Source organism: Oncorhynchus tshawytscha, linkage group LG14 (genome assembly GCF_018296145.1).
Source record: "Oncorhynchus tshawytscha isolate Ot180627B linkage group LG14, Otsh_v2.0, whole genome shotgun sequence".
NCBI lineage: Eukaryota > Metazoa > Chordata > Actinopteri > Salmoniformes > Salmonidae > Oncorhynchus > Oncorhynchus tshawytscha.
The window spans coordinates 251,750-323,838 of record NC_056442.1 but is presented as its reverse complement, the minus strand read 5'-3'; the positions used below and the strand labels follow the sequence as shown (position 1 = coordinate 323,838).

Sequence of the window (72,089 nt, the reverse complement as noted above, 5' to 3'; positions counted from 1 at the left end):
GTCTGACAAGTATAACACAACTCATATGACTTTAGGCAAAAACCTGAGGAAAAGCCCAACCAGAAAGTGGGAAATCTGAGGTTGGTCATCTTTCAACTCATTCCCTATTGAAGATACAGTAGGATATTGGTCATGTTGCACTTCCTAAGGCTTCCACTAGATGTCAACAGTCTTTAGAACCTTGTTTGATGCTTCTACCTTAAATGGGGGCTTACTGAATGAGAGGGGAATGAGTCAGAGGTCTGCCAGAATTGCTTGAGCTCGTGACGCTCATTCACGTGAGCGATCTCTGTTCCATCGCAATTCTACAGACAAAGGAATTCTCCAGTTGGAACATTATTGAAGATTTATGTTAAAAACAACCTAAAGATTGATTCTATATATCGTTGACATGTTTCTACGCCCTGTAATGGAACGTTTTGACATTTCGTCTGCTCAAGCCCGTCAAAGTTTAGATTACTGGGCTGACTTACAAGCGCTTAACAACAAGGAGAATTTGGACGTAAATGATGGACATTATCAAAAACAAACATTTATTGTGGAACTGGGATTCCTGGGAGTGCATTCTGATGAAGATCAAAGGTAAGTGAATATTTATAATGTTATTTCTGACTTCTGTTGACTGCACATATGGCAGATATCTTTTTGGCTTGTTTGGTCTCTGACCACCATAATCGTTTGTGGTGCTTTTGACCATAAAGCCAATTTGAAATCGGACACTGTGGTGAGATTAACAAGAAGTGTATCTTTAAAAGGTTGAAATACTTGTATGTCTGAGGAATTTTAATTATGAGATTTCTGTTGTTTAGAATTTTACCCTGAAACTTTCACTGGCTGTTGTCAACAGTATCCCTTAGCAGGATCTCAGCCTTACAAGTTTTAACCAACAGTGCAGTTCAAGAAGAAGAAAATATTTACAGGGATAGACTAAAATAAAAAGTAATAATAAAAAGTAACACAATAAGAATAACAATAACGAGGCTATATACAGGTGGCACTGGTACCAAGTCAGTGTGCAGGGGTACAGGCTAGTTAAGGTAATCTGCACATGTAGGTGGGGGCGAAGTGACTATGCATAGGTAACAAATAAACAGCGAGTAGAAGCATTGTACAAAAGGGGGGGAGGGGGGTTAATGTAAATAGTCCGGTAGCGATTTTATGAATTGTTCAGCAGTCTAATGGCTTGGGGGTAGAAGCTGTTGAGGAGCCTTTTGGTCCTAGACTTGGCGCTCTGGTACAGCTTGCCGTGCAGTAGCAGAGAAAACAGTCTATAACTTGGGTGATTGGAGTCTCTGACAATTTCATGGGCTTTCCTCTGACACCACCTATTATATAGGTCCTGGATGGCAGGAAGCTTGGCCCCAGTGATGTACTGGGCCGTTCGTACTACCCTCTGTAGCACCTTGCGGTCAGATGCCGAGCAGTTGCCATACCAGGCGGTGATGCAACCGGTCAGGATGCTCTTGATGGTGCAGCTGTAGAACCCCATGAGGAAGTGTAAAACAAAGAAACAACCATATTTGTGTGGTGGGTGAATTAACTGTTTACATGGATACTTGTGTCCAGTTCTCTTCTCTCTTAACCCCAAAGAGTAATCTTGTGTCCAGTTCTCTTCTCTCTTAACCCCAAAGAGTAATCTTGAATTCATTTCTCTTCTCTCTTAACCCCAAAGAGTAATCTTGAGTTCATTTCTCTTCTCTCTTAACCCCAAAGAGTAATCTTGTGTCCATTTCTCTTCTCTCTTAACCCCAAAGAGTAATCTTGAATTCATTTCTCTTCTCTCTTAACCCCAAAGAGTAATCTTGAATTCATTTCTCTTCTCCGCTTAACCCCAAAGAGTAATCTTGAATTCATTTCTCTTCTCCGCTTAACCCCAAAGAGTAATCTTGAATTCATTTCTCTTCTCCGCTTAACCCCAATGAGTAATCTTGAATTGTTTGGAATATAATTGGAGGGGGGAAAGGATGTTTTGCTTGTCATGTTTCTGCTTTCGAAGATCATATTTCTAGTGGCGCCTTTGATTCTAACTGTCATTAATTAACGTATTTCCCCCGGCAACATGACATAACCTCTGCTTACCTCAAGACTCTTGTCATGTTATTGCTGACTCCCTTTAATTTAACAAGAAGGATGTTTTCAGTCTCTGGCTTTATAGCTGCAAATCCATAAGGTTTTATTAAAGAGACCCTAGACTTACAAGTACTGCAATGTGTTTTCCTGTGTTTATAGAGGACCAGATGACCACTTCACCCCTTGTGGAGACATACAGATGAAGAATGATTCTAGCTACAGGGGGAGAATGTGGAAGACATTATTATGTTACATAATACCAATAAATGTATACTAAAGCTTGTGGAAAGGCTTACTAAATGCAGGTTGACGTGTATTGTCATCCATCCTTCCCTGGAGGCAGAACTGAGAGATTTCCGCCACACCCTTAGAAAAAAGGGTTCCCCAAACTGATTATTTGGTTGTCCCCATAGGAGATCCCTTTTTGGTTCTATGTAGCTCTTTTGGGTTCCATGTAGAACCCTCTGTGGAAATGGTTCTACATGGAACTCCGAAAGGTTCTACCTGGAACCAAAAGGGTTCTACATAGAACAAAAAAAATGGCTCTCCTATGGTGACAGTCGAAGAACCCTTTTGGGTTCTAGATAGCACCTTTTTTTCCCTAAGAGTGCAGCTGCAAAGTCATAATTTGGCTATATTGTAAAAATTAATGGGGGGAAATGTGATTATTTTTAGGGGCCTTAATTTAAGGTTAGGGTTAGGCGTAAGGGTACCGTACTAAACCACAAATGACCTCTAAGTCCCGCAGCATAATCTCAAAACTTTTACTTGAGCAACCACTGTAGCAGTGTGGTTAAGGTTAGGGTTCATGTTCATGTTAGGGTAAGGTTTCAAATCAGATTTTATGACTTTGTGAGTATGCCAGCTACACTCTTAGCACCTTTTTTCTATCTAGAACCTTTAAGGGTTCTTCGGCTGTATCCACAGGAGAACCCTTTGAATAACCATTTTTGCTTCCAGGTAGGACCCTTTTGGGTTCTATGTAGAACCCTTTCTATGGAGGGTTCTACATACCCAAAAGGGATATATCTGGAACCAAAAAGGGTTCTCCTTTTTTCTAAGAGTGTGAGTGTAGTGACCACACTTCAGAGCTGCCTCCATTACATGAGTCATGCCAATAAATGCCTTCCTGCATAAAAAATAGCCCCCTCATGCTGGATAGCTTGTTAGCTATGTTGTGTTCTGTTGTCAATGAAGTTATCCTGCTCTTGACTAATGTTTCAAGTTTTACGTTTTTAATGTCACATGCACAAGAACAGTGAAATGCCTTGCTTGCAAACAAAAATGCAATAATCAATAACAATGTAATACTAGAAAAAGCACACAATAAATATGAAGAACACAATAAGTAAGTAAGCATACTTATATACAGGGTCAGTTCCAGTACCGTACTGTATTTACAATGTGCAGGGATACTGGTGTGATGGAGCTAGATATGTACAGGGGTATGGTGAGTAAGCATTAGGATATATAATAAACAGAGTAGCAACAGCTTGTGTGTGTGTAATCAGTATAAATGCATGTGCATATTATGCGTGAGTGAACAGATTATGGAGTGAATAGGTGTGTGAGTATGCATAGAGATAAAAGGTCACTAGTCCTTGTAGCTATTTGGTTAGCTATTTATCTGTCTTATTGCTTGGGGATAGAAGCTGTTCAAGATCCTGTTGGTGTCAGACTTAATACACCGGTACCGCTTGCCGTGCAGAAGCAGAGAGGATGGTCTATGTCTTGGGAGGTTGGAGTCTATAATGATTTTCCGGGCCTACCTTTCACACCGCCTGATATAGATGTCCTGTATGGCAGAGAGCTTGGTCCCAGTGAGGTACTGGGCTGCCCGCACCACCTTCTGTAGCGCTATGCGATCGAGGGCAGTGCTACTGCCATACCAGGCAGTGATGCAGCCAGTCAAGGTGCTCTCAATGGTACAGATGTAGAACCTTTTGAGGATTTGAGTGCCCATGCCAAACTTTTTTAACCTCCTGAGGGGGAAAAGGTGCTGCAAACTTGATGATGGTTTTGTGTGTGGCCACGCAGTCGTGGATGAACAGGGAGTAAAGGAGGGGACTAAGCACACACCCATGTGGGGCCCTCGTGTTAGGGGTCAGCAGGACGGAGGTGATGTTGCCTACCCTCACCACCTGAGGTCAGCCCGTCAGGAAGTCCAGCATCCAGTTGCAGAGGGAGAAGTTCAGACCCAGAGTCCTAAGCTTGGTGACGAGCTTAGAGGGGACAATGGTGTTGAACACTGAGCTGTAGTCAATGAACAGCATTCACACACAGGTATTCCTCTTGTCTAGGTGGGTGTGGGCAGTGTGGAGAGCAATTGAGATTGCGTCATCTATGGATCTGTTGGGGTGGTAGGCAAATTGGAGTATGTCTAGGGTGTCTAGGATGGTGGAGTTAATGTGTGTCATAACCAGCCTCTCAAAGCACTTCAAGATTACAGAAGGGAGTTCTACAGGGCGGTAGTCATTGTGGCATGAAGCCTTAGAGCTCTTGAGAACAGGAATGCAACATCGAGAGCATCCTGACCGGTTGCATCACTGCCTGGTACGGGAATTGCTTGGCCTCCGACCGCAAGGCACTTCAGACGGTAGTGTGTACGGCCCAGTACATCACTGGGGCAAAGCTGCCTGCCATCCAGGACCTCTACACCAGTCGGTGTCAGAGGAAGTCCCTAAGAATTGTCAAAGACCCCAGCCATCCCAGTCATAGACTGTTCTCTCTACTACCGCATGGCAAGCGGTACCGGAGTGCCAAGTCTAGGACAAAAAGGCTTCTCAACAGTTTTTACACCCAAGCCATAAGACTCCTGAACAGGTAACCAAATGGTTACCCGGACTATTTGCATTGTGTGCCACCCCCAACCCCTCTTTATGCTGCTGCTACTCTCTGTTCATCATATATGCACAGTCACTTTAACCATACCCACATGTACATACTACCTCAATAATCTTATATGCATAGTCACTTTAACTATACATTCATGTACATACTACCTAAATTGGCCCGACCAACCAGTGCTCCCGCACATGTCTAACCGGGCTATCTGCATTGTGTCCCACCACCCACCAACCCCTCTTTTATGCTACTGCTACTCTCTGTTCATCATATATGCACATTCACTTTAACCATACCCACATGTACATACTACCTCAATAAGCCTGACTAACAGGTGTCTGTATATAGCCTTGCTACTCTTTTTTTCAAATGTCTTTTTACTATTGTTTTTTTCCTTTACTTACCTACACACACACACACACACACATACCTTTTTTTCTCGCACCATTGGTTAGAGCCTGTAAGTAAGCATTTCACACCTGTTGTATTCTGCACGTGACAAATGAACTTGTGGGGATTACAGACTGGGACAAGGAGAGGTTGAAAATCACAGTGAATATGCCAGTGAGCTGTTCTGCGCATGCTCTGAGAACGCGCCCTGGAATACTGTCGGGCCCCGCGGCCTTTCGGGTATCGATCTGATTAAAGACCTTTCTTACATCGGCCTCAGAGAGCGAGATCACCCAATCCTCTGAGACGGTGATGGCCCTCACGCCCGGCACGATGTTGTTGTTGTCAAAGTGTGCATGAAATGCATTGAGTTGGTATGATAGAGAGGCATCGTTGATATTAAGAATTCCCAGTAACAAAGTTGTATAGAAAAAAAATAGATTTTTAAGCATTAGCAACAAGCATGTTTGATTTGGCTGTGAATCTTCAGGAGACAGATTGTGTGCGATCATCAGTGTCCGTCTTCAGTCTCTTAAGCCATCTTTGGGTTGTTTGTTCTACAGATTGGCATTGGCATCCTGTTGCCTTCTCAAATGGTGGGAAAGCATGGAAGTTTGACACTTAAGACATGTGTAATCATGCATGGTGGTTTCTTGGCAGGGATGTGGTGTTCCATAGTTGAAGGCATTCCATCTGCAGCTGATTGACCCAAGAGCAGAACTCGGTGTGAGGCTGATCACAAGTGAAAACAGTTGGTTTGGTTACATGACCCTTAAAGTGAATAACAGCCAGCCTTCAGGGTATTGCGCTGAGGGAAAAAGCTAGCTAGCATCTAATCCTTTGGCAGACTTTGAGATATGTTAGTCAGAAACAACTTCTCTTCCAGCAATATCCCAAATCGTTGTGTTTGTTTGTTTTGTATATTGAATAAGGAACTAACAGACTTCACTCAAACCAAACCTTGAAACACTTACAGTACATTCTGTTGTGGAACATGGTCCTTTCATTTCTCCCAAATTGAACATACCTGTACCTTCTTAATTAAAATGACACATCTGTAACAAAAGTCCCCTAAATCTCCAGACACTACTTTTCTAAATCGACTCTCCAGGAGCATTTTACCTCATGGCTATATGGAACATAAACCGTCCCTCATAGGACGTTCATATAGCATATATTGTCCAGTCACATTTAGATGGACTTGATCTCAACGCTCTCCCACCCCATCATGCCACAGTAGTGGGGCACAACAGCCCCCCCCCCCATCCTCACCAAAGAGATGGTAGTTAAACAGCGTGAAGGTAGGGTATATTTGCACAGAGCACTATAGCACAACTGATGAGTGGCTTGGTGTGAGACTGAGTCGTCACTCTTTCATCTCCTCTAATGAAGTTTGACCATGCGTGAAGAGCTGGGGGCACAACCACGTCTCCAGCTGCCTGCACAACCACAGCTTCAACATACTCCGAGCTCAGATACTCAGGTACACACGTTACCCGTTTACAATGTAACCCCCACCACCCCCGCATGTACTCCGGAATATACACGTAACACCTCAACAATGTGCAGAAAGGAGACACCGCCGCAGGGAAAGCAAAGTGGACACTTGAATCTTCTACAACATGTATTGTTTAACAAGAAGCTTCTCTGCCTGACATTGTGGAGTGTGCAGAGGGGATATGTTGGCCCAATCCCAAACCCAAACCTAACCAAACCCCTCCCAGCTGTGTTAGAGTATCATTGATAGACACCGCAATCACAAGGCTACATCCTCTGGGAAGTCCACTGGACAGCAGCAAAATGATCATTAGGATAAGATTTCTAGTCAACAAACAGAGTGGCGCTCACACAGATTCACTTTTTTTAATCATGGGAACCTGTCCAAGAAACACCCCAAAACAACCAACAGGCAGAGATATATACACACACACAGACACACACACACACACACAAACACACACACACACACACACACAGAGCGATGTCCTACTATACTTGTGAGGACTTTTTTGGCATCAACAATTCATTCCCATTAAAATTCCTATTTTACCTAACCCTAAACCAAACCATTACTCTAACCTTAAACCCTAAACCTAACCCTAATTCTAACCATAAAACTAACCCCTAAGCCTAAAATAGCCTTTTTACAAGTGAGAACAGGCTAAATGTCCTCACTTCTATGAATTTCTGTTGTTTTACTATTCACATACACACTGCCGCTAAAAAATATGTTTGATATTGGCGAGTGTTTGCATGTGAGCTAATACAGTGTATCGATCATCCATTGTTTTTAGCCTGACATTTCCCTTTTCATTTCTAGGAGAGTAAATTCATCATATTGCATAACTACTGTATGTTTAATGGGACAATCAGTACGCTGCTGAACGTCCTGTAGCTCAAACAGTTCATCATCATCTGAACATGATCTCTAACAAAAGGCAATCCAAGCTTCAATCAGACATTACAATTCTACAGTGAGACCAAAAAGCATCAGAACAAAACTCAAGGAAACATAATCTACGTACCGGTAACAACCAAACTTCTGCTTTTCATTCTGTTTTTGTGTCAAACTAATTCTTATCTTGCACAGTCACAGCTTCAGGTTGCAAGACAGATATACAATGGCTTTGCACCTGAATCTAAATGCATTGCATTTATGGTCAGTAAATGGCTTGGATGAAAGCGTCTGCCATTCACACTGTGGTTTCGCTGCAGTCAAGTCAGCACAACTCTACACATTATGCAATGTCCTAAACATTTTGGTCAATACTTTTGCGATAATTTCATGGGACTTTACCAACTGGACCATGAAACCTCTACTCATGTACACATTGCAATTTGGTTTTGGCAAGCTATTTCTTTCTATACAACGTGAATGGCATTAGGAGAACACATGCAAAGTCAGCAAAACATTGCATTGTGCACAATGATAAGCATCAACAACACCAAAACACTTTCCATCACACATGCATTGGCAAAAACATAATATGCATGCTCAAAACTATACATAAAACATGTAACACAAAACCATACTATCCAGAAACACAAAACACCTGACTTTACAGAACGGCCAATCTGTGCACTTGCCTCTAATCCTTTGTGCAGGGATGCAGTTGAGGAGAATGGATCCGGAGAGGAGCAGGAGAGAGACTTTGAGGAGCATGGTGCCTGCTATAGAGCTCTCTGGTCAGGGATGCTGGACAACTTCACTAAGGTAGCAGCTCAATTTAGGAGTTGTGCAGCGCTCCGTGGAAACACTGTGGAGTGGAGAGGACCACCGGACCACGAAGCATCTATACTAGCAGCATAGGAGAGGGGTGGGGGTGGGAGGGGACTGGTGATGTCACAACCCAACCCCACACACACTATTCCTAGGTGGGTGGCTAAATGTGTGGAATCTCGCTGAAATGTTTCCCTCTATTTTCTTCCCTCCCTCTGTTTTTGTATCACCCACCCGGTTTTCCCCTCCCCTTCCTCCTCCTCCAGCCCTCCTCGTCTTATGTGTTATTTTTGTATTTATATTTATTGTTTATTTATTTATTTATCCTTTGTTCAACTCAAGTGCTATTGCAATGTAGATTCCAGGAGGCGCCAATGTGGTGGGCAAAACAGGGTGGTGGCACAGGAGGAGCACAGGAGTGGCACCCTCGCTCCATCCTAACCTATGGCCTTGGGGGTAAAGTTAAACTCATGCAGTGTAGTTTGTATGGAACACTCCCATCCCCACCTCTACCCAACATGTGCACACTGTGCAGACTATCCAGTACCATGTTTTTAAGCCCTTTGCTTTTGGAACACACTACACAACATCACAGTACATTCTCTCTGAGCACAAATGACACGGGTGGAGCAGCGCCAAAGGGTATCCAAATCCAACCTCCACTGGAGCTCTTTGGGAGGCAGTGACCATGCTCTCCCGCCAAGAAGTCCAGCCCCTGACATAGAGGAGGTATGAGGGGCGGTAGTACAGAGGAGAGAAGGAGTCCAGCCCCTGACATAGAGGTGGTATGAGGGGCGGTGGTACAGAGGAGAGAAGGAGGAGGGGATGGAGGGAATAAGAGGGGTATCCACACACTTCCTTCAAGCTGATTATGTTAGGAGCCCCATCCAACCAACACGTGCCATCACATGCGACAGGATACCGACTGGTGGAGACAGTTGTTCCAGACAGAGCGCCTGCCTCTGCTCCATCCCACAGGAACTGAATAGAGGCGTATTCATGATTCATGCTGCCGTCCACTAAATCACCAAATCCAGATTTTACACAATGGACAAATTAACTGGTGACTGACTGACCGCCAGAAGTATAAATAACAGAAACCAAAGCACACATATTCTGACTTTAAAATAAAGAAAGGTTGTTAAGGGAAAAATGTAATGTTGAAACTTGGGAAAGACGTTAACCCCTCGTACTCATTGGACCATTTCTGCCAGAGGCACAGTGACCAACAAGCATTGACACGCAGGTAACCAAAGTCAACACCCAAGCTGAGGGGCAGACAGGGACCTAAAAGCAGCCCTGGCATTTCTAATACACCGGCTCACTTTCTTCCTTGTGGCCCCCACACCAGACCATTTCTTCCTTGAGGCCACCATTATTAGCCAGATAGTGATCATTTTGTGTAAAAAAGGTTTGGCAGGCCCACTAGGCTAAATGGACAGGCCCATCTGCCATTTGGCCGAGATGCCAGATGTCCAGTCCGTCGCTGCCCAAGTCCTGTACAGTTGTGAAACTTCAGGCTCCTTTTTCTCCTCTTGACTGCGAACAATAATGTTGTTATTGCCTGACCGGAGTTTGTCCCCAATAAAAAGTTTTACCTCAGAGCACGTCTCTCACATTGTTCTGCCAATTTGGATAATGTCTCAGTTGTTGAGTGACTCATTAATGTTTAACTCTGACAGTAAGGTACAGATCGTTCTTGGGTTTGTGCACTTCCTATAGGGGTAGATCACAGTCTCTATGAACATTTCACTGCTAACGATGGTCATTAATTGATGTGACTTATTGTTTTGTACATTGAGTTCTGAATATCAAGCATCACTTGAAATTTGTGAGAAAAACAGGTGTTTATTGGCTTCAGATAATAAACAACTGATTGTTTTGTTGTTGTTGTTTTGCTTAATTGATCTCATTTAGACTATTGAACAAAGTGTTTAAGCCCACAGCTTGATTCTTTGTAAATCATCATTAAAACAGCATGTCTGTGTACGTACAGTGGGGAGAACAAGTATTTGATACACTGCTGATTTAGCTGGTTTTCCTACTTACAAAGCATGTAGAGGTCTGTAATTTTTATCATAGGTACACTTCAACTGTGCGAGACAGAATCTAAAACAAAAATCCAGAAAATCACATTGTATGATTTTTAAGTAATTATTTTGCATTTTATTGCATGACAAGTATTTGATACATCAGAAAAGCAGAACTTAATATTTGGTACAGAAACCTTTGTTTGCAATTACAGAGATCATACGTTTCCTGTAGTTCTTGACCAGGTTTGCACACACTGCAGCAGAGATTTTGGCCCACTCCTCCATACAGACCTTCTCCAGATCCTTCAGATTTCGGGGCTGTCGCTGGGCAATACAGACTTTCAGCTCCCTCCAAAGATTTTCTATTGGGTTCAGGACTGGAGACTGGCTAGGCCACTCCAGGACCTTGAGATGCTTCTTACGGAGCCACTCCTTAGTTGGCCTGGCTGTGTGTTTTGGGTCGTTGTCATGCTGGAAGACCCAGCCACGAGCCATCTTCAATGCTCTTACTGAGGGAAGGAGGTTGTTGGCCAAGATCTCGCGATACATGGCCCCATCCATCCTCCCCTCAATACAGTGCAGTCGTCCTGTCCCCTTTGCAGAAAAGAATCCCCAAAGACTGATGTTTCCACCTCCATGCTTCACGGTTAGGATGGTGTTCTTGGGGTTGTACTCATCCTTCTTCTTCCTCCAAACACGGCGAGTGGAGTTTAGACCAAAAAGCTATATTTTGTCTCATCAGACCACATGACCTTCTCCCATTCCTCCTCTGGATCATCCAGATGGTTGTTGGCAAACTTCAGACGGGCCTGAACACGCCCTGGCTTGAGCAGGGGGATCTTGCGTGCACTGCAGGATTTTAGTCCATGACGGCGTAGTGTGTTACTAATGGTTTTCTTTGAGACTGTGGTCCCAGCTCTCTTCAGGTCATTGATCAGGTCCTGCCGTGTAGTTCTGGGCTGATCCCTCACCTTCCTCATGATCATTGATGCCCCACGAGGTGAGATCTTGCATGGAGCCCCAGGCCGAGGGTGATTGACCGTCATCTTGAACTTCTTCCATTTTCTAATAATTGTGCCAACAGTTGTTGCCTTCTCACCAAGCTGCTTGCCTATTGTCCCTTAGCCCATCCCAGCCTTGTGCAGGTCTACAATTTTAACCCTGATGTCCTTACACAGCTCTCTGGTCTTGGCCATTGTGGAGAGGTTGGAGTCTGTTTGATTGAGTGTAATGAGGTAATGAGTTCAAAGAGGTGCAGTTAATACAGGTAATGAGTGGAGAACAGGAGGGCTTCTTAAAGAAAAACTAACAGGTCTGTGAGAGCCGGAATTCTTACTGGTTGGTAGGTGATCAAATACTTATGTCATGCAATAAAATGCAAATTAATTACTTAAAAATTATACAATGTGATTTTCTGGATTTTTGTTTTAGATTCTGTCTCACACAGTTGAAGTGTACCTATGATAAAGACCTCTACATGCTTTGTAAGTAGGAAAACCTGCAAAATCGGCAGTGTATCAAATACTTGTTCTCCCCACTGTACATGCCCATACAGCATCAAACTGAATTCGACCACAGAAAAAAACAAAAAAACATTATCCTTCTTTGAATCTGAGGACAAGTTCCCACAGGCTCAAATTGATAGGGGCCGTTGTTGTTGTGAATGGGAGTCTCTTAAACCAATTGAAGCGTTTCTTCAGCCAAAGCATCCCAGTGTTTAGTGGTACAGAGTGGGAGCAGCACCTGCACCACAACACCATGATGACGAAACCACTGGAGAGACTGGATTGCTCTCCAATCCACTGACAAGGTTGCTCAACTTAAAAAATAAACCTCTGTTCTATTCTCTACTCTATTTACAAGGAAAACCATCTCTTCTCAATGGCCCCTTTGTTTCCCTCTCCTATGTCTGGGAAGAGTAGGTGACAGACAGACAGACAGACAGACCGACCACTGGATTACCTCACATTGCCTTTCCAACACAACTCACATTGCCCAAATCTATGGGTCTCAGGTGAGTGACCACCAATGGGGTGGTTATGGGATGAATTGGCTGGTATTCTTTTCCATATGCCCTGAATGGGTTCCCAGGTACACGTGTAGTCAGGCTGTACAACTCTGCAGGCTAAGCATGTACATTCTCGTATCTTTGTCACTGGATGAAAGTTAGGGAAGACAGAAATAAAGAATACAATGAGTTCTGTTACTCCTGTCTGTATTCAAGAGGAAGAATTACTTTAGAGAAAAATGTACAGTTTTCACAATTATAAACAATACTAATGGACACAGAAGGAGATAAACCTAAAAAATTCAAAATCTTTTCAGATTTGCTCAGTTGACTTTCACAACCCCCATGAGGAAAGTACTTTGTTGCTCATGATGGCTTCCTGCTGTTTTCAAAGTTTGTCACTGGCGCTGTTGATGTTTTCTTGCTGTGCTTCCTTCCCTGTTCCTTTCCCATCTCAATCCTCTGCAACGAAATGAATGGCCACCTGGGCTTCGTCAAGCCACGACCCCCAGTTAAAACACTCCGGTGTTGAATGCACCCCACTAAAAATCCCTCAGCACCACACGCCAGCCTGTGGAGTGTAGAGTGTATGAATCTGCTACTGGTGATTAACCTCCATTCAAGGTTCAATTCATCATCATTACACCTATCTGTACTTTGGCCTGAGAAGTTCCATCATCCACGATTTGTGGTTTTGACTAGATGGGATACATTTTATGTCAAAATTGACCAGAATTAACTTTGTGTAGCAGGTCAGGAGAATTTATGCAGCAGGTTAGGATAATTAACGTAGCAGATTAGGAGAATTCCGTTAAGGTTAGAAAAAGGGTTAGGGGCCTCTCGAGTGGCGCAGTGGTATAAGGCACTGCATTGCAGTGCCTGAGGTGTCGCCACGGACCGGGTTCAACTCTGCAGTTTTATTGCACTCTAAATGCAATCTTTTCTCTGCAGCCAAATCAGTTTGGAAGAGTTTGTGCAGATATTATGACAACATGTTGTGACATTTTTGTTTGTTTTGGAATTCGGCTGTTCGGGCACACGATTTCTGTCCTAGATACGCCCCTTCGACAGTGATTGGTCAAATGTAGGGATTCTTCAATAAAGTCTTTGTTGTCATTCAATGAGGGACGACTCCTTTCTATGCACATTTTTTATTGAGAAATACTGCACCAAACATCTTAGATGTAAAATTGCGCGACTAAAATCTCCCTGGCAAAAAAACGTAAAAATATTTATGACAGATTTCTTGAGTTATCTTATTTTTGAGGAAGTGTAACTGCCTGTCTACAGAGTCTCAAAATGAACAAACAGTACTAATAGGCTACCCTGAGTTATCTTAGATTAATTTTTTTCTTGTTTTGACGTCTCAAAAGGGAATGTATTTTAAGGGAGTCTGAGAGCTTTCAGCCTAACTGAAGCCTTTAGCCTAATGTATGTGTCCTGTCCATAGCTCGGGGAAACGTGGACTCTACCGGTGGAAACAACGAAGGTCAGCTAGGTCTGGGAGACTGTGAGGAGAGGACAGCCTTCCAATTGGTGGACTTCTTAATTTCACATGGACAAATCAAAAAGGCTTATTCTGCTCTGCTGCCCTCACAGGTAAGACTAGCTCACCGCAAGCCAAACTGAAGCATGCTGATGCCTTTAGGGTTAGCTAAAATACTAAACATTGACATAAACTGTATCCCATCTAGCCATGACCATGCTCTGTGTTGAATTAGTCATTTCTGGAGTTCACTCACTGTTTCTGTATACTGAAACTGGGCCTCCAATTCACAGCTGTTTAGTGTTTACCCATGGCCTCAATAACTTCCAAAACACTACAGGAGAGGTTCTATATCTCAACTTGATGAATATGGGGAGTAAATGGATTGCCATGCGTTGGCTGCTCTCTCCATGCCTCTGCTCTGTGTCTTCCATCTCTAGTCTCTTGTTAAACCCACAGTGGTTAATGGGCCACAGGGAAATTGACTACAACCAGATCCTGCAGGACCTGTAGATCAGCCCGCCTTCATCCATCAGCATGGGATGGTGAGCCTCTGTTTCTACTACTCTTGTGGGGAAAGTAGAGCATTGGGTTATATGGGTCAGAAGTGGGTCAGAAGTTCTTCCTTGTTCTGCTTCAGTAATCAAGAAAAGTTTTTCCTCTTCCAATGTGTTATCACATCTTAATGCCCTGGACATCCAACTCAGCAATGAAAGTCATATGGCCAAGTACAAGGCCCATTTGTTCCATGTCCTCCGCATCCTCCGTATTATCTTCCAAGAGAATTCTCTTCAATTAGAGTCCACAGCTGTGTATATCCCCCCAAGCAGATACCTCATCGACTCTGAAAGAACTTCACTGGACTCTTTGTAAACTGGAAACCATACATCCTGAGGCTGCATTTATTGTATCTGGGGATTTTAACAAAGTTAACCTTAGAACAATACTCCCTAAATTCTATCTGCATATCGAATGCGCGACAAGAGCTGGCAGAATTCTGGATCATTGCTACTCGAACTTCCGAGATGCATGCAAAGCTCTCCCGTGCCCTGCCTTCAACAAATCTGACCGTGGATCCATTTTGTTGCTCCCAGCCTAAAACAGGAAACACCCGTGCTCAGGTCAATACAATGCTGGTCTGACCAATTGGACTCCACGCTTCAAGATTTCTTTGATCACGTGGACTGGGAAATATTCCGAATAGCCTCAGACAACAACATTGATGTATACGTTGACTCTGTGAGCGAATTTATTAGCAAGTGCATCGGAGATATCATATCCACTGTGAATATTAAAACCTTCCTTAACCAGAAACAGTGGATTAATGGCAGCATTCGCGCAAAACTGAAAGCGTGAACCACCGCTTTTAATCATGGCAAGGCGACCGGAAACATGACCGAATCAAACAGTGCAGCTATTCCCTATGCAAGGCAATCAAACAAGCAAAGCGTCAGTATAGAGACAAAGTAGAGTCACAATGCAACAGCTCAAACACGAGACGTATGTGACAGGGTCTACAGTCAATCACGGATTACAGAAAGAAAACCAGCCCCATCGCGGACATCGACGTCTTGCTCCCAGACAAATTAAACAACTCCTTTGCTTGCTTTGAGGACAATATTGTGCCACTGACACGGCCCACTACCAAAGCCTGTGGGCTCTCCTTCTCCGTGGCCAACGTGAGTAAAACATTTAAACGTGTTATCCCTCGCAAGGCTGCCGGCCCAGACAGCACCCCTAGCATCCTCAGACCAGCTGGCTGGTGTGTTTACGGACATATTCAACCAATCGATATCCTAGTCTGTAGTCCCCACATGCTTCAAGATGGGCACCATTGTTCCTGTTCCCAAGAAAGCTAAGGTAGCTGAACTAAATGACTATTGTCCCATTGCACTCACTTCTGTCATCATGAAGTGCTTTGAGAGACTAGTCAAGGATCATATCACCTCCACCCTACCTGATATCCTAGAACCACTCCAATTTGCTTACCGCCCCAATAGGTCCACTGACGATGCAATCACCATCACTCTGCACGGTGCCCTATCCCATCTGGACAAGAGGCCTACCTATTTAAGAATGCTGTTCATTGACTACAGCTCAGCATTTAACACCATAGTACCCTCCAAACTCATCATTGAGCTCGAGACCCTGGGTCTCGACCTAACCCTGTGCAACTGAGGCCAGGACTTTCTGACAGGCCTCCCCTAGGTGGTGAAGGTAGGAAACAACATCTCCACCCAGCTGATCCTCAACACTGGGGCCCCACAAGGGTGCGTTCTCAGCCCTCTCCTGTACTCCCTGTTCACCCATGACTGCGTGGCCATCCACGCTTCCAACTCCATCATCAAGTTTGCAGACAATACTACAGTGGTAGGCCTTATTACCAACAACGACTAGACGGCCTCCAGGGAGGAGGTGAGGGCTCTCGGAGTGTGGTGTCAGGAAAATAACCTCACACTCAATGTCAACAAAACAAAAGAGATGATCGTGGACTACAGGAAACGTATCACAGCGTATCACTGGGGCAAACTACCTTCCCTCCAGGACACCTACAGCAGCACCCGATGTCACAGGAAGGCCAAAAAGATCATCAAGGACAACAACCACCCGAACCACTGCCTGTTCATCCCGCTATCATCTAGAAGGCGAGGTCAGTACAGGTGAATCAAAGCTGGGACAGAGAGACTGAAAAACACCTATCTCAAGGCCATCAAACTGTTAAACAGCCATCACTAACATAGAGAGGCTGCTGCCAACATACAGACTCAAATCTCTGGCCACTTAAATAAATTGACTTAATAAAGGTATCACTAGTCACTTTAAATAATGCCACTTTAATAATGTTTACATATCCTACATTACTCATCTCATATGTATATACTGTATTCTATACCGTCTACTGCATCTTGCCTATGCCGCACGCCATATTCTATTCATCCCTTTTCATTTCTGTGTATTTGTGTGTATAAGGTAGTTGTTGTGAATTTGTTAGATTACTTGTTAGATATTACTGCATAGTCAGAACTAGAAGCACAAGCATTTCGCTACACTCGCATTAACATCTGCTACCCATGTGTATGTGACCAATAACATTTGATTTGATTTTTTCTGGGGAGCTGAAGAGAAAACCATTGAGGAGTTGTATATCCTGTAAAGCCCCTAAAGGTTTAGCCTGTCCTCCTTTCACCAGGGTTAATGGAGAAGCTCCCCTGCTCCACACTATCGCACCACACCTCAGCATATCTAACACCATCACTTCCCAATGGAAGCAGATGTGCACTGCACTCGTCTTCCGTCAGCATCCCACTTTCTCTGGCCATATGGAGGTCTGGGTTCTACCTTGGCCTCCTGCCCCTGACATTGGCAGAGCAAGGTGACAGTCATCAACACAGAGATTTACGAACTTTTACATAGTGATTCTCAAGATGGATTACCTTGATTCCGATGGAAATATGGCTCCTGAACCAGCAAAATGGACCTAAAAAATATAACATTTGAAAGTTTTAGCCTTTTTTTTCGGTCAGCAGGTTTAGTGATTTGGAAACTGGTTGCAGATGTGGCCCACATGGGCCAGCCCTTATAACGGCACACCATGTCAATTCCCCCAGTTGGATCGTCTCATGATTGGCGAGTTGGAGAAGAAAAACATTTGATATTTTCCATCCCTCAGTACAATCGTCTCAGTTCATTCGTGGACGCCTGCAGGAGGACTAAGGGCTGGGTTCAATCCGTATCACGGAAGATTTGCGTTCTAATGTAAAGGTCATTTCCCATTGAGAGGACATGTGCCGCGTTTACCATTAATGCAGTCTCCACAAACGCTGGAACATTGCCTTTAGAGTTTAATCGAGCTATAACGCAGATCTTACGCAATACTTCGGCGACACGGATTGAATCCAACCCTGAGTTATTGTGTTATCACAATAGTTTATGGCAAGAAAAGCATCACTCTAGTCAACACTCAGAGAATCAAATGTAGTTGTTTTTCAACAGGTTGCAGAGATTCAGTCATTGAAGTATTCACCCATGAACTTTGGCCTCACTGGCAACATTATTAGACAACACATGAAGGAAGTATCAGAGCAGCTGTCCATTCTGCGTATGGTACTGGACACCGTCACATCGTAAACTTGTAAACCTTGTCATCCTTTCATCACTCATCTAACAAGCTGTTTCCTGTGGATGAGGCAGGAATCCAGACCTCTTTTTATTTTATTGACTCGTGTTGGCAGTGAGTTTTAAAACAAACAGCACAAGAAAGCCACATTAGGAGGTAGCTTCATTACAGCGCCACTGAGACAGTGATGCATGGAATGTTGCCTGAGATATTGACACTCCTCCCCTCAGTACAGTCAGTAAAGAGGAAGCCCCATGCAGGATGGAGTGTTGCACCGTTAAGAGACGCAGAGGCAGAGCGGCCTCACCTGTGATCTGTAGCCAACAGAAGGCGAGGCTACTCTCAGAGCAGCACGTCTTACCCATAAATCCACCTTGACTCAACCTACCAGTAAACAAAGACTCCTAGCCTCCCCGACCTCAGCGGAGGATATGTCCTCCAGTTCATGTCATGATAGTGACGTTTATTAGAAACGTGAGAGAGTTTCATGTTTCACTCCTGTTAAGGTTTTAAACCTCCACGCTTATCCATCGCCATGCACGGTCGGCTGAGGATAAGACAGCTGGCCTGCCTACCATTGTGTGGGATGGGGAATCGAGAGATGATGGGGGTTGTAATTGGAATGTTTTCTCATATGTCTAAGAACACAGTAGGACAGTTACTGAGAACATCATAGCCTAAAGTTGTAAAACAGACACTGGGCAGCCGTTCATTGTGCTGAACCGTTTAACAAGTTTCTGACAAACAATGTCCCACTTTCTGACGTCCGTTGTTACATAATCTCTTGGATGAATGGTTATGAAAACTCCAAAGTTACCAGTAACCCAAAATGATGAATGCTGATAAAAAGCTAAATGAGGCGAACCAATAGGGTTGTAGGGTTGTGCCAGTAAGGTCTTGTGTTAATTCACAACGGTTACATTGAACGGTATAACAGCAGTGTGTAACAAAGACTCTGTTTGAACAATTGTGCTGAGTTGTGTATTTAGACAGAGCATGCGGCTCAAGTCTGTTTATGACGTGAGGATTTGTCAAAGTCAGACTTTCCTGTAAATCATTCCAAACCTACATGACAGGTTTTATGTAATGATTTTATTCATACTCAAGATTTCTTTCTAAGAACTGATTTTCCAACATTTGAATAATAATGCATTCTGAGAATCTCCGGCTCAGCAAAATCTAAAAGACATGGACAGTAAATGCTAGATTAACTGGAAGATATTTGTACTTTAGTGACCACTCCTGTCTAATACTGTTAAGTATTAAGTCACAGTTCATCAAATACAAACTCAATGCGTCACTCTGCTTCAAACATGTAGGCATCAGACAAAAAGTTATTATTTTATACTTTTGGCACAAAATAAAAGTCTGTTGAGCTGTGTGCAAATTAATTAAGATAAGCCACATAACAAAGACCCTGTCGCAAATGTTCCCATGTGTAACGTTTCGGAATACTTCGGATGATTAACAGGCTATGGTCCCGTGTAGCTCAGTTGTGGGTTTGATTCCCATGGGGGACCAGTACAAACAAAAAATGAAAATGTTTAAACTCACTACTGTATGTCGCTCTGGTTGTGTCTGCTAAATGAATAAAATGTACATATCAGGATTGGTTCTTGGATGGTAAACCATCAATGGAACACAGCATTGCAGTTGGCTGTGGTAATACGTCTGTGTGTTGTTTGTTTCAATAGGAACAATGGATTATTGGCTGTCGAATCTTGTCAGTACATAAAATTCCTGCCGATTATACGTGTCATGTAGGCATGCCAGTGATACCAGAGAGAGAGACACATTTGTCAAAAGCATACCTAATTTAGACAAATAGGTGCCATGTTTCCAGAGCTAGGACAAAGACTGCTAGTGGGCATAACTCAGTGAGGTAAGCCACAACCTGGTCTAACGTGATGGGTTTTTCAGTATTAAATAAACATGGAAACACGCAATTGAAAATAAATGAGCTTTTGAAAGTCTGGTTTATCCCTGATGTTCCTGGCGTAATGGGTGGACACAGCTGTTGAAACTGGCATGGACCTCCTTGTTATCCAGATAGATACTCTTACCAGACGCATTCTGATGACACGAAGAACGATATCAGAAGAGCCCAATAAGGAAATCAACAACAAAAATATACGTTAAGATATTGTGAAAAAAATATGCCGGTAAGAATAATCCGGACAACTGATATGAAATGACTTCTACATCTGTGAGGCTCAATGTACAACCTCAGCTGAGACACACAAAAAAAAGCAACTACAAGACAGATCTCCAAGTGGTTTCTGGAGGACTTCCAGATTGACCCGTTTGTTTTCCCAGAAGTCTGATTTATCTGAGGTTGTTCTCTGGTGTTAGGAGCGTCCTCCGGGCTTCAGTCGTAGGTGATTTAACAACGCTCTGAGCTGCGGAGGGCAGAGCAGGGGGCAATGGGCCAATCAGAACTATCAAAGCTCACGGCAAATAAATCAATCAGGAGAATTATAGCATTTATGTGAAACGAGGGAAAGAAAATATGATTACCAATAACATGTTTGTTTTAAACCAAAGAACATGTAGTCCGTCACAAACCAAGCCTTCATCTGTATGTAAAGACGTCGGTTTACACTTCATAATTAACGTTTGTTAAAGTCAGTACCTGGGTGTATATATAATGCATGGCTTACAGTGAAGGATTACAGTGGCAAACCACGTGGACTTGGGACAAAATGCCAAGTATCCATACTACAACTCAGTAATATTGTTGCGAATGTGCATATTTCGCATTCAGAATGCATTACCCGTCACCGTGGAGACACCAAAGATCACAACAGATATTTGCCTGTCAGTCATCAATGATTGTTTCCAGTAGGTAATCAGTATCATCAGACAAAGAGAACTGGAAATAATTATGGGAGATTAGCAACCAAGTTTGTGTTGTTTCACAAGTCCTTCTGTGCATTTTTGTGTAATCCAAATGGGAGCTTGACATGTTAGCTCATTTCCCAGAAGGCTTTGCACTAAAGAATGCCATATTTCACATGTGCTCTTCCTGGAGCAGTTTTGAATTAATTGGATCTGACAGTAAGATTACCCTTTATATTACAACTTATAAAATCCATTTTTAACAATCTGAAAGTATGAATATGGGAAATAAGCGCGCTATATGTACAGCATAATATGCTCTCTTCTGTTATTAAGTTTCCGCCTGTTGAAAGTATACCTTTTTAAAACACTATTTTGAAGTAGGCCCATTTGCTTTCTATGCAGACTATATTCTCAACATCTCCATAATTACTGATACATCAAAGTAATACCTTTTTATAGATGGAGTCAGGACATTGTGTAGCCTAGTGCAGGAATGATTCCTTGGGTCTTTCATTTCCACCTGCGAGCCAGGACTGAGAGGATATGGTTATGCAACCAAAGCCATGGCTCTCTTAACCACTGTTGACAGGATCCTGACAAAGTACGGTCGTTTAATTGGGGCTGGAGGAGGGGAGCAACGATCTAAGGGGCACTTGTTCTTACTTAGGACGGCTGTGTTCCACATTAAATGATTTTTGCCAAGTCAAGATATTTTCCAGTCACTGTAAGAGGACTTTCAGGGTAACACGTCACACCTGTTTCGGTAAAAGAGATTTCTGATTTCTCACACAAGCTCAGTAGAGGTATTTGTTTGCCCTGTGTGTGGAGAGTGGCCATTGTACCAAGTCCTATTAAGCATCCAGGCCTAATCACACAGGCAAACTAAATCAGAAATGGAGCTTTCTTGGACCTTTGATTGGGGTTTAAGGTTCATCTGTGTCAACTCACACAGAAACATGTTGTTGGACATAGACTAGCATTTAATTGTCAACATCAATAATTTGTTCCTTTCCTCAAAGTGTCTTTGTTGGGCTGAGGGATTGTTATCCATGTGTTGTAAGTGCCATGGCTGGATGTGTGAAATACAGGAGCAACTCATACCAGATTCATGATGACATCATGCATCTCATCAAATCCCCAAAATTGGTTTACACATGCACATATCCTTGTGACACAGGATTGGCTATTGCTACTATCCTAACCAAAGGAGGCTGCTGAGGGGAGGACGGCTCATAATAATGGCCAGAAAGGAACACATGGAAACTGTGTTTGATGAATTTGATACCATTCCACTAATTCCGCTCCAGTCATTACCACGAGCTCGTCCTCCCCAGTTAAGGTGCCACCAACCTGCTGTGATTCTAACCAACCAATGTCCTACTAAAACCTTCAGATTAACATCTGGAACATCAACATAAAGTAGGTCTTCTACTGTATGTCTAACTTTGTTTATTCCGGAACTAATTCACAAACTGGGAGAAGTACATTTATGGCCGGTATCCCAGCCCAGATTAAACTTTGTCCAGAACTAAAAAACTTTTCCAATGGAGATTCTCCATTCAAATCATTCTTAGTCCAGGACTAAGCTTATTCTGTGTCTGGGAAACCGGCCCTCAGAATTCAAATGGAGGTTATCTCCTTCTCATCATTTAATGTGTCATATAATACTTACCTGAGCATGCAAACCACCTGTAAAACATCTCACTAACCTCCTATGAGGACATTGAAACACTCTCCACCTCATCATAAGGGCTCACAGTACTATGCGCAGCATAACCTTATAGTCTCAAACTCTTGGACAAAACGTATGAAGTGAAAGAACTCCAAGACGCAGTTTGATGATAGCACAGTCCCACACTCTATATTCCAACATAAACTAATTGGGAGTTGCTTAGGCAAATATGAAGTGCTTTACTTTACTGAAGTAGTATTGAATGAGTGACAAGGAATAGTGGTGGTTGAGGTAGAAGAAACATGCCACCAGCAGCCAGATAGAACAGTAGGTGCTGGTGTCTCAGAGGGAGATTTACTCACACACATTTCATTCTGACTGACCTTCAGCTGGAATGAATAGACAGCTAAAAGTCCCACAAAAAGGTTCTCTACCAAACCATCATGAAAAAGAATACAAGCTGTTTCGGAGCCTTACACAAGCCGTCTATGAGAATCGCTGAATTGCTATGATGGTGCAAATTCTCTCAAGTTCTGAGAATGAGTCTCTACAGAAAATGAAGAATCCCTTGCTTCCATGACCAGTGACACCTCTTTGATTATGGAACATAGTCAGTCAATCTGCTTTCCTGCCCATCGGATTGGTTGATTTTCCATTTAGACATGTCACCAATGAATGACTGAATGCGCTAACAATACATGTAGATGTCTGGAACCATTCAAGGGCCTTTCAAGGGCCTATGATGTAGACATCCAGCACTACCTCATAGAAAGTCCACAGAGGCCTCTGATACCACTGTTTCATATTGAGTGACTTTTAAAGTAAACTGGGAAAGCATTACTATTCCCCTCAATAATACAGTTAGCCACAGAAGACTATATTACTGGAACAAAGGCCAACGAAAACAGGTCGCAATAAAAAGCTAACCAGGGAGTGATGTTGAACAGAAAAGTGGCATTTCACAGAGTTAGATTTCATAGACCCTTCCTCTCTTCTCATAAGTCATATTTCAACCGCTGCTGAATCCACTGTTGTCATATACTTTTGGTTTTCCTGTGGTATTACCCACTGTTGACTTTACATTTTATTTCATTTTCTCTCGTTGGATAGTTAGTGTTCATAACGGTCTGGTTATGAGGCGAATGAGTGCTACTCTGAAGAGGTGCATCGGGTGGAAACCAAATGGCTGCAGGTGGTCATTTATAGCTTATCAAGTGCACAACTGTGTTCTGAACACAACTTCAGTGTATTCCCCCATATTCTCGCCAGTGGCTTCATCCATATGCTGCTGGGTTTCGTCACGGTTCATCAACGAGGACCCATGTTCAGACAAACCGTATTCAGAGAACTCATGTGGTTGTACAGACAACATTTGCTCGTCTCATGTTTGTAAGAGATCTGAGAACTCTGGCCCGGGCTGAATGTCTCAGGAGGGTGTTCAGTCAAACTCACAAACAGGCATGTGTTTGATACTCACACACAAACAGATGGCTGCCATTGATGTACTGAGCAGAACTAGTGCCTCCTATCCTCCACAGCATCCTCATTCATTTGCCTTTTTCTTCCTCACTTTCTTTCCTCTTCTTCGTTTCCTGACAGGGCCGATGTGCCGCCAGCTCAGGCAAGTTTTATGGCCGTCAGAAACTCCAGGGGCCAGGCCGCTCCTCCTTCCAGTGGAGAGTGAGTCAGGCCTGTAGGAGCCATTACAGTCAGCAGTTCTGCCTTGGCTTCCCCGGGCCCAGCGCCAGAACTCTGGGGTTCAAAGGCTGTTATGCAATGGTGTACCTCAATCCTCAACCCAGTACCTCACAAAATACAGGGGGTTTTATGAGGTGAAGTAAATTTGTATAAAATATTTTGGAGCTGATCTGTCCTCAGATCAGTGCCATGGGGCTTTGAGAGGCACTGAGGTGCTCGGGTTGGGCTCTTTAAAGAGCCCTAGATGGGAAAGCTGCCTGGGGCAGATCTGGGATCAGATTGTGTAGGGTTCTGTATGCAGTGTGCACACTTTCTAGTTCTAGTTCATGAAACCTTGATTCTAGAATATATATCTCAAATACATGATTGTTCTTGTGATTCAATAATGTATGTTTGCTTTTATGTATCTATGCTTGACAAAACAACGTTCCATTCTGTGCATGAAGAACCATATTTTACGAGTTACCCTGCAAAGACAGAAACTCCCCAGTCTTATTTGATTGAATATGGCCCATAGTGTGGTGGAGTCAGATGAAAAGCATGTGGGCCCACCACTGTTAACATTAACCATCCAGAGAGATTAGGTTGCACACCAATTCACCTCTTCCTTTCCAAGGGAGGATTGTGTGGAGCCCAAGCAGCAAGAATGTCAGTTGGGCACAGAGAGAAAGTCCTGGAAAAGTACTGATTCTATAGCATCCCATACGGTTTATACTGAATTAAAGTCTTGTCGTAATCCAACATTATATAACCAACAGTTTCTCTTCATAGGGCTGTGGATAACGTGTCCTTCGTTTCCATGGTGAAGCTTCCCAAAATAAGAGCTGAGCATTCCGAGTTATGGAAACCAAGGAAACACCTGACAATCTTGTCTCTGATCATGTAGCATAAAAATGATGAAGACGAAGTTTTCATTCTGCGGTTCCAAAAACAAAGTCTTGGAGAACATTAAGATGAAATATCATCGGCACAATTATTTTGGGTTACATAATCAAGAGACTAGATAATGATATTTGTGGCAGACTACGCACCGCGCTGGCAGGTGAGATGAAACCGCATGTATCAGGTTTGTCATTTGTGTTATTGTTAGTATTTATCAAACGGTGATAAGCGGGAGGCTGTAGAAAATTACAATACTTGATGATGGATTGGAGTCGTGAAGTTGGACTACCAAATCCTGAAGTTGAGGACGTGTCTTATCCAATAACGTGTTTCCCAAATGCTTCTCTCTCTCTCTCTCTCAGAAAATATGTTTCAGGTCCACAAATGAATTCCATAAACTATGTCGGCACAGGAAACAGTTCATTTATGAAATGTTAGCTGCTAGAGTTTCTAGAGTTGTCATACTGTATCTCAAGGTCACCAAAGTTGCAGAAAACACCACGACCACATTTGACAAAGTCAAAGTAGTTCTTAGAACAATGCCATCAATAACTGATGACATTAGTCAAAAACTGGTACCCAAAGCCCGCCTAAGTGAAAGCTTCTCTGTAAGAAGTCATAGAAACAGGTGCATAGAAATCCCACAGGTCAGGTTCAATATCAATCAATTCTAATAGCCATCCATAAAGAGAGGAACGAAGCAAGGGGCTCTCTCTCTCTCTCTCTCTCTCTCTCTCTCTCTCTCTCTCTCTTCTCTCTCTCTCTCTCTCTCTCTCTCTCTCTCTCTCTCTCTCTCTCTCTCTCTCTCTCTCTCTCTCTCTCTTCTCTCTCTCTCTCTCTCTCTCTCTCTCTCTCTCTCTCTCTCTCTCTGTGTCCTGTCATCCTGCGTAGCCAAGTCACAGTGGAGTGTTACTCTTCTTCCTGAGCTGTTTGTTCTGCAGCAGCTGCCCGCAACCCTATCCCAGGGTGTTTCTGTTTTCCATGGAGCATTGTGAGGAGCACTCCGGGGGCTATGGCTGTCACAACAGGCCATAAACCATCCATTCTGTCCTCACGTGGAGAGCAATGGGACAACTCACCATCAAGGACAGACAGACAGACAGACAGACAGACAGACAGACAGACAGACAGACAGACAGACAGACAGACAGACAGACAGACAGACAGACAGACAGACAGACAGACAGACAGACAGACAGACAGACAGACAGACAGGCCCAGGGTTGAGTTCACTAAGGGAAAAGAAAAAGAGGCTTTGGACCAGTAAAAGAGGCAACGGACTCATCAGAGAGGGTTGACACCTGAGAGACACAAGGACCAACACAACAACATAACAAAAACAGAGTACGAGAAGCAGTCTCTCTGAGAACACACAACATAATGACATCGTTGCTGAAAACCGTAGCCCCATAGACTTACAGTAATCTACACCAAGCAGAAAGTATAGGCTTTCTGCCCCAGTAAATATATAAGTCACAGTTGGCAACAACAACAAAACAGTTCTACATAAGACATTTCCCTCCATGATTTTGGTCTTTAAGCTGAAGATCCTTAAAGCTCTGTGGTTAAGACATGTGAGTGGATGGTGTAGATTTCCTTCTGCCTAAACAATCCATTGAATGAATGACCCTAAAGCTGATATTATAAGCATTTAGCAGACATTTTCCAAGCCTGGACATGAAATTAAACTCTTCCAGGTCTCCAAGGTCATATATCAGAGGAGGATTATGTCATACTAATAGGTCATAATAAAGTAGTTAATGGTGCATGAAATAACCTAAAGGCTAAATGTTGAATTGCATAACGTGGCCTATCCATTCTCTTCTAGACCTCCCCAAAGACAGGATGAACATCATCAGGGATTCAAGAGAATACAGGTTCCACAGTTTCTGTTACCATAGAGATACAGTAGGTGTTTTTTTAAATTCTGTGCATATTACAACGTAGGAGTCACAACGGCATGTGTAATGTTGACACTAGCATAATGATGAGATCTTTGAGCTTTTGTCTTTTCTCAAGGGAATCCTCAGTGGCTAAAACCATTTGGAAATGTATTAGGGGACACATTCATACAGGCCCAATGCATTATGGTCCACCAGCGTTGCTGGTAAGAAACCTACCTTTCTAATGTTTTTGTGAGAATGTGTGTCACCAACTTCAAACTTGGCCAGACAAAATGTCTTTGTATACACCAATTCATTGTATTTTTAGTTCAGCTGCAGTCCGTTTGTTTAATCAGGCGCTGAACAATATTCCTGCAGGCGCATCATTACACTTCCAAGTGCTTTAGAGAATTCATTCATATTCATTGACCTTAGACGAGTGCAAAAATGTACAGAAAGGCTGAGAGGACATGGCCAAACAAGGAAGTGGTGAGTGTGTCAAGGAATCGAAAGGGGATCCTTTACGTCCACTACACTGTATCAATAAACCATTACCTCTGTCAAACAACACTTTTCTATGTGTCCATAAAGTTGGTTAGGAAAAAAACTACAAACTTGATCAAAATCATGCAGTTTCAGACTTAGACTTTTTCCCCAAAACAATCAGAGACTGGTGCTGGAAAACCAAAATAGCCCGCTCTGCATTCCTTGGATCAATTTTTTCACACATTTGACACAACCCAGCGAGGGTTCGTTAAAAAGGTTGAAACAAACTTTCCATCCGTGTATGGAAATGTAATCATTATGGAAATAAACATTTACACTGAGAGGCAGTAATAGTGGCTGTTTTGTTACCTTATCTGGCTAGTGTGGTATTACAAGTTTGACTCTGCCAATGGGCAGAGCGTCACCTATCACTCTTTAAGAGAGAGAGAGAGAGAGCCCAGTGTAATGTGTTCTCCTCCTGAACTCAATGTGGTTTCTATTAGAAGTCTTATCTCAGCCCGGCCTGTTCTGAATCTGATCTGAGGACCTAGGCTTTTCTTTGATCCAATTCAGGAGAGAGAGAAGGAGAAAAAACCTGTTTCCTTAGGAAGGGGTTTGAAATGTCAAATTCTGACACACTGTCCCGAGAGTGAGGCCAGCGGAATATTTGCTAGCAAAGGGAAAAAAAACTCACACCAAGCTAACTTAAACCAAAACGTTACCAAATTATAACTCACGTCATGTGACCAGATAAAGACTGGAGCAGCAGCCTCCCTATTGGCAGAAGAGTTGAGACGTTCCTTAAAAGAAAAGGTGGTAAATCCTTCCATAGCCCTGATTGGTCCACCACCCTTGTCTCCAATACCAACAGGGCCTTGGAAAAGGTAGAAGGGAAAAAGACGTCATCATGAGTGATTTATTGTTGCAAATGTTCACTGTTTTAAGAATCGCTGTCCTCACCTCAATCAATCAATCACATGTATTTATAAAGCCTTTTTTACATCAGCAGATGTCACAAAGTGCTGTACAGAAACACAGCCTAAAACCCCAAACAGCAAGCAATGCAGATGTGGAAGCACAGTTGCTAGGAAAAACTCCCTAGAAATGGAGGAACCTAGGAAGAAACCTAGAGAGGAACCAGGTTCTGAGGGGTGGCCAGTCCTCTTCTGGCTGTGCGGAGTGGAGATTACAAGAGTACGTGGCCATTTAACGCCACCTCACATGCAGCTTGATAAGATGTTATACTGATAGTGTGCGTCTTTCCATTGAAAGGTCTGTGTTTTGTTTCGATAAGCTACTTCAGCATACATCTACAGTTCACTAAAAAGCAACAGCTTTTTCCTTGGCAGTCTCTATCAACTTCCGGCGCCGACAGAGATGGCCGCCTCGCTTTGCGCTCCTAGGAAACTATGCAGTATTTTGGTTTTTTTATGTGTTATTTCTTACATTGGTACCCCAGGTAATCTTAGGTTGTATTACATACAGTCGGGAGGAACTACTGGATATAAGAGCAACGTCAACACACCATCATTACGACCAGGAATACCACTTTCTCGAAGGGGATCCTGTGTTTTGCCCACCACCCGGGACAATGGATCGGATACCAGCCGGCGAACCAAAACAACGACGCCGTAAAAGGGGCAGACGAAGCGGTCTTCTGGTCAGGCTCCGGAGACGGGCACATTGCATACCGCTCCCGAGCATACTACTCGCCAATGTCCAGTCTTTTGACATCAAGGTTGATGAAATCCGAGCAAGGGTAGCATTCCAGAGAGACATCAGAGACTGTAACGTTCTTTGCTTCACGGAAACATGGCTCACTCGACACACGCTATCGGAGTCGGTACAGCCAGCTGGTTTCTTCACGCATCACACCGACAGAAACAAGCATCTTTCTGGTAAGATAAATGAGACGTGGTGTGATCATAACAACATACAGGAACTCAAGTCCTTCTGTTCACCTGACTTAGAATTCATCACAATCAAATGTCGACCACATTATCTACCAAGAGAATTCTCTTCGATTATAATCACAGCCGTATATATTCCCCCCCAAGCAGACACATCAACGGCCCTGAACGAACTTTATTTGACTCTATGTAAACTGGAAACCACATGTCCTGAGGCTGCATTCATTGTAGCTGGGGATTTTAACAAGGCTAATCTGAAAACAAGACTCCCTAAATTATATCAGCATATCGATTGTGCAACCAGGGCTGGTAAAACCCTGGATCATTGTTATTCTAACTACCGCGACGCATATAAGGCGAGATGGTAGTAAGTTTTAAGTTCCTTGGCGTACACATCACGGACAAACTGAATTGGTCCACCCACACAGACAGCGTCGTGAAGAAGGCGCAGCAGCGCCTCTTCAACCTCAGGAGGCTGAAGAAATTCGGCTTGTCACCAAAAGTACTCACAAACATTTACAGATGCACAATCGAGATCATCCTGTCGGGCTGTATCACTACCTGGTACGGCAACTGCTCCGCCCACAACCGTAAGGCAATCCAGAAGGTAGTGACAACGCATCACCGGGGGCAAACTACTTGTCATCCAGGACACCTACACCACCCAATGTCACAGGAAGGCCAAAAAGATCATCAAGGACAACAACCACCCGAGTCACTGCCTGTTCACCCCGCTATCATCCAGAAGGCGAGGTCAGTACAGGTGCATCAAAGCTGGGACCGAGAGACTGAAAAACAGCTTCTATCTCAAGGCCATCAGACTGTTAAACAGCCACCTCTAACATTGAGTGGCTGCTGCCAACATACTGACTCAACTCCAGCCACTTTAATATTTGAAAAATTGATGTAAAAAATGTATGACTAGCCACTTTAAACAATGCCACTTAATATAATGTTTACATACCCTACATGAATCAGCTCATATGTATATACTGTACTCAATACCATCTACTGCATCTTGCCTATGCTGTTCTGTACCATCACTCATTCATATATATTTATGTACATATTCTTCATTCCTTTACACTTATGTGTATAAGGTAGTTGTTGATATTGTTAGATTACTCGTTGGTTATTACTGCATTGTCGGAACTAGAAGCACAAGCATTTCGCTACACTCGCATTAACATCTGCTAACCATGTGTATGTGACAAATCCAATTTGATTTGATTTGATTTGTCTCCCTCGCTTACTGTAGTTGCTGATCTCAGAATCATCACTTATTCTCTTCAGTTTGACAATAAGTCAGCGTCTGTCTCTCTCTCGTTCTCTCTCTCACTCTCTCTCTCTCTCTCTCTCTCTCCGTTCTGTATTGTTTTGCAGTGTTCCCATGCTCCCCTGCTGCCTTTCAGATGTGCCCTTTGGGGGAAATTCCAGTCATCACCCTCGATTTGTATCAAAAATAAGCTTCACCTTCTCTCTCTCTCTCTGTTTCTCTCCCTCTCTCTCTAATTGGGAGATAGATCCAAGGCCATCTGTAGCAAAGTGGATATTACTCAATGGAACTCGCAGACAGAATCTCTATCAGTACCTTTACAGCCACTCTACATATCTTAATATTTTGAGTCCAGTGCCACCCCCTTCCTAGCAGCTAATGAGCAACAGTGTTAGAAGTCTCTCTCTCTCTCTCTCTCTCTCTCTCTCTCTCTCTCTCTCTCTCTCTCTCTGTGGTTTCCCAATGAAACTAACTTCAAAAGGTTGCACCATATCTGCAGTCACTTTACTGTAGCCAGTGGGGTGCCCATACGTCTCAACAAGAGACATTCGTTTCACATTATCTCAGAGTTTGTAAAAAATATAGTAGATACTGAAGTAACATTTTCCATCCTAAACAAAGTCTGTTTTTTATGCTGTGTTCATACCCTCATAAAACAATACAATGATAATGTAATGATGACATTGGATCCTAATGTTGACATGAGTTTGTATGTCGTTGAGTTTTATGATTCCCTGGTGGACCTCATTCAGTTGGCTCTCTTCGGTTTGATAAAAACAGGCTATGAAAGTCCCTGTAGTCCCTTGAATTATCTCTGTTCTAGAGCCAAACTGGCAGAAAATAGGGAACCACGTCACTACGAAGACCACACCACATCAGAAACATCTTCAGGCTTCTGATCAGGATCCAACAGTTACAAAATGATCTGTACAGTACAGTTCTCCTAATGTTACGCAAAGACAATCAGTTCTTGTCATTACCGACCAACCAAATGACACGCCCAGTATTCTTCCTCTAAGCATTGAAAATGATTTCCCCCTCTTTTTTTGTATTCTCTCAAGATGGGACAGGGTGAAATTGTTCAGAACATGGTTTTGTTTGACGTTCATTGGAGTGTGTGGTGGTGACAACAGTTGCTCTCTCAGCACTGGGATTATGGCAGAAGGGAGGAAGCTGTTGTTTCAGCCTTTCTTCTGTCCTCGTTGCCGGCACAGCCAAAGTATTGAGAGATACCCCAAGATGAGTGACAGGCCAGGCACCGTGCCAACGGAAACCATGCTCTCTGTGTGTACATACACACACAATGTGCAGTATACACACACATAAAGCACACACATGTGCATATGCATGCAATAGAACACACATGTACTTAATTCATTCATACACACAGACACTCAAGTAACTGCCAAAATAAAGGAAACTCCAACATAAAGTGTCTTAATAGGGCGTTGGGTCACAACAAGCCAGAACAGCTTCAAAGCATCTTGGCATAGCTTCTACAAGTGTCTGGAATTCTATTGGAGGGATGTGATATCATTCTTCCACGAGAAATTCCATCATTTGGTGTTTGGTGTTTTGTTGATGGTGGTGGAAAACTTTGTCTCAGGCGCTACTCAAGAATCTTCCATAAGTGTTCAATTGGGTTAAGATCTGGGGGCTGAGATGGCCATGGCATATGGTTTACATCAAATCATTCAGTGATCACTCATGCCCTGTGGATGGTAGCATTGTCATCCTATGGGGGCATAGCCATGGTAGCCAAAACAATGGCCTGCATAGTATTTTTATACATGACCCTAAGCATTTTGGGACTGCTTAATTATCTCAGGAACCACACCTGGGTGGAAGCACCTGCTTTCAATATACATTGTATCCCTCATTTTGTCACGTTCTGACCTTAGTTCCTTTTTTTATGTCTTTGTGTTAGGTTTGTCAGGGCGTGAGTTGGGGTGGGTAGTCTATGTTCTTTTTTCTATGTTATATTTCTATGTGTTTGGCCTAGTATGGTTCTCAATCAGAGGCAGGTGTCGTTAGTTGTCTCTGATTGAGAATCATACTTAGGTAGCCTGTTTTCCCCATTTTGGTTGTGGGTGTTCAACTTCTGTTTAGTGTCTGTTCACCTGGCAGAACTATTTTGTTTTCACTTCTTATTATTTTGTGCAGTGTTCATGATGAACACTTACCACGCTGCATTTTGGTCCTCCTCTACTTCCACAAATGAGAAGCATTACACATTTACTCAAGTGTTTCCATTATTTTGGCAGTTACCTGTACATTCTCAATGTCATTCGCTGCCCAATACACAGTCAGTTTAGCCAATAATCGTGCTCATACCCTGATTGTTCACGGTACACGTGCAGTGAGAAGGATAGCAGTAGCCCAGACACATGCAGCCTGATTCTCAGAGCATACTTATTTTCACTGCTAAATATCAGACAAGGAAAAAGCCAATGAAGGAATGCATGTTATGAAAGAGGGGGTGCTGGGACCTGCCTGTCTGCAGAGAGGGACTGCCAACCCCCTAAGCACTTTAAGATGCACTTCATTTATTCCTTACCATGGAAACACCATGCAGGAGACAGCGAGCACTGAACAGTTCAGACCCAGACCATGTAGGCAGGAAGTGATCGGTATAAAACAAGGGGATTGTTGAATTTACTGGCTTCTGATTGGTGGATTAAGAAGGCTCTGATAGCTGTAGGCCAATCATCACCTGTCATAGAGTTGATTCTGTACTGTATCCAATCCCCATGCAGACTGGAACCTGAACCTGAGGCTGATTTAGATGTCACCGTGTTTGTGCTCTCTGATCATGACACACTACTACAGGTACTCCTGTGGAGGAGACTTCTTAACACCCAGTCTACTGTAATGTCCAACCATACCTGGCCTACTATACACTGTGCTTCAGTTCTTCAGTATAACTGGTAAAGAGCCCTCTAGTGGTAGAGAGGGTAAGAGAGGAGATCAACACTACCAGAGTTAGTACAGGTACACTATATATACACAAAAGTATGTGGACACCCCTTCAAATTAGTGGATTCGGTTATTTCAACCACACACGTTGCTGACAGGTGTATAAAATCGAGCACACAGGTATGCAATCTCCATTGACGAACATTGTCAGCAATGGTTGAAAAAGTACGCAATTGTCATACTTGAGTAAAAGTATAGATACCTTAATAGAACATTACTCAAGTAAAAGTGAAAGTTACCCAGTAAAATACTACTTGAGTAAAAGTCTAAAAGTATTGGGTTCTAAATATACATAAGTATCAAAAGTAAATGTAATTGATCAAATATTCTTAACTATCAAAAGTAAAAGTATAAATCATTTCATATTCCTTATATTAAGCAAAGCAGCATTTTCCTGGTTTGAACATTTATGGAAAGCCAGGGCCACACTCCAACACTCCAACACAGAATTGAGAAAATATGCGTTTGTGTTCAGTGAGTCCGCCAGATCAGAGGCAGTAGGGATGACCACGTATTCTCTTGTAAGTGTGTGAATTGGACCATTTTCCTGTCCTGCTAAGCATTTAAAATGTAATGAGTATTTTTGGGTGTCAGGGAAAATGTAGGGAGTAAAAAGTACATTATTGTCTTTAGGAATGTAGTGAAGTAAAAGTAAAAGTTGTCAAAAATATAAATAGTAAGGTAAAGTACAAATACCCCAAAAAACGATATTAGTAGTACTTCAAAGTATTTCTACTTAAGTACTTCACGCCACTGATTTTCAGTAGAATGGCCTTACTGAAGTGCTCAGTGACTTTCAACTTGTCACCGTCATAGGATGCCACCTTTCCAACAAGTCAGTCCGTCAAATTTCTACCCTGCTAGAGCTGCCCCGTTCAACTGTAAATGCTGTTATTGTGAAGTGGAAACGTCTAGGAGCAACAACGGCTCAGCCACAAAGTGGTAGGCCACACAAGCTCACAGAACGGGACCACCGAGTGCTGAAAATTGTCTGTCCTCGATTTCCAAACTGACTCTGGAAGCAAATTCAGCAGAATAACTGTTCATCAGGAGCTTCATGAAATGGGTTTCCAAGGCCGAGCAACCGCACACAAGCCTAAGGTCACCATGCGCAATGCCAAGTGTCGGCTGGAGTAGTATAAAGCTCACCGCCGTTGGAGCAGTGGAATCGAGTTCTCTGGGGTGATGAATCACGCTTTACTATCTGGCAGTTCGACAGACGAATCTGGGTTTGGTGGATGCCAGGAGAACTCTACCTGCCCCAATACATAGTTCCAACTGTAAAGTTTGGTGGAGGAGGAATAATGGTCTAATAATAATGCTGTTTTTCATGGTTCTGGCTAGGCCCCTTAGTTCCAGTGAATGGACATTTTAAGGCTACAGCATACAGTGAGATTCTAGATGATTCTGTGCTTCCAACTTTGTGGCAACAGTTTTGGGAAGGCCTTTTCCTGTTTCAGCATGACAATGCCCCAGTGTACAAAGCGAAGGCCATACATAAATGATTTGTCGAGATCTGTGTATGGATGAACTTGACAGGCCTGCACAGAGCCCTGACGTCAACTCCATCTAACACCTTTGGGATGAATTGGAATGCCAACTGCGAGCCAGGCCTAATCTAATCTAATTAATAGTTAACAATTAATACTTAACAAATAGGAAGACATTTCTGTTCTGTTTCATTCTGTGTTTCTGTAAAGAGATGGTTTCCACTCTAGCTTCCTGCAGTTAGTCTGGGCATATGGTCAAGAAAAAAATGGGTTTTGCTAGAGATAGCTTGAGCTGACAATGACTTGGTGATAAAAACCTAAAGTTGGCATTCCATAGACAAGATGTGGTGTGTGTGTGACCCGAGATAGAGATAGCCTGGAAGAGTTTAGAACAACGTCTCATTGTCTCATCATCCTGGCATCTGGGAAACTAAGCCGGGTTGGAAGTAAAACAACATCCCGTGCAGATAATCAGGAGATGGACCAAGGTGGCTTATAGGAAGGTTGGAACCAGTCTGACTAAGCATTTTTAGGTCCTATGTAAGATCTGTTTTTTTTCATTTTCAGTTAGACTGTTGGGTTGACTGTTTCATTATTGCAATAATTAATGGATATTGAATAAAGATGATTGTTTGAAGAAATGACAAAGTCTCTCTCACTTGATTAGAATATTCCACGACATGGGTCAGTTGTCAAAGGTCAGTAACATCCATTGTGAGATATGTAGTTTATTTGACCATTTTAGGGGAGAATCTGCCCACGGGAGATTCGGGAGGAAGAGAAGGATGTCCTTCAGAGGACACTGTGCAGCAGTGCTGTAAGAGTGAACCATCTCCTTCAGCACCTCTTCACTCGTGGCCAAATCCTTGAAAGGGGGATGCTCACAGAGAGCACATTTGTATCTTTACTTCATTATCCGGAATACATGAATAATAAACGTTTCTCTCTGAGTGTGCTTTACGTTATCCTGAATAAATTAATAGAAACATCCCTCTCTGAGTATGCTTTATGTTATCCTGAATAAATTAATAATACACATCCCTCTCTGAGTGTGCTTTATGTTATCCTGAATAAATTAATAATAAACATCCCTCTCTGAGTGTGCTTTATGTTATCCTGAATAAATTAATAATAAACGTTCTTCTCTGAGTGTGCTTTATGTTATCCTGAATAAATTAATAATAAACATCCCTCTCTGAGTGTGCTTTATGTTATCCTGAATAAATTAATAATAAACATTCCTCTCTGAGTGTGCTTTATGTTATCCTGAATAAATTAATAATAAACATTCCTCTCTAAGTGTGCTTTACGTTATCCTGAATAAATTAATAATACACATCCCTCTCTGAGTGTGCTTTATGTTATCCTGAATAAATTAATAATAAACATCCCTCTCTGAGTGTGCTTTATGTTATCCTGAATAAATTAATAATAAACGTTCTTCTCTGAGTGTGCTTTATGTTATCCTGAATAAATTAATAATAAACGTTCTTCTCTGAGTGTGCTTTATGTTATCCTGAATAAATTAATAATAAACATCCCTCTCTGAGTGTGCTTTATGTTATCCTGAATAAATTAATAATAAACATTCCTCTCTGAGTGTGCTTTATGTTATCCTGAATAAATTAATAATAAACATTCCTCTCTGAGTGTGCTTTACGTTATCCTGAATAAATTAATAATAAACATTCCTCTCTGACTGTGCTTTATGTTATCCTGAATAAATTAATAATAAACATTCCTCTCTGACTGTGCTTTATGTTATCCTGAATAAATTAATAATAAACATTCCTCTCTGAGTGTGCTTTGTTATCCTGAATAAATTAATAATAAACATCCCTCTCTAAGTGTGCTTTATGTTATCCTGAATAAATTAATAATAAACGTTCCTCTCTGACTGTGCTTTCTCATTTTAAGGATAATACATAGACAATGTTTGTGATTATAGCATCACAATTTGGAAATTCACTGCAAGGACTTGTCTTTACATTGTGTGTCTGTGCGTGTGTAAAACCTTTATGGACATGGTGTACTTTGATGATGGTGTTGGGCAGGCCTAGAGCCCGGATGTGATTAGCCATGGGTAGAGGCTCTGAGCGGTGCTTCTAACACCGATCCACTCTTAAACCTCAGCACCGTCAAAGCAAGCAAGGATGTTACACCACTCAATATCACTTTGGGTAGGACAAGCAAAAAGGGAATTGGGTCAAAATGAATGGTGACAAGGGAACACCTTTCACGTGGCCAAGGTCATCAGGATATTGCTTTAAATTAAAGGTATGGCGATTTTTCAAGGGAGTGAGACACTTACCGCTGCAATATGTAAGTTTGTGGGCGACACAACCAAATTCACATATAAATGAGTTATAGATCCGTCATTCTCATTGAAAGAAAGTCTAAGAAGTGGTAGATCTGTTCTGTGTGTGCTATTTCTATGCTTCCTATTCTTAAGTTTAGGTTTTGCATCTTTTACTTTCGGTTTTGTACACCAGCTTCAAACAGCTGAAAATACAATATTTTTGCTTATGGAAAATATATTTCAACAGCAGTTTAGATGGTACTATGATTCTCGACACTATACTTGCTTATTTTGTCACATAAACTGAAATTAAGCAAACTATTAGAATTTTAACAACCAGGAAATGGTGGAGCGATTTCTGCATAGTGCAACTTTAAGCTAACACTTCTTTATTATAAAGAACTCTACTCACTACACTATGTCTTCCTGTGTTTCAAAACACAAGGAGAAGAAAACAGGAAGTGATCTGGCCCATCTGGACCATCAAAGGGATGATTCACTTATCTATTGGCGTCATGGCATTCACATCATTGGAGAAGTACTACATGATCAGATTTGAGCTACACCCGATGACCTTTCCATTAGTCCTGAATCCCAAGCAAATGCACAGCTGGTTGATAAATCTCCTCTTTGCATGGTAACACAACTGACGTACATGTAGTTCAGTGACTCGACTGTGTCCCAACTGGGACCCCTTAGTAAGACTTGATAGCACTGTTTTCTATCGGTGCTATGGATACTTAGAGACTATGCATGGGGAGAGCTGTTATTAAAGCCATTGTGGTTTTGGAAGTAGAATGGCATAGCTAGCATATCATCCAGTGAAAGTCATTTTCTATGTCTTTTGGGAGTCCGTTGAATATGCCGTAATTTTCCAGTCCACGCATGGGTTCACTTGTTTGAAGGTTCCATAAATTATCTAGACAAAAAGTTGACACCCAATAGTGGATTTGTACAGAGAAGAAGAAGAAATCAGAGGGTTATCCTTGTTTCCAGGGGGGTGGAGTAAAACCACTGAAACATCTCAGAGGGGATATGTGTGTTCCATGCAAGGGTTAAATCAAATCAAATCAAATGTATTTGTCACATACACATGGTTAGCAGATGTGAATGTGAGTGTAGCGAAATGCTTGTGCTTCTAGTTCCGACAATGCAGTAATAACCAACGAGTAATTTAACCTAACAATTCCAAAACTACTACCTTACATCAAATCAAATCAAATCAAATTTTATTTGTCACATACACATGGTTAGCAGATGTTAATGCGAGTGTAGCGAAATGCTTGTGCTTCTAGTTCCGACAATGCAGTAATAACCAACAAGTAATCTAACTAACAATTCCAAAACTACTGTCTTATACACAGTGTAAGGGGATAAAGAATATGTACATAAAGATATATGAATGAGTGATGGTACAGAGCAGCTTAGGCAAGATAGAGTAGATGGTATCGAGTACAGTATATACATATGAGATGAGTATGTAAACAAAGTGGCATAGTTAAAGTGGCTAGTATTACATAAGGATGCAGTAGATGATATAGAGTACAGTATATACGTATACATATGAGATGAATAATGTAGGGTATGTAAACATTATATTAGGTAGCATTGTTTAAAGTGGCTAGTGATATATATTTTACATCATTTCCCATCAATTCCCATTATTAAAGTGGCTGGAGTTGAGTCAGTGTGTTGGCAGCAGCCACTCAATGTTAGTGGTGGCTGTTTAACAGTCTGATGGCCTTGAGATAGAAGCTGTTTTTCAGTCTCTCGGTCCCAGCTTTGATGCACCTGTACTGACCTCGCCTTCTGGATGATAGCGGGGTGAACAGGCAGTGGCTCGGGTGGTTGTTGTCCTTGATGATCTTTATGGCCTTCCTGTAACATCGGGTGGTGTAGGTGTCCTGGAGGGCAGGTAGTTTGCCCCCGGTGATGCGTTGTGCAGACCTCACTACCCTCTGGAGAGCCTTACGGTTGTGGGCGGAGCAGTTGCCGTACCAGGTGGTGATACAGCCCGGCAGGATGCTCTCGATTGTGCATCTGTAGAAGTTTGTGAGTGCTTTTGGTGACAAGCCAAATTTCTTCAGCCTCCTGAGGTTGAAGAGGCGCTGCTGCGCCTTCTTCACGATGCTGTCTGTGTGAGTGGACCAATTCAGTTTGTCTGTGATGTGTATGCCGAGGAACTTAAAACTTACTACCCTCTCCACTACTGTTCCATCGATGTGGATAGGGGGGTGTTCCCTCTGCTGTTTCCTGAAGTCCACAATCATCTCCTTAGTTTTGTTGACGTTGAGTGTGAGGTTATTTTCCTGACACCACACTCCGAGGGCCCTCACCTCCTCCCTGTAGGCCGTCTCGTCGTTGTTGGTAATCAAGCCTACCACTGTAGTGTCGTCCGCAAACTTGATGATTGAGTTGGAGGCGTGCGTGGCCACGCAGTCGTGGGTGAACAGGGAGTACAGGAGAGGGCTCAGAATGCACCCTTGTGGGGCCCCAGTGTTGAGGATCAGCGGGGTGGAGATGTTGTTGCCTACCCTCACCACCTGGGGCGGCCCGTCAGGAAGTCCAGTACCCAGTTGCACAGGGCGGGGTCGAGACCCAGGGTCTCGAGCTTGATGACGAGCTTGGAGGGTACTATGGTGTTAAATGCTGAGCTGTAGTCGATGAACAGCATTCTCACATAGGTATTCCTCTTGTACAGATGGGTTAGGGCAGTGTGCAGTGTGGTTGCGATTGCGTCGTCTGTGGACCTATTTGGGCGGTAAGCAAATTGGAGTGGGTCTAGGGTGTCAGGTAGGTTGGAGGTGATATGGTCCTTGACTACTCTCTCAAAGCACTTCATGATGACGGAAGTGAGTGCTACGGGGCGGTAGTCATTTAGCTCAGTTACCTTAGCTTTCTTGGGAACAGGGACAATGGTGGCCCTCTTGAAGCATGTGGGAACAGCAGACTGGGATAAGGATTGATTGAATATGTCCGTAAACACACCAGCCAGCTGGTCTGCGCATGCTCTGAGGACGCGGCTGGGGATGCCGTCTGGGCCTGCAGCCTTGCGAGGGTTAACACGTTTAAATGTTTTACTCACGTCAGCTGCAGTGAAGGAGAGTCCGCAGGTTTTGGTTGCGGGCCGTGTCAGTGGTACTGTATTGTCCTCAAAGCGGGCAAAAAAGTGATTTAGTCTGTCTGGGAGCAAGACATTCTGGTCCGTGACGGGGCTGGTTTTCTTTTTGTAATCCGTGATTGACTGTAGACCCTGCCACATACCTCTTGTGTCTGAGCCGTTGAATTGCGACTCTACTTTGTCTCTATACTGACGCTTAGCTTGTTTGATTGCCTTACGGAGGGAATAGTTACACTGTTTGGTCATGTTTCCCTGGTTAAAAGCAGTGGTTCGCGCTTTCAGTTTCACTCGAATGCTGCCATCAATCCACGGTTTCTGGTTTGGGAATGTTTTAATCGTTGACATCGTCAATGCACTTTCTAATGAACATGCTCACCGAATTAGGCAATCCGTCAATGTTGTTGTTGGACGCAATGCGGAACATATCCCAATCCACGTGATCGAAGCAGTCTTAAAGCGTGGAATCAGATTGGTTGGTTAGACATGTTTTGTCCAAGAACACCAACAACGTTGGACTTTAATCACTGTAAGTCATTGTTACTTTAAATCATTGTAAGCCTCTACACTGAGTAAATATCTTTCTTAAGTGTGACCTTAACTGTGTGGTAAGGTTACTTGTCACTCTGTATTTAAGTGAGCTACTGGCTGTGTCCAACGCAGGCAGACTGCCAATCTCAAAGATTACCTAAATGTCAACTTCATTCAGCATGGAGCGATCTGTGTGCCAAGAATGTTTGCAACTCAAATATACAGAGCAAAAGCAAAGGAATGTTATTGACGTTGGCCACTATACTTTCATCCCAGAACAAATCAATACTGTACAGCAACTCAATATTAGGAAGGTGTTCCTAATGTTTGGTATACTCAGTGTACAATGATATCAAGGCTTGATAAATATAGATTTGCTTGATAAAATGACATATGCATTATAATATTGTAAAAAATATTGCCATTTTATTACAAAAAGTGTCTGTGGGCTTTCAACCAGTAAGTCTAACATACACAACACAGATCATAACCCCATTGTCTTGTTAGTCTCTGAACTATGAGAAAACATAGAAAACACATCAACAGAGACAACGTACACATTTAACCCCTTTTTCAATGGGTCGAGGACATTTGGTTCATCAAAACATGTGGATGAATACAGTCGACTCCTGATATATACAAAGGCTTGGGATCGTCATGGTTGCTTGGGATCGTCATGGATACGTGGACTAACCCAAAGCAGCAGATGTCAGATTTGAGAAATGAGAACTCAGAGAAACATGTTTTCATGGGCTATTGGCTATGGCCAAAAGGGGTTACTAACAATCACAATTCCAGTATATCAATCTATATTCATTCCAACAGTTAAATACACAATGAATGTATGTCTACACAATTGATTATCTACAACTTTTTGCCAAAATCATGTTCAAGTAAGTACAGCAACCAGGATATTTGATCATTTCAGTGGAAGCTATATAGCGTTAGCCTGTGCCATCCAGTCAGTACCCACTGGGCACAGATGTCAGTTCTACATATAGTTTTGATTTGGTTGAGTTGTCAACTAACTTTAATTCAATGTGAAATCAACAAAAAATGTCACCAAGTCATTGGATTTATGTTAAAAGTTAGGTGAACAAAATCTGAAATTCTCTTACGTTGATATCTCTTTTCTACTCCAAACAGTTCAACTTCATCACATTGAATTTGAGGGTTGAAATTATGTGGAAACAAAATTGATTAAACCAGTAGTTAGTTTCCATGCAGGACAGTAGCCTTCCAGTGACATCCAGTGAACTTCAAGGGTCCTGCCAGCAGCCGCTTTACATTTCAGGACACAACACCCCACAATGCTAACTGAAACCAAGTGAAGGCACTGAAGAAGACCATGATTAGGGAGAACAGAGCAGGAAGGGACCCACACATCCAAACTAACTAAGGACACAACAATTGAAGTGTTTGTTGTTTGTTCACAGATTTGTGCAAGTAAGAGGTGCAATGCAGCAAACCCTTTTGACAGTAACTGTATCTAGATGTTTGATGGCTAGCTGAGCAGGAGGCTAGCTCATAGGATAAGGTGATGGCTGTGATAACCGAAGAAAAAAAATGAAACAACAAAAATCAAAGTATTTACAGTGTATTCCACCTTTAGAAAAAGATCAGGTCATAGAAACAGAGTCAGTGACACGTTGCAACAGCACAACACATCACGCCTCATAGAGAAGATGTTCTTTAAATATACATCCTCTTCATCTGGTCATCCTGCAGAGTCCATCAGAAGCACCATGGCAACAGAAGACACTTTCCTCTTTCTCAAGTCAAAGACAAAGGCATGTTTCTGAAAGGAAAGAGAGAAGTGAGGTTTACAGTTTAAATGTAGATAGTTTGTAGCTATTAAACCCAGCTACGACAGCACACTGTGGCTTACTACCATCTACAGACAATATCGCAACAACTACACATTGCCTATCGGAATCAATGACAATATAGTACAAAGTATATTTAAGACAAGCTAAGGTTAGGCCTATTCTATGACCATTCTAGACATGTCAGGAATCAAAAATAAAGTACCTTGAGGTTCACAGTGATCAGCTGGCTCTCCAGCATTCCTATGTTTCAGAGCTCGCTCTTCTGTCCAGCGCTCTGTTAGCACACACACAACAGGAGTAGATTAGATTGAGGCTTTTGACAGTGACCGAAGTGGCTCAAAATTGCACACAAACCACACTACCGTACACAACACTTAAACCCTGGGGATGCCTGTCAACTTTATAATGTTATTTTTCTGCCTCGAAGAGGGATGCTTGATGCAGCCTATGAACCGTCTCCAACCCTCTCCCTTCTCTTGGTCTGTTTGCCTCCTCTGACTGGCTCTACACAGGCCCAAAGACTATTATCCTTACTGGGTTTCCTTCCATCTGCCTTTCACAAAGACTCTGTCTATTCTCTTTGTACAGCAGACTGGCCGTAGTATCTCTAGATCAGAAGTGTACCTGAACTGACCGTCCTAGCTATCCCGGTTCTGACTGGCCCAACTCTTCTCCTTTTCCACTGTTTACAGCTGGGAAGGAACTTAACCAGTATCAAAGCTGGGACCGAGAGACTGAAAAACATTTTCTATCTCAAGCCCATCAGACTGTTAAATAGCCATCACTAGGCGGCTTCCACCTGGTTACGTAACCCCGCACCTTAGAGGCTGCTGCCCCATATACATAGACTTGAAATTACTGGCCACTTTAATAATGGAACATTAGTCACTTAATAATGTTTACATATTTTTACTTTACTAATTTCATATGCTGTATTCTATTCTACTGTATTTTAGTCTATGTCACTCTGACATTGCTCATCCTAATATTTATATATTCCTTAATTCCATTCTTTTACTTTTAGATTTGTGTGTATTGTTGTTAATTGTTAGATACAACTGCACTGTTGGAAGCTAGAAACACAAGCATTTCGCTACACCCGCAATAACATCTGCTCAACATGTGTATGTGACAAATAAAATGTGATTTGACTTGAGTATTTGGCCATCCTGCAGTGGTGTTTTTGTCTGGAACTTAATACCTGGAACAGGTGAATGACTGACGCCCCCACGGCCCCAGCTGCTTGTGTCTCTGTCTGACTTACTGAGCACTCTAGACCCGTCCATACTCTAGAACTTCCATACTCTAGAACCTTCCATACTCTAGAACATTCCATAGAAAGAGACAGACTATGGTCTGCATCTCAAATTGCACCCTATTCCTTATAAAGTGCACCACTATAGACCGGGGTCCATAGGGCGCTGGTCAAAAATAGTGCACTTTGTAGGGATAGTGTGCCATATGGGATGCAGACCATAAGTGAGCTGACACAAGGCCAGTGAAACAGAAACTCTACAACTGAATGTCTAAATAGCTCCACTAATGGTTTTGGAACAGGTAGTCTGGACTGGAGACGTTTCCTGTATAGAGGTTCTCATACTGTGTGAAGTGTGTATCCGGCTCCCGTCACACCACTGGCAAACAGACAGGCCAGGCCAGACAGAAAGGCCTCCTGTAGTCTGCTGCGTTCTAGTCTGCTCTGTTCCCTTTCCAAGGTCTGGGGTGACCATGACCATACAGAGGACGTGTGTCCTGTCTTGTCCTCCCAGCCCCAAGGTAAGGAGAGATTTGACAGTCTGAACCCTGGCTCACCGCTCAGCACTACGCTGAAAGTACATAATCTCCAGCTAGCAGGAGGTTTAGTGTATCAGGTGGGCCAGCCTACTGTAGTCTGTCTATACACACTTCAATTGACAGACAGACAGACAGACAGACAGACAGACAGACAGACAGACAGACAGACAGACAGACAGACAGACAGACAGACAGACAGACAGACAGACAGACAGACAGACAGACAGACAGACAGACAGACAGACAGACAGACAGACAGACAGACAGACAGACAGACAGACAGACAGACAGACAGACAGACAGACAGACAGACAGACAGACAGACTACAGCAACTCACACTTGATGCTGCCGTACAAAGTCTGCAAACTGACGGTCTTTGGCACACAGCTCAATTATCCTTAGGCGGTCCTGAATTTGCTGTGAGAGAGAGAGAGACAATGAGAGAGAGAGAAAGAAAGAAAGAAAGATAAAGAAAGAGGGAGAGAGCGAGATGTGGGGGTATTGAGAGAGAATAATGTGGGGGGAAAGAGTGAGTGAAAGAGAGAGAGAAGAGAGAGAGGAGAGAGAGAAGAGAGAGAGAGAGTGAAAGAGAGAGAGAGAGGGAGAGAGGGAGAGAGAGAGAGAGGGGAGAGAGAGAAGAAAGAGAGGTAAGAGAGAGAGTGAAAGAGAGAGGTAAGAGAGAGAGAAGAGAGAGAGAGTGAAAGAGAGAGAGGGGAGAGAGGTGTGAGAGAGAGAGCGAGAGAGAGAGAGAGAGTGAAAGAGAGAGAGGGGAGAGAGGTGTGTGTGAGAGAGAGAGGGGAGAGAGGTGTGTGTGAGAGAGAGAGAGAGAGAGGTAATAGAGAGAGAGAGAGACAGACAGAGAGAGAGAGAGGTAAGAGAGAGAGAGAGAGACAGACAGACAGAGAGAGAGAGAGACGGTTATGTAACATTAGGGGTTGATGTAAGGCCGATGGATTTGTGTTGGTTTCCATACTGCCTGCCCAATGCTGGTGTCTGGACGAGCACTACTCTTCCACCATAAGCACTGAAGCTAAAGACTCAGGGTGAAAATAGAATCTCATACACACGTGTTACGGTGCCTTATTTAGACCTAAAGTTGATTGCTGATAAAGCTCTCTGGTAACACTTCATGTTACCTAGGTCCTATACCGCAATACCACATGTATGTATAATGTACTCCAGTGTATAATTACCAATTAGTACTAACAGTTTCACAGTACTTTACACTTTAGCTCTAACCTTCTTGTATTTACTTGAAATACATCTAACAACTTGAAGGTCCCTGGAATGTTCTGGAATGATCTTCCTAGAAATCCCCCAGGGAGCCAGTCTGTTGCCAACTGTCTGTCTCTCTCTTACAGTCCTCCCAGCAGTCAACCACTTAGACAGCCTCTACGTACCTCTCTGGTGAGCTCGGAGTTGTCGTAGATTTGGAGTATCTCGTCACTGCAGAAGTCCACAGAGGGGTCTGCGCTGCCCGTACTGTGGTGCGGCACGTTGTCTTCGTACCGTCTGTAGTACTCTGCCGTGGCCACATCACTCTCATACATGGGGTTGAACTTGGTGGCTCTCTCTAAGGATGGCACACTGTCCCGATCTCTGTGAAACAGGTACAAAAACATCCTGATCAGCACAAAAACATCCTGTGGCGCACTGCACTAGCTTCGAATAGTCCCCGCGATATGCAACTTTTCAGGGAAGTCAGGAACCAATGTACACAGTCAGTTAGGAAAGCGAAGGCTAGCTTTTTCAAACAGAAATGTGCATCGTGCAGCACTAACTCCAAAAAGTTCTGGGACACTGTAAAGTCCATGAGTATAAGAGCACCTCCTCCCAGCTGCCCACTGCACTGAGGCTAGGAAACACTGTCACCACCGATAAAGCTACGATAATCGAGAACTTCAATAAGCATTTCTCTACGGCTGGCCACGCTTTCCACCTGGCTACCCCAACCCCGGCCAACAGCTCTGCACCCCCTGCAGAAACTGGCCCAAGCCCCCCCCCCAGCCTCTCCTTCACCCAAATCCAGACTTCTGATCTCCTGAAAGAGCTGCGAAATCTGGATCCCTACAAATCAGCTGGGCTAGACAATCTGTACACCCTCTTTTCCTGAAATTATCAGCAGCCATTGTCGCAACCCCTATTACCAGTCTGTTCAACCTCTCCTTCGCATCGTCTGATATTCCTAAAGATTGGAAAGCGGCCTCGGTCATCCCCCTCTTCAAAGGGGGAGACACTCTAGACCCAAACTGTTACAGACCCATATCCATCCTACCCTGCCTTTCTAAGGTCTTTGAAAGCCAAGTGAACAAACAGATCACCGACCACTTCGAATCCCACCGTACCTTCTCCGCTATGCAATCCGGTTTCCGAGCTGGTCACGGGTGCACCTCAGCCACGCTCAAGATCCTAAACGATATCATAACCACCATCGTTAAAAGACAGTACTGTGCAGCCGTCTTCATCGACCTGGCCAAGGCTTTCGACTCTGTCAATCACCGTGTTCTTATCGGCAGACTCAACAGCCTTGTTTTCTCTAATGATTGCCTCGCCTGGTTACTACTTCTCTGATAGAGTTCAGTGTATCAAATCTGAGGGCCTGTTGTCTGGACCTCTGGGCTGACTCTTTTCTCTGTACATATCAATGATGTCGCTCTTGCTGCGGGTGATTATTTGATCCACCTCTACGCAGACGACACCATTCTGTATGCATCTGGCCCTTCTTTTGAAATGAAATGAGCTTCAATGCCATATAACTCTCCTTCCGTGGCCTCCAACTGCTCTTAAACTATAGTAAAACTAAATGCATGCTCTTCAACCGATCGCTGCCCACACCCGCCCGCCCACCTAGTATCACTACTCTGGATGGTTCTGACTTAGAATATGTGGACAACTATAAATACCTAGGTGTCTGGCAAGACTGTAAACTCTCCTTCCAGACTCATATTAAGCATTTCCAATCCAAAATTCAATCTTGAATCGGCTCCCTATTTCGCAACAAAGCCTCCTTCACTCATGCTGCCAAACATACCCTCGTAAAACTGACTATCCGGCCGATCCTTGACGATGTAATTTACAAAATAGCCTCCAACACTCTACTCAGCAAATTGGATGCAGTCTATCACAGTGCCATCCGTTTTGTCACCAAAGCCCCATATCTACCCACCATTGTGACCTGTATGCTCTCTTTGGCTGGTCCTCGCTACATATTTGTCGCCAAACCCACTGGCTCCAGGTCATCTATAACTATTTTCTAGGTAAAGCTTCGCCTTATCTCAGCTCACTGGTCACCATAGCAGCACCCACCCATAGCACGTGCTCCAGCAGGTATATTTCACTGGTCATCCCCAAAGCCAACATCTCCTTTGGCCGCCTTTCCTTCCAGTTCTCTGCTGCCAATGACTGGAACGAATTGCAAAAATCACTGAAGTTGGAGACTTATATCTCCCTTACTAACTTCAAGTATCGGCTGTCAGAGCAGCTTACCGATCGCTGCAGCTGTACACAGCCCATCTATAAATAGCCCATCCAACCAACTACCTACCTCATCCCCATATTTGATTTTGTTTTTTTCTGCTCCTTTGCACACTAGCATTTCAACTTGCACATCCTCATCTGCACATTTATCATTCCAGTGTTAATTTCTAAACTGTAATTACTTTGCCACTATGGCATATTTATTGCCTTACCTCCTTACTTCATTTGCACACACTGTATACAGATTTTCTATTGTGTTATTGACTGTACGTTTGTTTATCCCATGTGTAACTCTGTGATGTTGTTTTTGTCACACTGCTTTGCTTTATCTTGGCCAGGTCACAGTGGTAAAGGAGAACTTGTTCTCAACTGGCTTACCTGGTTAAATAAAGGTGTTCTCAACTGGCCTACCTGGTTAAATAAAGGTGTTCTCAACTAGCCTACCTGGTTAAATAAAGGTGTTCTCAACTGGCCTACCTGGTTAAATAAAGGTGTTCTCAACTGGCCTACCTGATTAAATAAAGGTGTTCTCAACTAGCCTACCTGGTTAAATAAAGGTGTTCTCAACTAGCCTACCTGGTTAAATAAAGGTGTTCTCAACTAGCCTACCTGGTTAAATAAAGGTGTTCTCAACTAGCCTACCTGGTTAAATAAAGGTGTTCTCAACTAGCCTACCTGGTTAAATAAAGGTGAAATAAAATACATGTTCTCTGATGCAATAGAAAGGTGGCTGATGTCACACCACTGAGAATGATGTGTTCTGTCTACTTACCGGTAATAATGATGAACAATAACATTTCAGCCTGTACTTGCGGAGCGGCCAAGTGAGTCACACATACAAACACAAACACACCCACAGCCGAATGGGGTTGGCATGATACGTGATGACCTATGCCAGTGGGTGGGAAGTGACATTGTGTCCTGTCCAATCTAAACAGGATGTCAACCTGATGGCATGCAACACACATGATGTTATTCTGTTGTACTGGCCTCTCTCTCTCTCTCTCTCTCTCTCTCTCTCTCTCTCTCTCTCTCTCTCTCTCTCTCTCTCTCTCTCTCTCTCTCTCTCTCTCTCTCTCTCTCTCTCTCTCTCTCTGTCTTTCAACCCTCTCTGTCTTTATTTCTCTCTCTCTATTTCTCTCACTCTCTTTATTTCTCTCTCTCTCCCTTTCTCTCTCTCTCTCAACCCTCTCTCGTTTTATCTCTCCCTCTGTCTTTATTTCTCTCTCTCTCCCTTTCTCTCTCTCTCTCTCAATCCTCTCTCGTTTTATCTCTCCCTCTGTCTTTATTTGTCTCTCTTTATTTCTCTCCCTCTCTCTATATTTTTCTCTCCCTCTCTCTTTATTTCTCTCTCCATCAGATACAGTCTTTACATTATACAGTAAGCCATGTTCCATGAGCTAAACACTCATATGAGAAACACACTGAACTGGTCAGGAGTCCAATCTAGCAGTCTGTGGACAGTTTATTGGTAACAGTGGGAGACTGCAGGGCGGGGCTGTTAGAAGGGGCCATGGTGCTAACATGGGCATTGGCCCAAGGTCTATCTGTCGAGACCAGGCCTTGTGTCACTAGAAGCAGGCAGGCTAAACTCAGGACAGCTGCCGAGGCACATACTGATTCATAAAACAATCACACACACATTCACACACACCTACACATGGATGCATGCACACATGCATGCACACACAAACACACACACATATACTGTTGATCCTGCAACTCTGGGCTTCTAAATACAATCAGCACTGTTTTGATTCTTCTCAATAAACATGTCCTGATTGGTTAATCAAAAACAACATGGCTGCCAAGGAAGTCTGAGACGCTAATCACGCTCTCATAGTTCTTTCTCTCGGACAGATTCTCGGTCAAGCACCCAGTTAACAATGCACAAAGCTTCACTTAACCAAAACATTTTAAGACAACCATCTACATTTATTGTCTGTCTACACACCAGTATAGTATTTCTTAACCCAATTAAGTACTTCTACATACAGTACCAGTGAACATTTTGGACAAACCTACTCATTCTAGGGTTTTTCTTTATTTGTACTATTTTCTACATTGTAGAATAATAGTGAAGACATCAAAACTATGAAATAACACACATGGAATCATGTAGTAACCAAAACAGTTTTAAATATGTCCAAATATATTTTATATTTGAGGTTCTTCAAAGTAGCCACCCTTTGAATTGATGATAGCTTTTCACACCATGAAGCATAGAGGAGGAGGTGTGATGGTGCTTTGCTGGTGACACTGTCAGTGATTTATTTAGAATTCAAGGCACACTTAACCAGCATGGCTACCACAGCATTCTGCAGTGATACGCCATCCCATCTGGTTTGCACTTAGTGGGACTGACCAAGAAGGAGAGTGATGGAGTGCAGCATCAGATGACATCAGATGACCTGGCCTCCACAATCACCCGACCTCAACCCAATTGAGATGGTTTGGGATGAGTTGGACCGCAGAGTGAAGGAAAAGCAGCCAACAAGTGCTCAGCATATGTGGTGAACTCCTTCAAGGCTGTTGGAAAAGCATTCCAGGTGAAGCTGGTTGAGACAATGCCAAGAGTGTGCAAAGCTGTCATCAAGGCAAAGGGTGACTATTTGAAGAATCTCAAATATAAAACATATTTTGATTTGTTTAACACTTTTGATTACTACATGATTCCATATGTGTTATTTCATAGTGTTCGTGTCTTCACTACTATTTTTCAATGTAGAAAATAGTAAAAATAAAGAAAAACTCTTTAATAAGTAGGTGTGTCCAAACTTTTGAATGCTACTGCAGTTATTAGGCAAGAGAAGCCAAAATATTATCAGATAACATTACTCTACAAGCAACACTGCAGTTATATCTTAAATAACCATTACACATCGTAATCCATCTGTAAATACAAGAGGTCAGGTAAATAATCAGATTTACTCCTTCTCCCTCTGGGTTTATGAGTCTGCTGCTTACCGTAGAGGATCCTCTGAATCCTCCTTGTCATAACCGTCCCTCAGAGTCCTGGCCAGGAAGAAGATTGCCCCAGAGGCCACCAATAGGAAGCCAGCCACCGACGCTATGGCGATGCCCACCACAAGAGGTTCTGACACATACTCCTCACAGTGTTCCCCGCGGTACCACCAATTCTCTCCTACACGACATCTAGAACCACACAGAACAGCATTAGAACCATATGCATCTCAAACACACACATACACATACACACACATAACCCTATAGTGAATTCAACATGTCAGTGTCCTTAACTAAACTCCCACCCACCTGCAGATGGCTCCCTTGCCGGGGATGACATCACACTTCCCATCGTTGAGACAGAAATCCTCCTGCAGGTCACAGATACTCTGGCACGGCAGTCCGTCCACGCTGAAGTAACCCGCGTCACACACACACTCCGCCTCCCCGGACCAGCGGTTCACCGTGCACATCGAATACTCATTACACGCTTGGAACTTGCAGGGGTTTGCCTGGTTGCCTGGCAACGACAAAGAAAACATAAACAAACGTGTTTTGTGTGACCTCAGTTCTACCATCTGAGAACCTGGTGACTCAGGGATGATGGTTTGACTGTGCTGGTGATGGTGGTTAAAGCCCACTAATTCTAAAATAACACAAATACACCACAGAAAATATATGTTAGAATGTTTCAGACTTTAGTCGTAAATTGGCTGATGATGACGTGCCAAGAGCACTTTAGTTGTCACTGTCGGAACATTCTAGAAAAGAGCAAAGTATTCTAACCCTAACTCTGGCTCCAACCTTAACTCTCTAACTCTAACCTTAACCCTTAACAAATACCTTTGTCTTTTTCTAATCCGATGCCCTGCGGAGACCTTACATGATGTGACATGATTAAGCATCAGTGTTACAGTAGATGATTATGATTGGCTCAGACAGATTACAACACAGATTATACTGTAACGACCCAGCCGGCCTAATAGAATAACACCATGGTGACTCATCCTCATTATGACACATACTGTACAGTACTGTTGCTGGTCACATTGTACATCTGCCCAGACGAGGGTTGCAAAATTCCCAGGTTTTCCAGAAGACCTGGTTGGAGGATTTAGGATTTCCTGCTTAATCCCTCCTGATTCCTGGAATCCCCCAACCGGGATTTTGGTAAATCCAGGGAATTTATTGAAAGTTCCCGGAATTTTGCAACCCTAGCCCAAACAGAAGTGTCAACCACATGAGATCACCATCCCCGGGACCACAGTATCAAAGCCATTGACACATTGAGATCATTATGTTATTTTCGTGGGCTCTTTGAGTTACAAAGTGTTGAGAAAACAACTTGATTCATAACTAGAGAGTCATCTCACTTCAATGACTCAATACAGCAATCTCCTGCTGATGTGTTAATGTGAGAAGTTTGTGTTAGGTCAGCATGCCATTGCTTCTGTTGTCGACTTTCACATCTTTCAAGATCCAATAATGAAACCTCAGCTACAGAAGATCATCCACCAAACGGACATTACTGTCAGGAAATGCTTCACAACAATGAGTCCTTGTTGACATGATTTCATGCATTTCCTACTCTCACTGCAGAATAACATCACTCAAGACTCAAGTATCACTTGCTTGTAGCTGAGGTTTACCTGATTCCACATCCAGTGAGTATTTGTCTATGGAGAGGTTCATGGTTTGGAAGGCTGAGTTAGCGAAGTCCTCTAGGATAAGGTAGACAGTGTTGGTGACCCCCCGAGAGACGGGCTTCCCGAACTTCATCCTGCTGTTCACCACGATGCTGCCGTTACGGAAATTCAGGATCTCCAGGTTCTGGAAGTTGCTGAGGTTGGACTGCAGGTAAGGGACGAGCTACAGACAAGAAAGAGACATTGTTACTTTGTGCTTCCCAAAACACCAAGATATACTGTATCCCACAGGTACTGTATGACTTCATTAGAAAGTTCATTAGAAAGTTCTACTACAGAATCCATTATATGCAACATATTACAACATTCACAGCAATGAAAACTGTAAAATGGACTTGAGTAGGCCGTCTCTATGGATACTGAACATTCATTTATGGCTCCCATACCCCAATGTTATTGCAGATAATCCCATATATCCTTTACCAGTTCGAGGAACCTCTGCTCCAGGGCTTTGTACTCTGTGGAACTCTTGTTGAAGAGATCCTCAGAGAACATCATGTTGGTCACCCTCAGGCTGAAGAACACCATCAGATCCTTGCCAGGGCTCTTCGCCATGGCGATGCTGCCCATGTCTGATCCATGGGCGATGCTGGAGTACCCGCTGCTGTCCCCGTCCATGCGACTCGTTCCGTCATACACGTTGAAGGTGAGGTCAATTTCCGACATGGGGGATTCTGGTGCAGGGTCTCCAACCGCTTGGATTGAAGTGCCGACTTCTAGTTCGTATGTGTCGTGAGCTGGGGAAGGGGGTGCTAGCGCCATGCTAACATCTCCTTCTTCAATGCTAACATCTGACTCTTCTGCTGCCTCAAGCAGGTTTTCTGTGGGTCTGAATGTGGGCTGGAAGAATGGAGGTAGGATTGTTGGGGCAATTTCAGGTGTCTCAGAGATTTCAATGTCACCATGTGGTGCTATTTCTGTGGTGGCTGGATGGTGTGTGGCTTCCTCCTCTTCTGGTACAGAGTCAGATATACGAGAGAAGGGAGATTCCTTCTCGGGGGATAAGATGCTATGAGACTCTATGACTTCCGGGGCTGCTGTACCTGCAGCCACAACAAAGATTTGATCTTCAGCTAGGTCCTCCTCTGAGATGTCAAGGGCTGGGAGTACTGTGGCCAAGGGCCCTGCAACCTCCGCCCCCTGTTCCTCCAAGATCTCCACCTCTCCATCTTCATCCTCAGGATCGGGCACCAAGAGTAAAGGTCTGTCGGTGAAGGCTTCGATCTCTGGTGGTTCGAAGGTGATCATATCGAAGATGGACTCCTTGACTGTGAACAGCTCCATGTCTATGAAGGTAGGTGACTCTGTGACTGTGGGGAGTTCAACCTCTATTGGACTAGTTGGCTCCGACAGCTCCTCAACAGAACCATGGGTCTCAGCTGCTGGCCCTTCCAACACCAAGGCCTCAGTGGTGTAAAACTGAGGATAGGGATAATCAGTGACTGGTGCTATGATGGTGAATGGTTCGCTTGGGTAATAATTGTCATAAATCCCAGAGGCCTCCAGCGTCTGTATGGAGAGCTCCACGGTCAGGGTCTCTGCGGTCCAGAACACAGGGGCTTCAGCTGTGGTCGTGTAGTCAGGTCGGGTACTAATGTCTTGGGTCACAGGCAGTCTGTCCAAGAAATGCCATTGTGGCTCTTCTTCAACTGGGGCAGATTCTGGATGGGACTCAAAAGGACCCATATCCTCTGGAGATTCAGTCTGGACAGATTCGGTGATCTCTTCCCCCTTCTCCTCCTCCTTCTTCTCTTCCTCCTTCGGTTCCACTTCTGGATCTGGTAAATGCACCTCACAGACCACAGAATCCTCCTCCTCCTCTATGTAGTCTGTCTCCTCAGTTGTCACGGGAAACCATGGGACGACGTCAGCCCCTTGGTCATCCCCAGAGAAGCCGGAGCCAGAGCCAACATCCAAATCTGGGTTTACTCTGGGAGGTGCCGGGACCGGGGCCTCTGTGGTCTGTGGTTGTGAAGGGGAGGAGGTAGAGGAGCCTCCAGCACCGACCACACCATCCCCATCGGGAGTATCAGAGTCTTGCTGAGTGTTACTGAGAATAAATCCCTCTTCTTCAATATTTCCATTATCTAGAAAAACAGGAAAACACATGCTTTGTTACTGGAACATGGAATCTCCCTTCACTGAAGAGAAGGGAAACAGAGTGAAAACAGAATAGAGGACAATCCATGATATTAACAATGGATAAATGGTTTCAAAACTCTATTAAATGAGATTTGAATGTGTTTTTTTTGTGTTGTGTGTTACTGTGTGGTTGACAGTATACAAGGTGATGTGAATGTGGTCTTGTGATTTAGGAAGTAGAAACAGGACGGCTCACTCTCTGCAGGGACAGCAGTGGTGCTGGGTGGCAAGGTGGTTTCATCCAGAACGAACACATCATTTTCACTGGCCACAACGCTCCCGGAGCCTTTCAAAGGGTCCACAGGAAACAGGAAATCATCCTTCTTCAGGAAGATGTCGCTGACATCCAAGTCTTGGCCAGGAGCATCTGGTGGTTTCTCAGCAGCCAGAACATTGTCCTGACACACCAGGAAGAAAAGACAAAGGTTGATAAAAGTGCACTGACATTATTCTTACATTCTACTAACGTTAGAGAAATGTACGTCTAGTAACTCACACTTAAATGAACGTCCGTGTGTATTGTTGTCTACCTTTAGCCCAAACGGGAGGCTGGCAGACATAGAAAATGCCAACAATATACCTAGATTAGGCTGGCTAGAGGAAAGATAATCCTAAATCTATACGGGAATTGCCCGGATGATACACCTGGGCTGGTCATGCCCCAAGGATGGACACACGCAACTACAGTACATAGAACTACATAGACTTACACCACCCATGCATACATAAATGCCTACATTTTCCCATGCACAGATCAAAAAGCACATGCATAGGTTGACAGATATGATCACGTATACATTCAACAGTCCTTATAGAAGTCAAAGTGGAGAAAAAAAATGATCCTCAACATCTTCAATGAATTACAGTGGAAATTCATCCTTCGGACTAACTTCAGTGGAAAGAAATTGCACTGGCACGCAGAAGATACATTTGGACACAAAAGCTGGCCCTCTGTGCCTCCCTAGCTGCAGCTGCAGAGTGTTTCTTCTCACAAGGTTGAGTTGTAGCAGAGTTTTCTCTCTCACAAGGTTGAGTTGAGTTGTTGAGCAGAGTGTTTTCTCTCTAGCACTCACAAGGTTGAGTTGTGCAGAGTGTTTCTCTCTCACAAGGTTGAGTTGTAGCAGAGTGTTTCTCTCTCACAAGGTTGAGTTGTAGCAGAGTGTTTCTCTCTCACAAGGTTGAGTTGTAGCAGAGTGTTTCTCTCTCACAAGGTTGAGTTGTAGCAGAGTGTTTCTCTCTCACAAGGTTGAGTTGTAGCAGAGTGTTTCTCTCTCACAAGGTTGAGTTGTAGCAGAGAGTGTTTCTCTCTCTCACAAGGTTGAGTTGTAGCAGAGTGTTTCTCTCTCACAAGGTTGAGTTGTAGCAGAGTGTTTCTCTCTCACAAGGTTGAGTTGTAGCAGAGTGTTTCTCTCTCACAAGGTTGAGTTGTAGCAGAGTGTTTCTCTCTCACAAGGTTGAGTTGTAGCAGAGTGTTTCTCTCTCACAAGGTTGAGTTGTAGCAGAGTGTTTCTCTCACAAGGTTGAGTTGTAGCAGAGTGTTTCTCTCTCACAAGGTTGAGTTGTAGCAGAGTGTTTCTCTCTCACAAGGTTGAGTTGTAGCAGAGTGTTTCTCTCTCACACAAGGTTGAGTTGTAGCAGAGTGTTTCTCTCTCACAAGGTTGAGTTGTAGCAGAGTGTTTCTCTCTCACAAGGTTGAGTTGTAGCAGATGTTTCTCTCTCACAAGGTTGAGTTGTAGCAGAGTGTTTCTCTCTCACAAGGTTGAGTTGTAGCAGAGTGTTTCTCTCTCACAAGGTTGAGTTGCAGAGTGTTTCTCTCTCACAAGGTTGAGTTGTGTGTTTCTCTCTCACAGCAGAGTGTTTCTCTCTCACAAGGTTGAGTTGTAACAGATCACAGATGTTGAGTTGCAAGGTTGAGTTGTAGATACAGAGTGTTTCTCTTGATATGTGTGCTTCACAAAGTAAATATTCAGAAACACAAAATACCTCACGATAAACTAAATCTGAGTGAAATTCACATATACATCGCTAGCAACAGATGCCCTATATGAATGAATGCAACAACACAGGCCTTTTAACCTCACCATATGTTCTGTATTAGTATGTCCTGCTCAAGGGACAGAGAAACACACACACACACACACACACACTTCATCTTCCACAATGAAAATGGGCTTCCTGCAAACAGCCATGTGACTCAGAGAGACCGTCAAACCAGGTTGTGTTCACACAAATGAGCAGAGCGTCATTGTCTTTCACCACAGGATAAACAAAAAGTTGTGTTATGCCCTAAGGACAACAATAAAGTTCTGTTTGGTCAAAGTGGACCCATTTAATAACGAATGGACTTCAGATGTGCTTATCTTTAACTACCAGTAACTGCCTTATGCCTGTGTTAGACCCTAGGAAGCTTGCCATTACCTGAGAGAATGAGAGAGAACACATGGTAGTCAAGACAAATTGGACAACGCCATTCAGCCTAAACAAGATTGTAAATCAGTTTAATAAAGGATGAGAAAAAATAGGAAAAAATTGAGGGAGTAAATTCTGAGATTATTAAGTTTGTTCCCAGTCAAATGTGTCTTTGTAATTACAGTGCCGTCTATGAGAAAAGCGAATCATTCGGCGTAATAAATTCATGTCATATTTCCACTCGAACCAGATTTCTTTCTATATTTCTTAGTGATTGAACACAACTGTTTGCTTAATATGGCATGCTGACTTGCGTCTTGAGAATAGTTTGGTGGAAAATGGACTTGACTATTTTTACAGACTTTTACTGAACTGAGACAGCTGGGTATGAATTCCATTTTCCAAAGCAACTTTAGCAACAAATGACATTCATTGCATTCATTTTAGTGTAGCCTATACACCAATGTTCCTCAGGACAATGTGGAGCAGTGAACTGACACTCACTCACCATCATGTCATTGGACTCTTCTGGTTTGGTGGTGGGTCTCCCTCCCAGAAACAAGTTATCAACTGGAAAATAAAACAGTCGTACACAAATCAACTGGAGAACCCTTTTACCTTTTCACACAAATCCCAGGACTAAACCCTTATTTAGCAGTGGTCGCCAACCCTGTTCCTGGAGGACTGCTCTCTGAGCAGGCTTTTGTTTCAGCACTAACACACTTAATTGTACTAGATCAACTAATCCTCAATACTATTATTAGTCTGGTTAGGTGTGTAAGTTCTGGGCTGGAATAAAAGCCTTCTCATAATGTACCTCTCTAGGACCAGAGTTCATGACCACCTGTTGTACAGTTTAGCCGGTCTGTAGACCTACCTTGTTCTTGCTGCATTGATTCGGGGTCTACATCCAGAGTTGTGTTGCTCATGAAGTTCTCCTTGTGCAGGGCTTCAGTGATGTAGTTTCGGAAGTCTGTTATGGTGTAGACCACAGTGGGGCGTTCAACAGCGTCACGGTAAGACTTCTCCACCACGTTGGACTGGAGGTTGATGTAGTCCATGGTCTCGTTACTGATGCCTGCCCCGTCCACTTCCAGAGTCACTGCGTAGTGGACTACCACAGACAAGATACCCCTAGAGGAGCAATATTCATTTGATAGAGAGAGAGAGACATATTGAGGAACAGAGAGCGACATTGAGGAACAGAGAGACACATTGAGGAACAGAGAGCGACATTGAGGAACAGAGAGACACATTGAGGAACAGAGAGAGACATTGAGGAACAGAGAGACACATTGAGGAACAGAGAGACACATTGAGGAACAGAGAGACACATTGAGGAACAGAGAGAAACATTGAGGAACAGAGAGACACATTGAGGAACAGAGAGACACATTGAGGAACAGAGAGACACATTGAGGAACAGAGAGACACATTGAGGAACAGAGAGAGAGAGAGAGAAAGACACATTGAGGAACAGAGAGAAACACATTGAGTAACAGAGAGAGACACATTGAGGAACAGAGAGAGAGAGAGAGACACATTGAGGAACAGAGAGAGACACATTGAGGAACAGAGACACATTGAAGAACAGAGAGACACAATAAGGAACAGAGAGACACATTGAGGAACAGAGAGACACATTGAGGAACAGAGAGACACATTGAGGAACAGAGAGACACATTGAGGAACAGAGAGAGAGAGACACATTGAGGAACAGAGAGACAAATTGAGGAACAGAGAGACACATTGAGGAACAGAGAGACACATTGAGGAACAGAGAGAGAGAGACACATTGAGGATCAGAGAAACATATTGAGGAACAGAGAGAGAGACACATTGAGGAACAGAGAGACATACTGAGGAACAGAGAGAGACATTGAGGAACAGAGAGACACAATAAGGAACAGAGAGACACATTGAGGAACAGGAGACACATTGAGGAACAAAGAAACACATTGAGGAACAGAGAGACACATTGAGGAACAGAGAGACACATTGAGGAACATAGAGAGACACATTGAGGAACAGAGAGACACTGAGGAATAGAGAGACACATTGAGGAACAGTGAGACACATTGAGGAACAGAGAGACACATTGAGGAACAGAGAGACACATTGAGGAACAGAGAGACACATTGAGGAACAGAGAGACACATTGAGGAACATAGAGAGACACATTGAGGAACAGAGAAAGACACATTGAGGAACAGAGAGACGCATTGAAGAACAGAGAGACACAATAAGGAACAGAGAGACACAATAAGGAACAGAGAAACACATTGAGGAACAGAGAGGGGTGCCCTCATCTTGGATAAGGTTGCATGGCTCAAATGTCTCAAGTAGAAATGATTGTTACACTTTACTTAGAGCCCACAGGTATAATGAATTATAATGCAGTCATAATGCTCTCATAGGGATCACAAGTGATTCCCAGTCTGTTGAATAGATGCCACATAATAAGACATCATGTCATGTTGGACATAATAAAACATTATAAGAGCTGAAAAAATACTTAAAACAAGTCATAAAAATTAGGGAAAGTGCTGTGAAAACATAATTAGTGATTGTGTGAGTTTACCCACAAGGGTTGGTTAAACCGGTCCTAGCTTAAAGAGGTCCTAGCTTAAAGAGGTCCTAGCTTAAAGAGGTCCTAGCTTAATTATTACAGAGGTCCTAACTTAAAGAGGTCCTAGTTTAGGCACAGTGCAGTCAAAAACGTGATTCTCCTGTGTTTTATAGATATTTCCACACAATGAGGTTGGAATTTTACTGTGAAATTGTGAAAATTATGATAATTATGCCCTTTAAGTATAAGAACTGTTTAAAAAGACTGCCTGAAATTTCTGCCTGTTTTGGTGGTATGGAGCTTATGCCTTTCCATGGTTACATCACTATGCTGTCAGTTATTTAATAGAACAATTAGAAAGAGAGTTTCAAACCTCTCTGCCAATACCAGCTAGTTTTCAGTTTTCCCCTCCTAACACAGACCACTCCCAGACAGTCCGAGGGAAATTCTCGCTTGAGAAATGTTTCATTGCTAAGAAGATATTTCTGTTTCTTTTATACTATTTTAAATGAAAACAATGACAGTAAGATACTTAATTGTTACCCAGAAATGATTTGATATTGAGATAAAAACGGCTGCATTGGAACTTTAAAGTGGTCCTAGCTTGGAGAAGCTATATCCTAATCTAGATACTGTGTTCTGAGGCATAATATTTCCCCCTAGTGTGGGAGAACCTGGTCAGTTTATGACCATCTTCCCTTTCTCCCCCCAGACAGCCCAATTCTCCTTCAGCTCTAATTCCCTGGCTGCTCCGTTTAAAGGTTGCATGCTAACAGGGCTTTATATGACCTGCAGAACAAACTGTGAAGAGCCGAAGGTGGGTTAAAGGCCTCACTGTGCTCGCAACGTTTAGTTTTCCACGATGCCAGTTTGTAGGGGAAACCAGTGAGGGGCTAAACCAGCGGGGGAATCTGGCCTGGAGCCTCCGTACTGGTTGACAATCAGGAGGAAAGTGATCTTGTCATAAAACTCTGCCTTTAATCTCATCATCATGACTGGCAGGGGGCCAGCGGGGTGAGCGATGGGGCTTACCCCACTTCGGGGCTGATTGACCATTGCAAGGTCATTAACTGTAAACTGGAGCATTGCAGAACTCACATAGAACTCACATAGAAGTCCAATGTGACATGTAGCCAAAAGGAATCATATGTTTTAGCTTCGTTTTTTGTGCTTTTCGTGCCTGCAATGGTGCCGATGCACTGAGCTATAATGATTGACAGGCATTGGAAGTATGCTTGTAATGCTGGTAAACATAGTGTGGAACAACTGATCTGAAGACTGTGGCAAGTAAGCAGAAAACATCTAACCATGCAGTAGGTACGGTAAAGGCTTGGTTCTTTGGCTCAGCCAGACACAGATGCACATGCATATCCCATTAGTAGATATACATGTGAGATAGACTCAGTGGGATTTGGGTTAGCTCAACTGTGTAGTCATAATGGTTGAACTGGGAGTGATAGCATTGCAATGAGATGGATTTATCACGCTCCAGTGCACTTTCACACAGGTATCTAGCCTGTTATTACAGCACTCTCCAGGACGTCATCAACTGTAATGTGCGTGTCAGTGGTCGTTGTCATGGATTTAGGAGCCATAAATCCTGACATGTGAATCCATTAACAGTAACCAGGTTTCCAGCCATCCTTTTTATGCGAGTAAAGTACATGTTGGATAAAAAATGTCACGACAGGCCTGATGGGAACAGCAAATCTGTCGGTAAATCTGTCGACAAAACAAATCCGCTAGACAAGGTGGGAGTTAATTATGCGAGATATGGCGGTGGAAACGCCTCTATGTGAATACATTGATAAATATTGAGGGTCTTATTCTGGTGACATGATGATCGATGCTTGGCTGGCTGCCGTTTGACAAATCAAAATGATTATCCATAACAATCTCATCGTTAAAGTAGCCTGCTGTATATGCTATCTGTTGGCTAGAGTGCACGTGCCAAAGTCATAGGGGGCACATTCACTATATAATGCAAGATTTGTGGTGAAAAAAAACATCATTAGAGTTGTGAGGGAAACCCATTTAACTTCGATTTATTATTCAGTACATGGGAATGTAACTGCAAAAGTTATTTCCATGTGCACTACATCATCACGCACAGCATTTTATCCGCATCAAGCATGTGGTTTTATGCAGATTTTAGAATATTCGCATGAACATCTGTAGCCAACTGGATGTAAACCTTGTGAGACAGTTATTTGGGTCAGAAGAAAGAAAATATGCTTACCTTTGAAGGTCCTTCTGGGGCCTGGACACATTTGGAAAAGACAAAGAAATATTAGAAGTTGATATTGAAATAGCATATTGCCTGTTCAATTAAATATGATGCTTTATAGGTAGTAGATCAATGGATTCATAGCTGTTAATGATGCTTACCTGAATTCAACTACAAAGACCTTCTTGAACCCTGGTAACCTTTCAAATGCATCTTCAATCTAGATGAGAACGATGAAAAGAAAACACACTTAGTTAATTACCACGTCAAGTTGGAGTTTTTCTCAGGAGAATGAAAAAGATCCACTCTGTTCGCCAGACATGCCTGCGTCTATACCAGTACTGTGAATCCCTTACGCCACCAGTTAGCGATATCATTCTCAGTCCAGGACCACATAGGATGATCAGTTACTGCAGTATAGACAAAAATCAAGTCAGTCCCCTGTCCAAGTCGGTGTAGTGGCTGTCTGTGTGCTAAAGCTGTCCTCTAGGATCTGTGCCACCTCCCTTCTTTCCCATCTTGGCCAGCAGCAGTAAGGCTCTGTCCTGTTGTTTACTTATTCATCCTCTCTGTATGTCTGCTTCTCAAATGGCACCCTATTCCCTATTTAGTGCACTAATTTTGACCCGAGCCCCACGGGGCTCTGATCAGGCCCTGGTCAAAAGCACTGCACTATATTGGGAAATAGGCGGCCATTTGGGACACGTCTATAACTAATGGCCTCTGCTCTGACATAAACTCTGGCTCTGCCGGAGAAAAGGACAAAATGTGAGGTGGCAACATCCAGCGATGGGAATACACCGTCCGTCCCTGTGGGTTCCCAGCAGAGGACATGATTCCAGAGCTGTCACACTGACTGGTGGACCTCTGATTTTTCCAGGCAGCTTTCTTCCTGTTCTTCAGTGAATACAGTATATAGCTGGCAAGCCCGGACAACCAGTACAACATTCAAAAGCTGTTTACAGTAAATAGATACAGTAGAATATATATAGATATCTTTCAACCTCTTCTGAACTTTCTGTTTCTACTCTGTACACGCAAGAGTTAATCATGTAAAATACACTGTCCAAAACATTAGGAACACCTGCTTTCCATGACAGATGGATCCCTTATTGATGTCACCTGTTAAATCCACTTCAGACAGTGTAGATGAAGGGGAGAAGACGGGTTAAAGAAGGATTTTTAAGCCTGGAGACAATTGAGACATGGAGTGGGTATGTGTACCATTCAGAAGGTGAATGGGCAAGACAAATTATTTGAGTGCCTTTGAACTGGGTATGATAGCAGGTGCCAGGCACACCGGTTTGAGTGTTTCAAAAACTGCAACGCAACAGTTTCCCGTGTGTATCTGGAATGGTCCACCACCCAAAGGACATAAAGCCAACTTGACACAACAGGAAAGTATTGGAGTCAACATGGGCCAGCATCCCTGTGGAACGCTTTTGACACCTTGTAGAGTCCATGCCCTGACGAATTGAGGCTGTTCTGAGGGCAAACGGAGGTGCAACTCAATATTAGGAAGGTGTTCCTAATGTTCTGTACACTCAGTGTACATCCTGTATGTGAAAACAAAAACAAAAGCGTGTGTCAAAAAGGACGGTACCAAACAATTGTTTTTACCAAGAGCCTGCATGGGGAGAGCAGTATACCAACTCTACTGTACCTTATGGGTGAAATGTTTGGCCACGCGTTGGTAGTAGAAGCTAGAGGGGTCTCTCAGGGCGTCGTTGTAGTTCTCTCCCTTCAGCTGGATGCTGAGTTCTACCACCTGCTCCTTCATGGGTGTGGACGGCCTCGTCATGATGTCCTCGACCTCATTGCCCAGCTAAACACAGGACACAAAACAGATCACATCATTACAATATCACTTCACTCTCATTCATTTCAGTAGACAGTGTCTTTAATCTATTGCTGATGCACCTCTCTTATTGTGTGTTTAAGAAGGCTTCTATCCTTTATGAAGTAACAATTTGATTATTGATATTGTATTTCATTGATTGCAATAATAATAACCTCATCATTGCTTACTGTGTTTTCCACCTCTGTTATGATATCTTGGATCCCCAGGAAGTCATCATTTGTTTCTTCTGGTTCTTCTGTGACCCTATAACGACCACCATTATTGTTCTCCTCTGCATCCCTATAACGATCGCCATTATTGTTCTCCTCTGTGTCCGTCAAAATTCCAGTTTCAGTGGTGACCTCATGAGTAATCTCCACAGCAGCCTCCTGTGTCGCCTCTGGTGTGGACTCACCTGCAGCCTCTGTGGTTATCTCTGCTGCAGCTTCTGAACGCTCTAAAATGATCTCTTCGGAAGCCTCTTCTGTAGTTTCTGTAATTATCTTTTTGGAAGCCTCTTCTGTAGCTTCTGGAATGATCTCGTCTACTGCCTCAGATGGGACCCCTTCTGAAGCCTCTGGAGTTTCCTCCTCTGATGGTTCTGGAATTTCCTCCTCTGAAGTTTCTGGAATTTCTTCGTCTGAAGGTTCTGGTGTTATCTCTTCTGGAGTCACTGAAACTATTTCTTCTACAGTTTCTCTTGAGTCTTCTTCAGCAGCTTCCAGCGTTATCTCTACAGTCTCTGGGGGGATTTCTTCTACAGCCTCTGGAGTGTCTTCCACTGCAGTCTCCAAAGGGACCTCTTCTGCTTCCTCAGGAACTTCTTCAGTAGACTCCGGAGTTACCTCTATCTCCACCTCGGGATTGTCCTCTACTGCAGTTTCTTCTGTAATCTCCTCAGCCTCTGGAGGTTCCTCCACTACATATTCTGGAGTTACCTCTACTTCAACCTCAGGAGTGACCTCCAAAGTGGCTTCTGAGGTGACCTCCACCGTAACTTCCTTCATCTCTACTTCAGCCTCAGGAGTGACTTCAGCCTTTATTGTTGCTTCTTCAGTGATCCCTGTTACATCCTCTGGAACGGCATTTACGGAAGTTTCTGGAGTGACTTCTTCCTCAGGACCAATCTCTATTACCACTTCATTAGTAGTAGTGGCCAAAGTATCCTCTAGCACAGCCTCTGGAGTGATCTCCTCAGTAGCCTCGAGAATCAAATGCGTTGTGGCGTCTGAGATAACTTCCTCTAAAATCTCAGGGGTCTCCTCTTCAGTGTCTTCTGGGGCAACATTTACGGTAGCCTCTGAGGTGACCTCCACAGGGAGCTCATGAACGTCTCCATCTGAACCCTCTGAAGGGATCTCCATGGCAGCTTCAGGCTCTGAATTGTCCTCTGGAGAAACTTTTGGAGTCAACTCTGCTGCAGCTTCCTCATCTGTAGTCTCAGAAGTGTCCTCTGGAGAAATGTCTGGAGTTAATTCTGCTGCATCCTCTGGAATATCCTCATCTGTAGTATCTTCTGACGTTGCCTTGGTAGCAATGTCTGAAGTGGTCTCCAAAGTGATGTTTTCTTCTACCGCAGCCTTTGTGATCTCCTCATCTGTGGTATCTGAAGTGACCTCTATGGCAGCCTCTTTAATCTTCTCATCTATGGTGTCTGAAGTGATTTCTGTGTCACCCTCTGTGATCTCCTTGTCTATGATATCTGAAGTGATTTCTGTGTCACCCTCTGTGATCTCCTTGTCTATGGTGTCTGAAGTGATTTCTGTAGTAGCCTCGGTGATCTCCTTGTCTATGGTATCTGAAGTGATTTCTGTAGTACCCTCTGTGATCTCCTTGTACATGGTATCTGAAGTGATTTCTGTGGCAGCCTCCGAAGGCGCTTCAGAAGTGGTTTCAGAAATGTCCTCCAAAGAAGTTTCTGGAATAAATGTTATTTCAGGTTCTGGGATATCCTTGTCTGTGGACCCAACAGGCATATCGATGGCAGCTTCTGAAGGGACCTCTGCAGGGATCTCAATGGCAGCCTCTGATGGGACCTCTATAGGGATCACAATGGCAGCTTCTGTTGGGACCTCTGCAGCGGCCTCTTCTGCCTCCTCCACTGTATTGTGTGTGGTATCTGAGATTACTTCCTCATACATTTTCCCAATAACCTCATTAATGGGCTCGTGGATGACAGTGACAATAGGTTCAGGTGTGATCTCCACAGTGTCATCTGAGGTAGCATCGGATGTTTCCTCAACAGCAGCCATATTAACCTCCTGGACAGCCTCATCGCTAGTCTCAGCAATGACTTCAACTGCTGTTTCGGAGTTGATGTCAAAGGCAGCTTCGGTAGTGGCGTCCTCTCCTATCTCCTGTATTGTCTCGTCGGTCTCTGAGGTGACGTCAATGTCAGCATCTTCAGTCACAGAGTCAGTCGTTTCTGGCGGGACCATCTCTGTGACCTCCTCAACTGGCTCTGCAGTAATGACAGGAATGACGTCAACATCTCCTCGCAAGGTTGGGAAGGTGTCTGGCTGTACGACAATGACTTCATTGTCTACAGAAGAAAACAAGAAGGGACCCAGAAACAAAGAATATATAAGTATGAATAAAAAGAGGGTTTATTATACGTGACACAGAATACAATTATATAAGAAAACATTCTACATGACATCAATGAATTGCTACTGAACATGTCTGGCACTAAAATTGAAAAGTAGTGTGTTCAGACAAGTGGTTCAGACAATCTCTTAGGAAAGTCTAGCGGTCCCTCTATCCACTGTCAACGTGGTGTGTCATTAAGAAGGATTAAAGGCCTATTCTGGGAGCAACGCGTGTCTTGATCAGGCTACAGTAGTCCTATGCAGCACCCACAATAACCTCAAGACAGTACTACACTACAGACAGGGGTAATAATCTAGCTATACTGTCACTGATCAACAGATGGCATAAAAGACAGAGGAATTTTGCCCAGACACTGAATTGAGGTTAAGAGGTTAACCTTTTTGGGTGGTGGCCAATTCTGGTGGAGTTGCCGCGGTTGGACTGTGTGAAAGAGAGACAATCCATCAGTAACTTCAACATGTTGGACTGTGTGAAAGAGAGACAATTAATCAGTAATTTCAACATGTTGGACTGTGTGAAAGAGAGACAATCAATCAGTAATTTCAACATGTTGGACTGTGTGAAAGAGAGACAATCAATCAGTAACTTCATCATGTTGGACTGTGTGAAAGAGAGACAATCAATCAGTAACTTCAACATGTTGGACTGTGTGAAAGAGAGACAATCAATCAGTAACTTCAACATGTTGGACTGTGTGAAAGAGAGACAATCAATCAGTAATTTCAACATGTTGGACTGTGTGAAAGAGAGACAATCAATCAGTAACTTCATCATGTTGGACTGTGTGAAAGAGAGACAATCAATCAGTAACTTCAACATGTTGGACTGTGTGAAAGAGAGACAATCAATCAGTAACTTCAACATGTTGGACTGTGTGAAAGAGAGACAATCAATCAGTAACTTCCACATATTGGACTGTGTGAAAGGGAGACAATCAATCAGTAACTTCAACATGTTGGACTGTGTGAAAGAGAGACAATCAATCAGTAACTTCAACATGTTGGACTGTGTGAAAGAGAGACAATCAATCAGTAACTTCAACATGTTGGACTGTGTGAAAGAGAGACAATCAATCAGTAACTTCCACATGTGATACAAAAGATTCTAGGTTGTAAAGCTCCCACTTTACAATAAGCACCCCTCATACCTGTGTAATAAAATGGCAGTTACACAGGAATGTACAGCGTCATTACAATAATTACATAGTACTTCAAACTGGTATACCTGTTCAAATGGCTTTCAAGCTATTGTGATGTCATTTGCAAATCTTTAACATTTTGTAAATCAAAACCAGGTATTACATGTTGTTACACTGTAGCCCTGTATGTAACTACCAGGTATTACACTGTAGCCCTGTATGTAACTACCAGGTATTACACTGTAGCCCTGTATGTAACTACCAGGTATTACAAAAGTAGACCTGCTATAATACTTTCCTGTTACTGTCTACATGCGTGTAGCTTACAGGCACAGCAAGCTGTCTACAGCAGTGGCTATGATCATACAACAATGTAGTAGTTGTATGAATCTGGTTGAAGCGAGGGGGGGAAGGTTGAGCAGGCTGCAAAGTTGTGTGGTGCACGGAGGCTGCCGTGACGGCACATTTACATGTTACATTTTCATCATTTAGCAGACTCTTATCCAGAGCGACTTATATACATGTTCATACTTTTTTCATACTAGTCCCTGTGGGAATCGAACCCACAACCCTGGTGTTGCAAGCGCCATGCTCTACCAACTGAGCTACATGGGACTACATCACTGTTATGGATAGCATACAACACAGCAGTGTTTCTATAGAGCTGTGTGGGCACCAAGACAGCAGGCTTTAGTGTTGGGAACAGGCCTACCTGCACACTTTGGACCCTGAGCTTGTGGGCTCGCTGACGTGGATGGGACGGGGATGAGGAGAACATGGAAGTGGTGTAAATACAATGTGGTTGATGAGGGGTTGAGGTTGAGTAACGTGTGTGACGTTCAGCGGGATGCAACATTCTGTACGTCTGCTCTAAGTGACCTGAACGTTCTGTAACGTTGCAACCTGCTGAGCGTAACCCAGGCATGTACTTATTTTGCGTTGTGACAGAATGCAAGTGCTGGTATCTCACAGAGACATTGGAACGTTTGGAACTCACCTATTCAGAGCAGCAGTCATCACCACTCTCTGAAATAAAAACAGAATCCATTGATAAATAAAGCTTCTCAATCACATACCAATAAACTACACACACTTGGACACACACACGCATACTCATACACATCAATATCCGTAACGTTTTAGACATCAAATTGTACAAAATTCTCACTCACAGCCCTAACAAGAGAGACGTGCTCCTCTGATCGGCTGAAGTTGCTGCCAATCTCCATCACGCTGACAGTTCCATCCTGACATAAGTTAACCCAGGCCTGGTACTCATCTCTCTCAGGTAGACGGTCCCAGAAGATCTTGAACGCCTCCCACACCGTCTCCTGACACACTGGGCAGCACACAGACACAGGACTGGGTCAGAGACTAACTTTCACACCCAGAATTTTTTTGTGTACTTCCTGATTGGACAGAATTGAAATGGAATTGACCCCAACTCTGATTGACACAGAGACATGTGACACAGAGGTCGCACTCTGTGACACAGATGGATGTAGAAGAAGACCCGCTTAACGTATATGAATATTCAATCTAGATTAAATAACACTGTGTAGTACAAGGACATGGTAACCAAAACAAACATTGCCATTTAGCTGACATTTAGCCAGCGATCCTGACAGGAAAAATCTCTCCAATGGACAGCTATGAAAAATGAAGGCAATCAGGGAAATGTGAGGTCATTTTTTGATCCATACACACATATACTCCCAGGTTCCAGACAGCATCACCATTTCACCACCCCTGCTGACATTGAAATTACTTCTCAGCTCAAGACATGTGGTTTTCACAATGTACCAGTACCTCTGCTTTGGAACAAAAAAAGCTGGCAAAAAACGTTAACCCCCTTTCTTTTTCTCTCAATCTGCAGCCACATCTGTAGGCTACATTTCAGGTTTGGAGGCTGAGGACAACCAGAAAGCCCTTGGTAGAGGAGCTAGCGGGAGCAGGCCTGAGGGCTCTCATATTTTCCTGGCAGCATGGCTCATCTGATCAATGTCTAGAGGACTACTATTTCGGTAGCGAGGCAGGGTTCAGACCGAGGACTGGGGCTTTCCCTCTAAGCTTCCCCAGGTGGAGCACCACGTGTTCGGATTGAACTGACAGAAGGCTGTCTGGTGCCAGGCTCTCTGCCTGGCCTTACCTGAAATCTGGCCCTTACCCGTATCAATCAGTCTATACCAAAATGAGGTTTGACTTTGAACTTAAACGTGGAGCGTTTCTCAGCCTCCATGACTGACTACCATAACTATAGCCCTTGAATCATGATAGATTAGTTACTGTCGTTGATTAACTTCCAGTAATTTCCCTTGAGTTCCAACAAGGTTCTGAACCATTGTTTCAAACAAACGACTGATAGAGAATGGTAACACCGGGCTGTATTTCAGCGGCTGAAGCCATGCACGTGGATGACCATAGGGCTTTAATAAAGAGGCTGGAAAAGTACTGCTTACTGCATGGTTCATGTTGGAGGTGATTAAAGAGCACACATTTACATGACAAACATCTATTTATCTTCCCCACCTGTCCATTCCCAATTAAATATAAGATAATCACAGAAAGTTGTACTCATTTTGATGGTATATAATGGTTTTGTTAGCCTTCTGTCACATACACTCTTAGAAAAAAAAGGCACTATCTAGAACCTAAAAGGGTTCTTCGGCTGTCCCCATAGGAGAACCTTTTGAGGAACCCTTCTTGGTTGCAGGTAGACCCCGCTTGTTTCCAGGTAGAACCCTTTTGGCTTCCACGTAAAACCCTTTCCACATTGGGTTCTACATGGAACCCAAAAGGGTTTTACCTGGAACCAAAAGGGTTATTCTATGGGGACAGCTGAAGAACCCTTTTGAAAACCTTTTGCATAAGAGTGCATGCACCACAGGAATTCAATTAATCTGGCTGAACAACAAAGATTGTAGATGAATAGACTCCAGGTCATAATGAATCCCCAGGGCCCATGAGATACAGTAGTGAAAAAGCTTACCTCGCTGGTGAAAGTACTTCAGATGGTTTTCTATCGCCTGGTCTACAGTCTCTTGAGAACAAAGCTTCACTCCACTGGGAAAAAGAATATTCCGCTTTCGTCTAGAAATAGCACCCTTTCCTTTGTATGTCTTGTGGGTCAAGGCCTCCAGACCTTCATCTGACTCCAGTTGTCTTGAAATCCCAGAGAGGTCTTGAGAATTCAAGTGTTTCACTACCAAACCTCTATCCATAGCAACCCCATGCGAAGCATCTGTAAAAGTACATGAGACAGTTAAACATGTGATCAGAAGTCAAACAGCCATCATTAAATCCTCTACTGTACCTACCCGTGTCAAAGTATCCTGTCAGAAGGATGGCAGACACAACCCAAAAAACACAGTTCCTCGTTAGCCCCGGCATTTCTCAAAGAGCCAAGATCCAAGATGCAGCCCCAGTCTAGAGTAAATCTTCTCAATCCTTCTCAGTTCATCAACAAGAGGGTTTTGTTTACTGTCCATCCACTTGATAACATTGTGTAAAAATAGGGCTATTCCTCTGGTTATTCCTCGTGAGCTAGGCTATCCCCCCAGTGTAACGGGATGTGGTTACAGTGCTGAAGACAGCTCCCCAGCCTTACTCAGGTAAGCAGATGGGACTTTGGCAAGAGATTTCTTTCTGCTTCCTAATCCTATTTGATAAGCTTTAGTGGTGCCTCTGCAAGACTTTAGTCTAACCGTGCATGGTTGTTTAACTTGTGAATAATCTGTGTAGGCCAATGTTGGGAATAGGGATAGTGATGGTCATTGTATTTTTTACATAATTGCATACTTTCACAGCTGCAAAAACAACTTATCCTACTTGGACACACTTTATATCCTATAAGTTGCTAATTTAAGTGATATGATTGGCTTGGTCTGCTTATTAAATGATTAAAACGTTAATTCATTACTTACTAATTCCTTTTATATTTACAGTACTTGCAGAGATTCACAATGTGAAATGTGATTCTCACGGTGACATTATCAACAGATGTGAAATGCATTCAAAATCACCACAAATTGATTGTGGCCTTCATTTAAGCTAGAGAGAGTATGTGAATGTGTCCTTTGTCTCTGTCTTTCAGGGCAACCTTGAAACCTCTCTGCCCAATGCCATTACACACAGCAGTAAGTATAGGTAG

The 72,089-nt window shown here is 43.3% G+C and overlaps 2 protein-coding genes across 20 annotated transcripts in view; both read right to left on the bottom strand.

Annotated features, from left to right (window-relative positions):
• abi3bpb (ABI family, member 3 (NESH) binding protein b) overlaps positions 1–8,593 on the bottom strand; it is a 29,766-nt gene extending 21,173 nt beyond the window's left edge. For 9 of the 19 annotated variants that reach the window (XM_042296664.1, XM_042296668.1, XM_042296665.1 and 6 more), the window contains exon 1: positions 8,392–8,593. In XM_042296664.1, the coding sequence (XP_042152598.1) occupies positions 8,392–8,467 (76 nt within the window). In that variant the 5' untranslated portion in view covers positions 8,468–8,593. The remainder of the gene's footprint in view (positions 1–8,391) is intronic. The other 10 variants (XM_042296675.1, XM_042296676.1, XM_042296674.1 and 7 more) reach the window with 2 other exon arrangements.
• A 33,041-nt stretch (positions 8,594–41,634) lies between these two features.
• On the bottom strand, positions 41,635–71,508 carry impg2b (interphotoreceptor matrix proteoglycan 2b). The gene is made up of 21 exons (XM_042296663.1): positions 71,257–71,508; positions 70,929–71,180; positions 69,112–69,278; positions 68,937–68,965; positions 68,652–68,684; positions 67,178–67,221; positions 64,380–66,733; positions 64,015–64,176; positions 62,513–62,571; positions 62,364–62,384; positions 58,433–58,689; positions 58,064–58,125; positions 55,343–55,544; positions 53,428–55,091; positions 52,948–53,167; positions 51,608–51,818; positions 51,299–51,487; positions 46,255–46,453; positions 45,192–45,271; positions 43,262–43,333; positions 41,635–43,028 (listed from the first exon to the last, which is right to left on the bottom strand). Exons 1-20 carry the CDS (start codon positions 71,327–71,329, stop codon positions 43,300–43,302), a joined length of 6,312 nt encoding a protein of 2,103 aa, XP_042152597.1. The 5' UTR covers positions 71,330–71,508; the 3' UTR covers positions 41,635–43,028; positions 43,262–43,299.
• Between the last annotated feature and the right edge of the window lie 581 nt (positions 71,509–72,089).

Bases quoted from the DNA above. Each gene is read 5' to 3' on its own strand.
- impg2b (XM_042296663.1), bottom strand. From the start codon at position 71,329: ATGCCGGGGCTAACGAGGAACTGTGTTTTTTGGGTTGTGTCTGCCATC. The intron at 62,385-62,512 runs GTAAGCATCATT...AAATGTGTCCAG, and splicing joins GTCTTTGTAGTTGAATTCAG to GCCCCAGAAGGACCTTCAAA. The intron at 51,488-51,607 runs GTGGGTGGGAGT...GTGTGGTTCTAG, and splicing joins GGCAAGGGAGCCATCTGCAG to ATGTCGTGTAGGAGAGAATT.